This window comes from Anguilla anguilla, chromosome 11, assembly GCF_013347855.1.
Source record: "Anguilla anguilla isolate fAngAng1 chromosome 11, fAngAng1.pri, whole genome shotgun sequence".
Lineage (NCBI taxonomy): Eukaryota > Metazoa > Chordata > Actinopteri > Anguilliformes > Anguillidae > Anguilla > Anguilla anguilla.
This window is the reverse complement of record NC_049211.1, coordinates 14,865,058-14,937,146: the sequence shown is the minus strand read 5'-3', so window position 1 is coordinate 14,937,146 and position 72,089 is coordinate 14,865,058. Positions and strand designations below refer to the sequence as shown.

Sequence of the window (72,089 nt, the reverse complement as noted above, 5' to 3'; positions counted from 1 at the left end):
ACTTGGGTATAAAAATGTGAACTATCATGAGAAACACATGCGAATTAATTACAGTTATCCTTGTCCAAAATCCCTGCATCTTTACTATATAAATTATTAAAATTATAAACCCAACACCAATCCCCTTGAAAAGCACTTTATCTACTAATTCATTTTAAGGGCATCCAACGAGCCTACATTTACAAAATCATCAGTTTAATGATGTCTGATGTTTTATGAGTGCCTCAGATGCAAGGGCTCATGCATGAAAGTACTTTTTTCTTGTAGGACTAGGTATCCGTGAAGCTTGAGCAGGCAGAGGAAAAATTTAGTTTTCCTCTTAAGTGTATGTGTGACAGTGTCTTTGTGATGGCAATACCCTACAACTACAATTTTCTAACATCTTGATTAGGTTACGTTTTCTCAGAATTAACGAAAACTCCTGTAACTGGTCCTGTGACTTTTGCCCAGTTAACTACAGTAATAAGGGCCAGAGGGTAGGCTAAACTATGTCCTACTGTTGTGCACAAGCACTATTTTTTCTATACCTATTTCTTAGTGTTAACATGAGTCAACTTTTGTCTGTGTGCCACACCAATTCAGCTGTAATGGGTTACTAGTATTTATTTTTATTTTGCTTGGGGCCTTATAGTTGTTGGATGTTCAAGTCATAAGCCCTAGCATGTGTAATAAATAATTGATGGTGTGTACTACTGTGCTACTGTGCGCAGAGAATAATTTACAGTGTGTAACTTATTCTGTGCAGAAAATAAATGATGGTATGTAATCCCATTGTGTGAACTTAAAAACCCATGGTTTGTACATCACTGGTGTATTCAGTTCATATGCAATTAGTAAAACAGCCTTGGGTCAGTGCAACCTAGCCTCCCAGCTAACTCCTCCTTTGCACTGACCCCTAGAGTCCACCACTGTCTTTAGCACCCAGTTCATAATATTTATTTATTTATTTTATTTATTTTTATTTAGCCCCTCACCAGCTTGCCTCTATTTAAGTAGCCATGAACTCTGCTTATCTGTCTGCCTTCATTAAACACTGACCCAGTGCTGTAGTTTTAACCACAATATTAAAATAAAGTTGGTAATATTTTGTTTATACACGGGCACAGCCTCTGTTTCTAATTCATTCAGTTTAATATCCTGTGGCAGGAAGGTCAGTATATGTGCTTTACTCAAAATCTATCATTCAGATGGATTTCTCCCCCTTCTAAAGAGATTGGTGTAGTAATTTTTAAAACAAGCCCAAGGCTGCCCTCGGCTACACTGTGTTCGGTAGCTAAATGTTCATTTCAATTCAAGGGAAATGTTTTTGAGAGCTCTGTTGCATGTTAGCTTTTCTCTCTGTTCAGAGACAATACTTGAGGCTACGCTGACATTGTCTGCACTGAACATTGATATAAAATGCAGAATGGAATTTGTGCATTGGAGCAGCCAAGGATGTGAAGTCATTGTTGAACCATTGACAATGTTTCAGTAGCTTCAGTCATGCTTCGCATTTTGTATTCACTCATTACAGAAACATTGATCAGCACAGTTATCTTAAAACTTTTTTTTTACACCACAAAAAGGTTAGAGCAAGGCTTAGCCTATGATATCGGATAATTATTTAAACAAAATTTATTTTGGAACATTAAATGATAGACTTTTGTGTAAAAGAAAATTCTGTAAAAATACGTCTTTACATATTTTAAATGAATAATTAAAAAATGTGTTGTTTTAAATCAATATCAATACAAAAAATTGCATATTTTTAACATAACCCTAAGACTAACCCTAACCGTATATGAAACCCTAAAACCTAATTTGAACCCTATGACTCAATGTTGATGTCATTTTTCTTTTAAGATGGAAGAAACAGAATCTAAATAATGTAGGGCAGTTCATAAAAGTCTGCCTCTAATCAGACCTGCGCTGACAGGGAGCCAGCAGTTGTGAGGAAGAGACAGTGCTCAGTTGCAAAACATCTAATTCGTTTTGTATTGTTGGAAAACTGATGTCATGGTGAACAAGTTGGCGTCTTTGGTAGTGGGGTCAGCACCCAGCCAGATACAAAGGTTAACCTGGTGTGATATGCTTACAGAGGTAGTGCAAGCTGCTTTGCCACGATTGTGTTTTTATTTGATGACTTGGTGTTTTGCTTTGATTGTTTTGCATATAAGTCATTATTACTAGATGCACTGAACAATAAACTGCATTAATTTTAACATGGCATTCCTCTTACCACTGCACACCTAGCAGTTTCACTGTTCTAACACACACATAGAAATTAGGATATCTGCACCCCGTAGTCACTCGCCTATACACTAGTTTCCTAGCAGGATACACAACTGTATTTATGCGGGCTACACAAGCCAAAGACATGTCTGCATCTACCAAGCTAGATAGCGGTTCATACAAAGCCAATCCTACTGGCCGACAGCAGTCTCCTCCATCTATGCATGACTGTTAGCACAGAGGGAAGGTTAAAACACTATTCTGGAGTCAGATAACTGAGATAACATTAAATTAATTAGTAGCACCGAGCAGGATTACATGCGTTCCTTCGCCACTTGAATACTTCTGCTGTTTGGTTTGCAGAGGCATTTCAAACTGAGGGGTGTCTTACAATAGCATGAATTTAATATGTAATAAAAAAAAAAAAAAAAAAAAATAAAAATATATATACACACACACACACACACACACACACATTTATTCTAGGTATGCTACCGAGGAAACAAAATCACAGTATTAGTGGAAATAAAAATCAGCAGTGAGCTAACTGTAGCTTGGGTGGTGGCCTTTTTAATGCGGCTCCTGATGAGGACCACTTTGCCTGCAGCTGGAGGTGATTATGGGCGACAGCGATCTCCCAGTGATTGAATTATCACAACGATCACAGCGTCTCTGTCCGTGGTGCTGACGGCACTTGTGCAGCAGGTGAGGCGACAGGCAGGGGAGAGAAAGACATTACTGCAGACCGCCACACTCAGGCACGCGCCCACTCCTGGATCTCAGGACGGGCCGGGGAAGTGTCTGTCTGGATCCATTTCCCCGACATCACGCTGTGCAGCCAAGCATAAGTGCAGGTTGTTAGAAACCACTGCTCCATGACTGAGTGGATTTATCACCTCAAATAACTCATTCAGAGAAGAATCGCGTTTTGTGTTCACTTCCACACAAATGTGTAGTCAATGGCTTCCCATGGAATAATCAACACTTGAAAAGAATAGAGAGGGCAGAGAGAAATCAGCAGAATGAATTCATGCACCTGCTCGTTTTAGAAGTGGTTAAAATGATTATTTTGCATTACTAAATTAGCTTATATATTACGTTTCTTTTTTGATGCTGACTATTATGACTGCGAGCAAAGGATTTCTGAAACCAGACTTGAATTTTGACAACATGGTTAAAAACATTCCAGAAACCACAGGCACACATACAAGGTACCTGTCATAAACAAACATTAGTTTTTAAAGAGAGCAGTATTGCATGAACAGTGGTACCCAAGCGTGAAGCAGTCCTTTCACTATCAATGACAATATTGAAATGACAGAAAATTCAGCTGTGTTCTGAGAACACTTAAGTTTGTGGGCCTGGAAGGAGTCTGGTTTTCATTCTACCTGACATGAACGAATTGGATTCCTTATCTGTTTTATTGGATCGGCCTCACCCCTACACTCTCTCTGGAAATATATAAAGAGCTATTGTACTGACCCAGAAACACTTCTGTGTCTGTCCAAATGGCAAGAAGCACGGATGGGGAAGTTCAGCATGAAGTTTACTGTGGCCAGAGAAACACTGTTGTACCTCTAACAATGCTTTCATTCATTTGCACTGATTGCCACCTCTCCATGGGGAATAGACTCTGTCATATGCTTGGACAGCATGCTGAATGTATAGAAGAGGATGTTTTTATTGGGGGTCCAAATCCAAGATGAAATTAGATACTATACATTTTATTTGAGTTTTGAGTCACAACATTCAAGCAACCAAACATTTCAAGTTCTAATTATGTGCTCTGTGGAAATGCTCTGGAAAAATAAACTCCACATTTTGGAAGCTATCCAACAAAAAGCTGTTTTTGAGACGGACAAAGATTCCTTCAACATTTGTGTTACACGCAAGGCTATTGTTTGTTTTTCAGTGTGGAGAGTTGACCATTAAATAGCATTAAAAAAAACCATTAAAAGATACTTAACTTTATAGGGCATATTCAAGCCTAGGATGTAAAAAAAAAAAAAACATTGACATGTCTGTCACCAATGGTTTGAAGAACATTAGTCATTCTACTTAGACCGCTCAAAACACTGTCAACATAAAGGAAGATTCTGCTTTGATTCCTCAGACTGTCTTGTAACATTTTAGTATTCCAACTAGTTCTGCAAACACGTCACAAGTCACAAAGAATGTTCCAAACATATTTCATGCAAATGTATATCCCCTTATGGTTGTCATATTGGATGCATTCCAAATACATTTTAAAAATCTGCTGCTTTGCATATGTGTGTGTGTGCCTGTGTGTGTGCCCCTATACAAAGGCATGAAAAAGTGTTTTTAAGGCAATACTAGGCATGAAAAAACTATGTGATTAGTGCTCTTTACATGCATACAGCGAACATCCAACATGCACGTGTCCATGTGTGTGTGGGTCTATGAATGTGTATGTGCATGTTTGTGCAGAGTTTGATGGATGTGATCATAAAGCCGAGCAGGGGTCCTCCTTTCCCAGATAACAATGCAGTTTTAACAGCCCTTCCGTATGCCTCAGTGAGTTTTTCTCATTAAGCACAGCACTAATATAGTTTTCAGGACCTGCTTGGGGATGAGTTTGTCTGTGTGTGGGGATGTCAGCTGTTTGCACTTACAGTGCAACACACAAGTTAAAGCTGACACAAAAGCCATACATAATGGAAATGTCATCTCATTGTAAGCATCTGTTCTAATTGGAACTAATGGCATGTTTACTTGCATAACCCAATGGTTTTTGTATTCACACAAGCACAGATAGGCTGTAGATGACAGAAGCTGTTGAGACAGATGCAGGTGTTCTTGCTGCAGGTCAGCAGTAGGGTACAGAGAAAATGTTTTCCCCAAAGAGAGAAACAAACAGAGGGGATCAATGAAGTCAGGTGGTGTCTGGACCATTTCTCCCCGTCTGATCGCGTGACTTTGCGCTACTTCATTTGCTGCAGTCTTCCCGCGGTGTAAAAGAGGGAGAAATTACATCATTTTTTTTATAGCTGCAGGAATCGTAATCGTACAGATAAAACGATACATAAAAGCGCCATTTTGACAGAACATAGCAGCAGGCAACGTGTGAGATTATTTCCCTGCTGCATGTGAAGACCACAGAGTGATCAATCAGCTGACAGAGGCACACGGAGGGTCCTGGAAGGAATCGAGCCAAGGAAGCTCAAGAGCAGCTGTGGACGAGACTCCCCAAACAACACGAGTCTGGAAGGCAGCATTGCAAATTTAATTTGGTTGTTGAACAGTCAGTATATTGAAAAATAAATGTCTTGCGCTTTCTTGCTTGGTGAGTTCTGAGAGGCGGCTGCTAGAACACAGATAGTGGGGAAGAAACAGAGTTATGGGGGGGGGGCGAGAGGGGGTGCACTGAAGTGTGAAATCAGAGAAGCTTGATTCTCATCAGTAGTGACTGCCAATGTGGGGATAGCAGCTTGGAGACTTAAACAGCCCTCTGTTGGAAACGATTAGCCAAACAGAGGCTTGGAGAGCCAAATGTTCTTTCACTTATTCTCTCTCGTTCTCTCTCTCTCTCTCTCTCTCTCTCCCTCTTTCCCTCTCTTTCTCTCCCTCTTTCTCTCTCTCTCACAGTATATCAGGTTCTCAACAGATATTTTCACTTTCTTCTCTCCTTCACCCCCTCTAACTGTGCTTACTTAACAGTGCTCTTCTTAACCTCCTCCCACACATTCCACCCTGCCGTAGAGCCCCAGTGACATCAGTGCTGTCCAAGTTAATGGTGCTCAGCAGGGAGAGCAATCTGCTGCTTGCCTGTGATTGTCACTGTGTTTGCGTAGTTCCTCTGTGTGTAGTAAATGAAAATGTCAGGATTTGTCGACGCCTGATATGTGTCTGCTTCATTTATTATTTTTCTCTGAGATTTCTGAGATGTTGTTTTGGCCCCATTAATATGATAAAGGTCATGACTGTCCATATATTTGTCAGACCAGCCCTGGTAGTGAGAAGCTGTTGCAGTGACAGGAATTCAATATCACTCCTATGTGTTACTGTTTATTCATAAGGATGTTTATTGGAGTTTATCAATGCAATCAAATTGTCTAAAGATTTCAGTTTCCATATTAAGAATGTGTCCGCTTCACACTCTAGGAAATAACAGAATTAGCACTATGAATTCAGCAAGGAAATTTATTTGATGTCAAAGGCAGGAATTAGCAGTGTAATTAGCAGTGATTCCCTGAAAAACTATATATAGAAGATTCGGTTGTCTAATTAAAGTTTACTAATACAGTAGCTAGTGATGTTCATCCTAATTAACTGAATTGATAATACAGAACAGTACATGTATTTGCATATATACTGCACTAATGTAATTATTTTTAGCTGAAAAAATATTTTTTTTTGCTGACATTTCCAGTCATTTCTTGTTATTTTCCCATATTTGTTTTGCATGATCAGGGCCTGGACTTCAACATTTGCCCTTAAATTTAACTATAAACATGAGTTACTTTAAAAAAATGCAAACCATTTTAGCAAATTTTGGTGTGAAGAAAAGGAGAAACATCTGCATTTGGTATCAAAGTTATGGACAAATATTAATAGAATCCACTAATATATATTTTTATTTCTCATCAATCTAATCAATTGTTGTGAGAGAACATTTGAATGCAGGGCATCATTTGAGAAGCAAAACTAGTTTGGATGTGGCACTTGTGGAGAATATTGTTGCTATAAATCATACTGATGTAAAAAAAATAGCTATGCAACAGCAGCATACACCTAGTATCTGCGAGATTCATGATTTACAACATGAAACCCACTACCTTGGGCCAAATTCAAAGTAAGTTATGTTCCAAGATTAATCCTTGCCATGTAGCAGTCCACACATACCTGTAAAATCTGATTTTCTGTATGCTAGTCTCAAGGACATACCATAGCATAGCATATTAGAAACCACTTTGTTATTGTTTGCACGTAGTGTATTTCAAAGTTAAAATGGAATGATCTGTGTAGGAAATCTTATTGAATCCATTAATTCCCACCTGAGACTGACTGCCTTTATCTTCTATTTGGACATTTGCAAACAAAAAAAAAGAAAAGAACATACCAACGGTCAGAAAGCATATTGTATGTACAAAAGGGAAGGTGACCGTCTTCGAGAGGAAAACAAGAATCTGTTTCTCAAGCTGGGGAACGCTCATAGAATAAAGGAATCTTCTAACTGACAAAGATGTGGCAAAAGTTTTTGGACAGGTAAGTTACTTCATCAGGGCTCACTGAAAGAATTAGGACAGGAGCAGAGATCAGCACGGAGGCAAGTAAATAATAAGTCTTCACTGAAGTCTTAAAAAGCAAAAAAACTAAAACAGCAACAAGGTCATATAAGGTAAAATATCAGTTTAGCAATACAAAAGTATCACACCAAAACCCTCCCCCATTTCCTCTCTAAAACCCTTGAACAAAGTATTCACTCCGGTTACAAGTTACCTAACTTTGAAGAAACTCCTTGACACAAATCAAGGAGTCCTGTCTGGCTTCAAGCTAACCATTCAAGAGAGATTGTATTCCTCACTGTTATGGCAGCACTCAAATCTCCAAAAGCAATATCCCTGTCATCTGTCTTGATCCTACTTGTTTTTTCTGCTTCATTTGATACAGTTGATCATTTGGGTCTATTGGCAACTGTGACTGATATGATTAGCTCAGGCAATGCCTACAAATAGTTAACCTCATACCTTTCTGACCTCTCCTATCAGGCATGACCGCTCCTATCAGGGCTCTCTCTCAAAGACACAATGCCTTATCACAGGAGTCCCCCAGGTATCCATTCTTGGTCCTGTTCCATTTTCCTTGTACAGCAAATTTTCCACTGTCAGAGGAACATACATCGATGCCTAAATAATATCTTCACTTGGATGATCAGTCAGCATTTCAAATTACCTTGCCGGAACTCTTGTTGACTTTAAATTAGAGACCTTAATGTTGATTTTTTTCTTAAATATATATATATATTTAGATTGCCTGCATATTAATTTATAAAGAAACACAACAGTACTGTTGATGGAGAATTTTGACAACACTAACCTGCCTTATGGGAAGTGATGTAAAATGTGACTCCATGCTTTTTAGCTTTTTTTTTTTTTTTTGCTGTTTACATGGTTCTAAAAACAGTCAAACTTTGACACAGTATGGGGGAAAAAATCAGAATTGGGCTTTTAGCTGCAGTCTGAACATAGCCTTAATTTCCAGCTACATCTTACCCTCTCCAGGATCTATCTGTGACTCAGTCCACATCCTCAACTGCCAAAAATCTTGTTGTTGTCCAGGCTGTCCTTCTCAGAGAATATTGCGGCAATAACTTGGAGCAGACACATCCACAAGATCTGTCCTGACTACATTTGCTAGCCAGCTTATTATTCAGGCATTGTGCTGTCCTACCTGAACTACTGCAGCCCTCTCCCTTGCTGGTCTGCCTGCAGGTGCCATCAGGCCCCTCCTGCTCATTCAGAATGCTGCTCATCTCATCTAGAGTCATGCAAAATACATCCACGTCATGGCTCTTCTCATCTCTTTTCACCAGTTACTGGTGTGGGCCTGAATGAAAATACAAGTCTCAAGTCCTAACCTACTAACCTGCTACAACGTTTCCATAGGAATGATTACAAACTGCTCTAAAAAAGGATGTGAAACTGTGAAGAGGGCTTTGTCTTGGCAAGGAAAGCATCCATCTTGTTCCTGAGGTAATTATTTCTGAGGACTGGTGCTGATAAAATAACTTGCGAGGAAAGATTAAGTGTATTATTATTCAGTTTCAGATTCCCATGCCTACAGCCTGAACAATGCTTAGCCAAGTACAAATACAATAATTACTTCTTTTAAAATATTATGCATGTGAAAACATCTTAATTGAATGCCAGGTCATTTTATGGGCATCTTTCTGTCTCCTGGGGTTTTCAAACCACATCATCAAAAATCCAATTATCTCCTCTCCTAATGCACTCCCTGTAATTTTAAAGAATGTTTTGAGTGCTCTTTTCTATGAACTTTCTCTCAGTGTCTTGACTTTCTGTAGCTTTCAAATTTAGGAATTTGGATTTAACCTCAGATTACAGACATCTTTATGTGATGAAAAAGATCCATTGCCGAATGTAGATGGGGCGACCGGCACATTTCATGAAGAAGACGTTTTTTCTTTTTTTTTTGCTTCAGACTGGGAGAAAGCAGAGAAACAGACAGAGAGTAGGAATCTCCAATGTGGGCGGACTTAAATATGATGATCATATGATGATCATCGTATGGCTGTTTCCTAATTTCTCCATGACTGCCTTATTATGAAACTGTCTTAACAGTTCTAATAACAGTGCAATAAATTATTCCAAGCAAATTGATTTATAAAAATTCTGAAAAAAAACTGAAATAAAATGACTAAATATCAATGCTAAAGCCAGAGGCAGCTGGGGTTTATTTATGAATTAAACAGAGAAGGAGGCAGAGAAAGGGAGATTGAGAGTGCCATAATATGGAGCTAGCTACCAGGTCTCTACTAATTGAAATTTACCCATGTGGAAGATTCATCATAGGAGTTCTAATCCTGCTTAGGAGTCCGAGTTAATTACATAGACATTATTCCCTCGCACAAATGACCATATCAATGGAGTCTCTTACACCCTTTTCCTATCTTCAACCCCCTACCCCCTGGTCTAGCATGAGCTGCACCATATTGTGTGTCTATATGTTCTTCAAGAAAGTCTTGTTTGCTTAACCTCTGATGGTTCAGTTTAGACTATTGAGAAGTGTGCAATATTGATTTACACAAGTGAAAACTCAAATATGTTCAACAACTGGATTGGATTATTACATTTTTAATTATTATACATATTAGATTTATTGATTTCTTTGTGTACATGAAGCACTGTGAGAAATTGGTTTTACTGTTACTGAGTTAAGTTTTTAATAGATATTTTGACAACGAAGAAGCTCTCAAATGGTTGATATTCAGAAGAAGGAGAGGGCATGTTGTTGTATTGAAAGTGATTACCTGCATTTATAGTAAAACTACAAACTGTGCACACATAACAGGACTGTACCATTTTACCAGGGGCACATCACTGCTTACACATAATTCACTTCAACACGTACTGCTCACTCCATAGTTAAATCTTTCCTTCATTGTCATGTTTTCCTACAATAAGCATAGCCTAATGGAATATAATTCAAATTGGAATATACGGGTAACAAAACAGCAAGTGAGAGTGAAAGAGAGAGAGTGAGAGAAAGAGAGAATAGACAATATCAAAGGCTAGTGCATATTGGAGAGCTGTCCATAAGATTTGTTCAATACTGGCGATTCGTTTTCCTTAACAATAAACTGAAAATCCACTTAGTCTCATTCTGGTTTGGTCACAGGATATGGATAAATGTCACCCACTTTGTGGCACACAGAGACTAGTTCCCTTTTGTTGTTGGTCACAACAGCAACAGGCACTGTCAGCTTGCCTCTGTCACCTCAACCAGTTGAGCAGAGCAGTGCTGACATTAAGAGCTGCTGTAAGCATCAGTGAGAAACAGGCACAGCCAGGTCCTCCATGTTCTGCACAGTGGCTTCACAGGTGTACAGGGACAAGACGGCCCAGCACAATGTCACAAAAGTAATTAGGATCTACACTGCCTGACTAAAAAAAAAAGTTTCACACTCTAATATTTCGTTTGACTGCCTTCAGCTTTGATTACAACACGCATTCGTTGTGGCATTGTTTCGACAACCTTATGCAACGTCACATTTATTTCCGTCCAGAATTGCACTAATTTTTGGCCGAGATCTTGTATTGACAGGAGAGTCGAACCACTCCGTAAAGTTTTTTCCAGCACATCAAAAAGACTTTCAATGGGGTTAAGGTCAGGACTCTGTGGTGACCAATTAATGTGTGAAAATTATTTCTCATGCTCCCAGAACCACCCTTTCACAATTTGAGCCCAATGAATCTTGGCATTGTCGTCCTGGAATATGCGTGTACTGTCAGGAAAGAAAAAAATCCATTGATGGGATAACCTGGTCATTCAGTACATTCAGGTACTCAACTGACTTCATTTTATTGCCGCATAACGTTGCTGAGCCTAGACCTGACCAATTGAAGCAACCCCAGATCATAACACTGCCTCCAGAGGCTTGTACAGTGGGCACTGTCCAAAAAAATCCAAACGACAACTTTTTTTGTGGCCAGGCAGTGTATATCGAAAGGCCCTTCATTAATAAACCCGGCCCCAGGTTGTTAGTGTTGTGATGTTGCTGCTTTGATTGTTGCAATGATTATGGGCAAGCAGCAGTCCGGATCATCAGTCACATTACTGTATTAGATAGGGTCACTGTCACCATGATCAGGAACATAATAGATCAGGTGGGCAGGCAATGATAAAAGGTTGACTGGAAATGGATAGGTCACCTTTTTCCTGTTCAACTCGCAAGGCAGTTACATAGTTCTAGTTTTTATTAAAAACTTAAATTAATCATGATTGATATGATTAGAAGAGGCAGGGTGCGTTATTTTGAATTATTATTAAAATTTTTCTACCCACAATTTGGTTGGGTGTAAGTATTAATGAACAGTGTGTCACACTGCACTTAGCACTGCCTCATTGCTTGTTTATGCAGCTCAATCCTGAGATGATTGTGCATTTTCCTTTCAAATCCATCCTGTCTGGAACAAGGGGATGCACTCAAGTGGGTGGGGACTGTGCTTCTATTTATCACATGGTTCTTTAAAAGAAACGGATCATGAGCATCTAGTACCCCCTAGTGGTAGAACAAACAAAGCAACCTACTGGGACATAATTGGGAATAAGTGGAAAGCTAACTGTGAGCCAGGCCTAATCACCCAATCAGTGCCCGACCTCACTAATGCTCTTCAAGCTGAATGGAAGTAAATCCCAGCAATGCTCCAACATCTAGTACAAAGCCTTCACAGAAGACTGGAGGTTGTTATAGCAGCAAAGGGTGGACCAACTCCATTTTAATGGCCATAATTTTGGATGATGATGGATGTCAGGTGTCCACATACTTTTAGCCATGTAAGTTATATGTTCAAGTGAATACTGCGTATGCCCACTTTCAGAAGTCATAAAATCATGTGTGTGTTCTTAATTTTGTAAATATGTCTAATAAAAAATGTTAGAAAAAATAAATGTCCTAACAACATGAAATTCATTTATGTGTAACATGAGTGGCAAAAACATCAGCGTTTAAAACAGTTACCTTTATTTACAGTATAAAAAAACATTTTCACCCTTTTTTATTCTAACTGAAAAATTGTAGTTCAGCTTGTTCTTTTTTTTTCATTTTTACACTGAACTGTCAGTAGTAAAAATACCTGTTCCTTAGATACCCAAAAACAAATGGTATAAATCAACCCACAGATAATAAAGCTTTTGCTTGTAAAAAAAAAACCCACACTGACATACACAACACAACAACCAGTCTCATGGTTTGAAAAACGTGTCATTGATTCTACTTATAATGAATTCATCTGAGCAAGGAATCTTCACACACTAACACAGTTCTAGTAAGGGAGAGAAAGACATGGTGAAGAGAGAGAAGGCTGTGTGTAAGTCTTACTCAAGCACACGGACTCCATTTTTCTCAAAGATTCTCTCGATCACGACATGGCTTATTTATTCTAATGCATTCCCAGCCTGCACAAGTGCATGTCTTTTTCAGTCCAGGTTCTTCAGTGTACAAAGTGCTTTCCTCCTGCTTCCAGCTCATCTCCTGATGGACAAGATGAAAGCAAGTGATACTTCCAGTTGACATTTTCCAACATCGGCCATTTTTGCCGGTTCCTTTGAAGGTATGTGTTGAAGTGGCCGGAAAACAGACTTGCAACCACATGGCGTAAAAAGCAAGACATGTGAAATCATCATTTGAGAATCACACTGAGAAACCGCCTCATATGTTTTATTTAACAGGGCCCACTGAGATTCAATTTTTGAGCAAAACTGCATGATTTTCACTTTCATTGTTGCAAGCGCACATTCATGTTGCACACATCATCTTCCTTTTAACTGATTCACTTACTGCGTGAAATCACCATTTGGGACAGACAAGATTTTTGACAGGTTGTTTTGGTAACTGCTTCTGAGCTAATCAACCATGAGAAGGTTTTGGTTGTATTTAACAGTTTTGCACATAATCAGCCCCCGAAACCAAAGATTTCAGGCACATATCACATATTCACAGTATGGTTACAAAACAGCCATTCTAGTGCATTTTCAGCTTGAAGAAATATGACTTGTATCAAACATACAGTACAATAATTCAACAGGCAAAAGCCTTTTTGCAAGAGACCATAACTAAAATATAGACTAATGCAGTATTTTAGAAGCAAGGGACACACATCGTACGGATTAGCCTAATAATATACAATTAAATGCATGAAATGCTCATACATGCCCTCAACAGATCTATCCAACAGAATGCTAAAAGCGCTGTTTGCTAATATTGCAGAGATTGATACAATAAACCAGTAGAGATTAAACAGTGTCTGTTGTGTGTTTCTTGCAAATCTGGTTTTTATCTTCATAAGCTGAACTTGTAAGGTATTTCACGTCTCACGTCCATGCAATGCAGTAAAGCCCTCCTCTCATTCATTTGAAGGGTAGTAAGATTTCTGAAGTGAGACCATAGAAAAACCTGCAGTTGTGCTATTTTAACTGTGCGATTTCCACTGATCTGCATATTTGTGTGAGATACATCATGTTTAATCATCAGACTAGGGAAAATACTCAGCAGATCTGTGATTATACCTGCATAGGGCACTTTTGTACTGTTCTCTCTGTACAGTAGAAACAAATTATTACAAAACAAACCACAGCATTACCCACAGCTTACTCACACATGCACATACACACACCACACACACAAACCAGAGCTCCTGCTTTTGAGCACATCTTGAGCTCAGTAAGGCAACGACACATTTATCTTCCAACTTGTTCCGAACAGCAGAGAATGCAGTGTGTCCATGAGAGAAGTGATTTTTGTACTTGTTTTACAGATTCGTTACAGATGCTACACTATTGCAAAAGAAATAGAGGAAATGCATGGGCCTTTACATCAGGTGACCGGCAGATTAATAATCCTCATGGGTTTTAATACATGTGCAATCTGCATTCTCACAGCAAACTGTTCCACTTAAGTTTTAGGCTGCCCTCTTCGCTGACGTCTCCTGTATTTGCAGGTGGTCGCCTCTTGAGGACAATGGCTGCTGGACCGGAGGCGGGGCTGAAGAGGCGAAAGGGACCGGTTCATTGGCTACCATCCCGTCCCATACCTCCACCATTCTCCCAGAAAGCCCCCACAACTCATGGCACACTTTAGACCAGGGGCCATTCATTCCTGAGTGGCCAGAGCACGATAGACAGAGGAAGACATAAGGTCAAAGAATGTCATAAAAATGCACACAGCAGTCGAATGACATGGGCCAACACAGCCCATACATGCCCCCATGCATTACATGCAGAGCACATTGTGATGGAATGACCCCTTTACTGCAGCATGCTTAAAGTGAGATGTATGGACGGAGAATGCTGTGAATACAAACGGACAGCGTATGCTAGAGGTATACCCTCAAATCTAAATAGTTTAGTGTGATTACCAACTGGAAGGTAATGCTTTTTTTATTGCTTGACTTGAGCTGACTTGAGACATCTTTATACAGACATGAAAGCTTCAGCTTTCTGAAACACCCACCATCAAACACAGACAGGCTGCACCACTAATGTACCAAGGTTTACATTTTTAAGGACCGTTTAATCACAGTAACCTCACTTCAAGCACACATTTTCCTCTCTTTGAGGCAGTTCTCTGACCTCTGTTTTATTGGCTAAATGATCTTCTGGAAAGTTGTGCTAGATGCTTTTAGATGTGAAGACAGGCCTGGCTGCTGTTTTTGTTATGTCTGTTGTCTTGCAGTTTACCGTGCTGTAAATATCACAGCCATTTAAAAGTGACGACAGCTTGTTCTACCCTCAGTGGGAGACCTTAAATGTGGTGCATTTCTGAGTCTTCAAAGAGACTTCCTCTCTTAATCAAAAGGCAACCGAGGATAGATTGGGTTGGTGGAAATATCCGAGCAGACGCTGATTGGCAGAGATGTGAGAGCCCACTGACGGGATTCTTGGACAAACAGCATAAGCTGCATAACTTATGAGGTTTGAGGGACTGGCAGGGCCTGTTCATTTGTGAGTACACCAATGTAAACGTGGGTGTGTCTGTTAATGTTGCAGGGGCAAACATAAAGGTAAAGATAAAGGGTACAAAGGTAAAAAAAGAACTACTCATGGCCAGCTCCCATTGCCCCAGACAATGGGGAAGTGCTTTAAATCAGAAAAAAATGCTATGTAATTTCTGCAGTGACAGATCTCGTCACTCAAATGTTTGGAGAGCTGCACCAGTACATAACGTGCATGTGATTTTGCCGGTACTGTATTTATGTACATACTGTGTGTATGCAATGCATGCCTGTATGAGTACATGTATGTGTTTCAGTGTGAAAACATGTCAGAATTTGTCTCGAAATACAGAACATTGTGCATTTGAGTTGGAGGCATCCACCACAGGAGATGGGTGGTGAACGTACTGGAGGAAAATGGCTGCCGTGCATCCAGGGGTGTGGCAGACATGGTGCTGGAGGCAAGCTTCGCCTCTTTGCCGTGAAGCCCGTTGAAACTGTAAAAGGTGCTATAAGAAAGCAATATTTTTTTTCAGTCATGCTCTGTGAATGCTTGTGTAGCAGGGTAACCATTTAGATGATTTCTGTGCCTCATGTGTGATAACCAGCTCCCCTCAGGGAGCGAGAATGAAAGGAGAAATGAGGACTGCAGAACTGGACTCTTCTCACGAATCTAGATCACAACGCAAACCACGCAGAAGTACTACATGCAAAACCCACCACACAAACATCTTCTGTTTATGTTCTCTGTCTTAATGAGTTCACAAACTTAGTTTTATGAAACCTCGAAAAAGTATCAAAAGGAAAATAAAACAGCATAACGGATAACATAGAATTAAACTTCTGAACAAATGTCATTCACATTCATGGTTCACTTAATGAACATACATTGTGCAACATCACTGGACCATGAAGAAAATTTGCAGTCATTTTTGGTTGGAGAAAATGATAAACATCAAACAGAATTCAAATACACATTTAAAATTATTCTGGACCTCATTAACTATGGCTTTATATATTATGGCGATGAACAATCTGTTGAATACAGCTAATAAAGTCAATTTAATAAATGGCTTGAATGACAAAATAGATAATATAAATAAATAATTTTATAATTACATTTTGGAAATCATGAAAAACTACTTAAAACTTTTCCAGTAAGAAAACTCACATGGCAAATAAATTTACATCTGAATGGATAAATACACATACTGCTCTTCGAGTCATCTTCCATTATAGTCATAGCACTGACCAAAGTGATTCACTCGCATTCGACTTACAGTAAAGCTGGGGAGTGGCAACTTCAAGATAATTATTTTTACTGTAAGAGAATTATTTTTCAGCTATAACTCATTATAATGATAGTGCAAACAGTGAATGGATTTGTGTGTATTCCGACACTTCAAACAAACCATGTAACTCAACTGCAGTCTTGGCAAGAGACCAAGTTTTAACCATTAACTCAAACTGAATTTGGAAGGGAAGCTAAAACGATCCATTTTAGAAAAATACTTGTTAAATCAGACACAGTACATACGGATTTCGGATTGAAAAACGACTTTGGCATGAGGTATTTTCACACATTTTGGCAGCACAGAGGCTCTTAAGCTCTGCTGTCCTTGCCGCAGTATTGTTTGGCGTGTTACGGCAAGTGAACAGAGAGCAAAATGCATCGGTCTTTCAGAGCAGAGCCATCTGTGGCCCCCAGCTCTCCCTGCTCCTCAGAGGGTCGTTCTGTTTTCCCCTGACCCTACACAGTGAGAGGGCTTTATATAGAGTCTCTATAGATACATACCCATAAACAACCCGTATACTGTACATACTCATCATATGCATATTAAAAAAGGATCAGATCAGTTTATTATGTGGTATAAAATAATCCGGACTTGACGTGGGCCACTGTAAAAGATCTAAAAGATCCCATTCCTTCTGCCAAGTCCATCAAGAGGATTCTGTTATGCCAGCAATTAATTTTCTATTATGTATCTGTTATATGATTGATATACTGTCATAAGGGCGAATAAAAAAAAACGGTGCATTTAAATAATATATGTGTCTGGTTAAGACAGGTTATTAATATTAATATATAATACATTTAAATCAATAATAACCATAAGAGTGCTCGGTAGGTACAGGATGGACTGGACTCTGCTGCTGGACTTGGATACATTACAGTGGGCTTTGAAACTGAGGTACTGTAATGTAGGTATGCTTCTCTCCAGAGGATACCACCGGATGTGAACATAAAAATGACACAGATAATCATAAATATGCGATCTTTAGATTCTCTGAACCATCAGAAACAATGTTTCTGCCATCGATTATAAACCTCTTTTTACAAAAATGTATTTCCTTTGCCAAAAATATACACTGTTGAGCACTGCTGTGTCCCCTTATTTCCTGGTAAATGTTTCCAAATGGTTGTTTCTCATAGTCCAGGTACAGTTTCTGTGTCATCCATGTCCTAAACAGCTGCTGTGACCCCATTATGACCCCAGAGATCTTTACTGTGACCCCTGGGACTAACACTAACTGTACATGCCCAGAGGGAGACCTTCATAACACAACACGACAGGGAACATAACGGGGCTATGCAGCAGTCGTGATGAAGTGCCAGCCTCGGTGAGATGGTGCTGGTGGGTGAGGGAGGCGGGGCATGGTGAGTGACAGGTGTCAGGTGGTGGAGGATGCTGATGGACAGACACGGCGGGCGGCGGTCGTCAGAACCTGGCAGTCACAGTGGGGAGGATCTCCTGCGGGACGTCCTTGACGGGGAGGTCCCCCGTGTCCCCCGCGCCGTGGTCCGTGCTCTCGCAGCTGCTCTGCGGGGACTCGGGCGGGGGCTTGTACAGCACCGATGCCAGGAAGAAGAACACGGTCCCCAGAGCCTGACCAGGGAAAAGAGAGCGCGCTCACTCAGAGTCTCTCATTCGCTCTATTACAGAGTACACACACTAACACTGTCTGACTTCAAACCTCAGAGATTCGTCCACACAAGAAATCTATAATAATGCATTTATCCTCCAAATGCTATAAAACACAGCAGTAAGAACGAGTCTGAAGCCCGACAGACTATTTGAGCATCTGTAATACGCGGGCTGGATGTTGGCCGAGCTGTGAGGATGTTCAGAGAGGAGCTAACGGTACCTTGTATATGAGCCCCGCTATGAGGCTGTAGTGGCTCATGGCAGAGTTGTGGTAGAGGTAGCAGGAGCCCTGCTCGCCACACTCCTCCTGCCACAGCATGCAGGAGATGTCAATCACGGAGCCGAACGCTATGGGACCCGGGATTCCCCCTGCCGCCACAGCATCACAAGGAGGGAGTCAGTACAGTAAGCACAAAGAATGCAACTGAAAGTAACGCATACTATAGCGGCATAGTTTTGTGTAGGAAGAGAGTCATCATTTCCAGTATTTATATATCACACTAATCAGCTAGACATTTTCCTTTCTTATAAGCGCACACTACGCATTTATTATAAGTGCACATGTCCAGTAAATGTTTTATTTTAACCATTAATAAGTAGCTATTTTGTACTATTTTTGTACTATACGTCAGCCATTAATATTTTGAAATTGTTGAGATGTTGGTTTAAACATGAGACTGCATCATTTGAACAGACACAGTTGTAGATACAGTCTATGTTGTAGATACTGCTATATTGTAGGTCTGCCAGAGGGTAAATGTGTGATGCTGAGGAAAGTGAATATTGTACCTAATGTTCGCACAACAATCCACTGAATCCCCAGCCCAAAGGACCTCTGGGTGTCTGGGACACACCTGTAGGGAAACAGCACAGTCTCAAACATACACACTGTTCTCATAGTCCCTCAAAACTCCATTCTTGGCTACTTCCTGCCACAGCAAACTGATCCAAGATCAGTTGAGCTAATCCTAATAATCTTAATACCAGCTACTGTCCCAAGAAGGCTGATATAAGGTCAGTGTTTAATGGCAGAATCTACCGGTTTAGGGAGCTATGCATCACTATTGCTGTAGTCAAGTGTTGACTAAGCTTGCTATCGCTGTTTACTGCTGACACATAGCTAGTTTACTGTTAAACAGAAATCTCAGATGTCATAATCAACACGTACAGTGATAAGTGTAAGAATAAATTTACAGGAACTTGCTTTTCATTATAAAAACCATTACTATTGGGCAGCCAGTTTCCACACTAAGTATTACCATGCACAGAACAGGTATCTGTAGCAGGACATACAGCAGGGCACAGGGCAGTGGGTGCCTCTGAGGCAGGGCTCAGCCCTACTGTACCTGAGGGTGGCGGTGAGGGCCGGGATGCTGCACAGGAAGGTGAAGGAGATGATCACAAACAGGAAGCTGAGGAATAGGGGCATGTGATGGCAGGAAGTGCTGCACTTCCCTGCTTGCGCAAGCCCCGCCTCCCCCCACGTGGAATTATTACCAATCACGCAGCTGCAGTCAGAGTACACCTACGCAGGTGTTCAGGGAACAGAAAAGGATACATTTAGCCACAGTATGAGTCACATGCTGTGCGCCTCAACACTGGCCAACAAACATATACTGCTGTCCAATATGCTCATCAAAAGCCACCACATTTTATACTACTAACATGCATCACTATGTGTTAAGAGACCTGGTTAGCGTACTGGCTAATTAGGACATACGCAACAATATGCAGCGACAGCTTCTTGTTACTTGTGGTTCATTTTGATGGACAGGTACCTGTGTCCCAGTGCTGCTCAGTGTGTGGTTGACAGTGCTGCAGCCAGCATGGCAGGGGGAGTAGTACATGATCCCATCAGCCCCACATACAGGGTTATACATCTCTCGCAAGCAGTGGCAATCTGCATTACAGCCAACAGTCAGATTCTCTTTCACCTGGGATCTGAGAGAGAGAGAGAGAGAGAGAGAGAGAGAGAGAGAGTTACCTCAGACAATATAGGACAATATGGACACTTGTAGAGTAAGTACAAATGTACAATTCAGTCAATGGCCACAAGATGGTGCTGTAGGTTCTTTGCAAGTCAAACCTGGAGCGAAGCATTTCATAGGGAGGGAAAAATGAGGCTGAAGTAAACAGTACTAAAATTGTAATATTCTTTAAAAGGATGGTAATTTGTAGATGCTGAAACATTTCAGAGAGTTTCAGGTATACACCATGCCACAGAGGGAGCAGGAGGGTGAAACGGGGGGCACCAGCTCAACATTAAAGTAGATTAATAAATATTCTAAAACCCTTATGCCCCCAGCTTGCCTGAAGGACTCACTAACCCCCTGCCTCTCTGCTTTTTAAGTTGATTAAGCAGTAGTAGAAATAAAGGTTGCTGCTCAATCCAAGAGCCATGAACTATGATTAAACTAAAACGACACAATGCTGTTGGCTAATAATGCTAAAATTTCAAATCCATGCATTTCCATAGATCAATCAAGCCTGATGTGCCTAAACTTCTCTGCCATGTTTAATTTTTAATTTGACAGTGAGAAGCAGAGCCAACACTTGTTTTAGCTAAGGGGCTAACACTATTTTTTTCCTTTATACACATTGCTACTGCAAGGTGAGAAATTACTTCCAGTTCCAACAATAGATAGTTGGGTAAAATAACTAAATCCTGCCAACATAATTCAAATAAACTTCAGAGGAGAATCTCACTGGAACCTGCTCTGTAAGCCTAAACTGTAAGGCTCAAGGAATTTTAACGTTGCCTTTATTAGGGGCACTCAAAGCACTGGAAAAAACTAAAAGGACATGAATGAAGTATGTTCAGTTACTAAATCACAGCAATTTAATCTCCCTCAACAGATAGGAAAGAAGGGGTCTGGAAATTACGCATTCCAGAAATGTCTCTTGAGAGATTTAGAGAGAACAATAAATTGTTGACAAATGAAAGGAAGCATACAGCACAATCTAGACATTGGATGCAGTCAAGGGAATGGTGGCTTTTAATAACTCCTGTGGATCTGCAGCACACTACAAGTTATGATTCATAACGTCATTTCATGTATTTGTAAGGAAAATATCTACATTATACACACTACGATTACATTTTATTTCTTATGAAATACCAGTGTCATTTTTCTTCTCATGCCAACTGTTTTAATAGTTACACAGCCGTCATTTTAGTACTCTGCCCAAGTGTACAACAGCAGCACCTTGTTTGGAATTTGATCCTAAAAGCTTCAAGTCTACCAAAGAAAAACAGCAAACATTGACGTTTGTTTTGAGTGTAAAACCTGCGTGAAACTGAGCCACAGCGGAGATGTCTCTAGCCATTACATTCCGCACTATCCGTGAGAGGAGGGAGAGTCTCAACTGCTATCAGACAGTATCAGTATTGAGAAAAGAGCAAAGATAACGCTTTTACTTGGATCGCTTGTAGGCCAGCAGGAATTTTGGGAAACAGCTGTACGGCCAACATAATGCGTGTATTCAACATTTTCCTTGGCTTGACCTAAAATAAATTGAACAAATGCTGCTTTCAGCTGTGCTCTGTCTTTGTCTTATCTCTGTTGTCTTTGGCATTTGGTTTCAGTTCTTTCTGGTAGCTCTCTATGTTATTGGAATTTTAAAAATCTGGAGGGAAATTTTATATGATATTACCAAATGTGCTGTACTAAAAACACGTGTCAGTGATATGCCTGTTGACTTCCTCCATCTCTCTTCCACTGTATGACTATTCGGTACAAAATGCCAAAAGAATCATCTGTGCCTGTACTACTAATTTGCTTATCTAAGATCTTTGCCAGAGAAGTATGAATGTTGGCAATGACACAACCTTTCAGCTCCTAGCAAAATCCCTAGTAAATTCAGCAAATGCAAAACTTGCCAAATCATTTTTGTGGAGACAAAAAAGTTATCCTTGCAATCATTAGCAATTCCAAGCAAAAACAGTGATTTACTCCAAGTCCTTATATCTACTCCCCCTTTCATTTTGGACAGCTATAGACCATTTTTCTTGAGTTTGCTATGCACTCCACAATTTCTCATTTGTAAGCAAACAATTCACAAGTGGTTTAAGTGTAGATTCTCAGCTTCTGCTGAAGGGGATGAACACATTTTGGTTTCACCGTGTAGAAATTACAGCACTTTTTATACATAGCCCACCATTTTAGGGCACCGCAATGTTTGAGACACATTCACGTTTTGCTAATGAAAGCAGTCATGGTCAGTACTTTATCACATACCCGTTGTGAAAGTCTTGGTACGGGTGCTGGAACTGGAGCGGCCTCTGGTACGGCACATTAACCCCAGCCACTGGCACATTGGGGCAGTGGAGGAGGAAGACGAAGATGGCGAACAGGCTGACGATGGCACACAGCAAGCAGAAGCGGATAATGCCACGGCAACGCAGGTTGAGCTTCTTCACGATGTATCCGCCCAGGAAGGTGCCCCCCCCACCCGCCGGCACCACCATGTAACCTGCGGGAATGACAGGAAATGGCGGATTGCATTCACGCTGTAAACATTATTCACGGAACTGTAAGAGGATTGCCTAATAGATGTAGGAAATGAAGGATCACCATAATAAAATCATAAAGGAACTAGGTTTATCGATCCTAAATTGTTTTTTTTTCATATTCACTTTCTGGTGTACAATTCAAATTTTCATGGACGATAATACAAGATGCGCATGGAGGAGAAAAGTAGCAAAATTAGTCAGGTACTGCAGCAAAAACACCAGAGTAAGTAATAACAGTAACAAAGTTGCCTGGGCGGAGGTTGCACTTGTGCAGTAATATGTAGGATCTGTTTGCTCTTACCAAACCAGGTGGCAGCCTCAGAGGCACTGAGACTGAACTGAGACTCCAGGAACTTGGGGCCAAACGTGGACATGCCTGCTATAAGAGTGGCCTCAGTGGCCCCAGCAAAACACAGGAAGATAAACGTGGGATTCTTCAGAAGGAGCAGTACTGACCTGCAGACAGAAGGAGGTAGAGAAGAGGTAGAGAGAGAGAGAGAGAGAGAGAGAGAGAGAGGAGATAGATAATATGTACTATAAAAAGCTTGCAGCATTGCTGAAACATTTGATTGCAGTCACACCTGAGTCAGGCTACCTTATGTGGGATTATGCATGCTTGACTAAAGAGGAATTGTGATGTACTGTAGACTGTCATCACTGTAACATTTCAAGTCACACCTGCATGTGCTTGCCACATCCTCTTCTCAGTTTCCGGTTGTATTTCTGACCTTTAAGTAATGGTCAAACAGACATGCAAAGTGGATTTCACTTGTATTTAACAAGCAGATTCATTGGATCATGACAACAACACTGAGTTTTTACTGCAGCCTTTTTCGATGTAAGATAAGATTACATCTGAACATCTGGGTTGCTTTAACACATTCTTTAATGACAAAGAAAAGGCTTCATTCTGCACATGCAGAATGTCTGATTCTGGATAACTCTCATGCACATGGGAAAACTGAGAACATCAGCTTTATTTACTGCACTTTAAATGCCAATCAGTCAGGCCATATAAATGGGTTATACAATGTGCACAAGGTAAAAGTGACCTGAACAACTGTCTGCTCCTCTCCGAGTGGCCAATCATAATGCAATACATAGGTTACACTGCATCAATATTAGCTTACCACCTCAGGATAGAAAAGAATGGCGATTCTATTGATATTTTCATAGATAACTTGTAACAAATAAAAAAAATAGACATCTACAGCACCTGGGCATGTCCTTCACTGTCTTTCCAAACTGTGGGTCTGCTGCCGTCACCTGGCTCCCGTCCTTTAACTGGTGGGCCTCTGACACCCGCATGGCCACGTAGCGCTGAGAGCCTGGCGGGCAGAGGGAGGAGGGAGGGGAAGCCACAAGGGACACAAAGCTGACGGCGGGTACAGATGTGTTGCAGAAATCTTCATTTTAACAGCATAAAAACAAGTCGAAATCAAATGCAATAATGCTCAGGCCGTGGAACAGAAAGGCCTTTCACCTGGAGGTAGTCACACGTTTCCAAAGGACATATTACAGAACGTATGGTGCTCCATGGGAACATCACATAAAACTGAACAAAAGCCTCTGACTGTGTTAACGGTGTCCGGAGCCGCACCTGGGAGCTGGCGTGGGTATCCTAGAATGGGGAGGGCAGTGACCAGAGCAGCAGCTCCACCCACGAGGAAGCCGATCCACCAGGCCCCCACCCAGAGAGGGTTCTCCGGCGTGAGTTCTGTCCTGAGAGAGGAATGGAGAGATTCAGTACTATATTACATATACTGCATCACACGTTGTTATATTTGACCGGATCAGTTAGTCACCGCAAGCTCTAAACATGGACAGATAAATGCAGAGAAAAATCTTTCATTCTGGAAATTTCTACAGGAAAAAAGTAATATTTTAAGGTTGACTGTTAAGTTAATTTTCACGTTAGGTTACACTCACGCTGAAAAACAGCAAGATCATGTTAAGCTTTCCCTGCATGCTAATGTATTTCTTACTGTCACTAAGCTCCTCTCGCAGGATGTACGGGGTCTTCTAAAAGCCCAAAGCAGACAGGAGTGCAAAGTGCTGTACCTCAGTGGGATAAAGGCACACGAGTACAGCTGGTAACAGATGCTACTGTATGACCTGCAGGCCTGCGCTTATCTCCACTCAGGCCCACTCAGAGGCAGCCCCACCCAGCACTGCCTCCCTCCCCAGAGGTCAGCGAGGCTGAGGAGGAAGCGGAGCGTGGAGGACTCACGTCAGATGGATCTCGGTGTACATGTTGAGGAACATCCCGCCCAGCAGGTATCCAGCAGCCGGTCCCACGATGGCCGCGGTGTAAAAGATCCCTGGGAAAAGAGGCCGGGGTGAGCGGTGCCGTCTGGGATGCTAAGTCCCCCTGGTGGGGCCCAGGCACAGGCACCATTGTTCCACTGGTCCTGTGCGTGCGTGCTGCTGTTATTTTAGTTTTTGATCGATAGAGCTCTGAGCCAGATCAAGTGCATTTGCTGTGTTTCCTGGGGAGGGTGGGCAGACTGTGATTGTCCTCCATTGCCTTTGATATCGGAGCAGGAAAACACCAAAGACATTTTACCTTTTCATTGATGTCTGGGGTTGAACTGGTGGACCTGCTGATAAAGGTGACTGAGTGCAATGGAGATCCATGGGAGCCCAAAGCCTGGTTTATACTTTGTCGCACGACCCTTTCGAAGATGAGAGTGTGGCATGATGTTTTGCATTCATACTCCTGTGCCACTTATCATTTTTGAAAACCTTTCACCTCTAATAGAGTCTACATTCAAAGCCATTCTATCTTACAGGACTTTTTGGGACACACTGGCTCACACTTGCTTTTTCACACTGGCATTTCATTTCAAGAAATGAACAACAGGAAAACTTGAATGTTCCACTTTGTAAGAGGTCAGTGGGTTACACAATATGGCATCTAATTTGTTGACAGAACTGGGACGACTGGAGCATATCGGAATCTTACAAGAAAGGCAGCGCAGTGCAGGGGCCTTACACAAGCACTGCCAAAATGGTTTGCAAAAACCCCACGATTAACCACTAATTTTAGTCAACAGAGAGAGATTAAGTATTCCTGTTTTTGTTTTATGGTGGCCACGTCTCCAGCCTGCTTTGCATGACAACTTTGCTTTCTAAATATAATTTAAGCACCAGTTTCCATGGCAGCTGACTGGGGAATAGCCTTCCCTCCACTGCTGTGAAAGCAAATGTGAGTGTTCTAGTGAAAAACAGACAGCTTCAGTAAATTCACAGCATAGTACTGGTAGGCCACACAAACTAGGTCTATAAAAACAAGAACCTCAGACAAGCGGAAGAGCAGAGCTTCCTTTAGCATTTGGGTCGAAGCTGCAGCCCGAACCTGAAACGTGCCGAAATGCCTGGAAACGGTCAACCAGGCCGTCCACCAGTCCATTCCAGGCGGCACTGATCACCCAGCGTCACACGTAGGCTCTTTGTTCTGCCAGCCGCCACCCTCTGCCCATTCTCCAGACACGCTCAAAGAGTTTCAAAAAGCTCTTTGGTACTGTTGGGTGCCACTGTAAACTGTTTGGGTTATCAAATTCCTTTGCCAGTCTGCTGCAGTGTGGAATATTTATGGCTGTCTCTCATCAAAGCCACAATTAGATCTGTTTTTGCGAATGGCTTCAGACTACATTGTGTGGGGTGATTGTGGTTTGCATTAAGTATCAGCAACAGTATGAGGAATCAATTGCATTGTAATATCAACTTATATCAGTCACTTACATCAAACATTTCCATCTGTTCCTTTGTGGTTATTACAGAACTGCAATTGGGCATTACGCAATTGGGCGTTACTCCAGGTCCTTCATGACTTCATGAAGGACCTGGAGTAACGCCAAATAAATGTTTTAGTTTGAGACAAATAAAATTATTCTGGACCAGGACCCAATTTGACTAGTTTTAGTCAAAAAATGTTTGCTATCGATATGCTTATTGTCTGTTTCAGTGCACTTGCAGCCCTGAAGTTCTCGATAGATAGATGTAGCCAAGCTAGCTATGTGTTCGCTTACCTGAGGTTTTTTTCGATACAGATTTTATGCCTGATATATGCCTGTTCTTAGTTATTGACATTACTTCAAATAGATATTTCGTGAACGTGTAGTGGATACATCCCTCTGCGATAATTTACAGTCTTATAGTATTTATTTAAAATATTTTTAAGCCACTTTATAATCACATTAAATTTGTTTTGTCTTTTTCAGTTAGGTTTATTAAGTGTCTTTGTAAAGGGCTGCCAGTGGGTAATTCTCAACCCCCATTAAATAAATGGTACTTAGCAAACAGAGCTAACAGCTAACAGAGAGTAAGCTATGCATACTCGAGGCAGGAGGGCTTGAGACCTCAATTTATTAATTTATGGTGAGTGGACCAGGGTCTAAAAATGAAAACTATCCCTTTAAGGTATTCCAGGTTTAAATCAGTACTTATTAGAGGGGAAGAATGAAAACCAGCAATACTACTGGCATCGAAGGCCAGACTTGAGTATCCCTGGTCTCGGACTTTATCAGTGCAACCTAACAAAAGCATTCAAATGTTTTCCTATATTATGACAAAATAGCTAAAACATTCCACTATGCCTATTCCAATTCCTATAATAATTTAAGTCACTTTCTCTGATTTTTGTGAAATACTGGTTACTGCTTTTGCAGTATCTTAGTAACGATACTTCTGAATGCTTGTAAGAGCTGTGCCCAATTCTCTATACGGTATTAACTTCTGTGCTCAGATCTATGCAGTACTCACCGATATAGACGGGTGCATAGCTGGACTTAACGTTCTCATCCAAGTAGGTCACCCCCAGAGTGTAGAGGGGCGTGGCCCCCATGCCGTGCAGGAACTGGCCCAGCATGAAGACGAAGCGGTAGTTGGACAGGCTGCTGCTGCTCTCCTGGCAGGGGCTGGTGGCGTTGGCCAAACACAGACCCGCCTGCTCCAGCACGCTCACCTGGTAGGGCGGGGTGGTGAAATGCGGCAGGGTGAAGACCAACGAGCCCAGTGCCATGATCAGCACCCCCCAGCCCAGCCACTTGGGCTTGTGCCCCGTGCCCCCGAAGTAGCTGACGAAGGTCAGGCAGATGCAGGCGGCGATGTCATAGGAGCTGGCGATCAGCCCCGTCTGGTAGCTGCGCAGGTCGAAGCGCCGCTCAATGGAGGTCACCACCGTGTTGATGAAGCCGTTGACGATCATGCCCTGGAGGAAGGAGGCCACGCAGAGGAAGAACAGCACCCACTGCGGGGTGTTGAATGTCTGAATCACCTGCGGCGTAAGAGGCCCCCAGCCACAGAGATGCTCAGCCTCCGTCGGGATGAACTTGATTCCATACGGGGTTTCCGTCTTGTCCCCGTAGCCCTGTCCTGCTAGTGCACGCCCATTCCCTCTCCCCACTGGACCAGCTGCACCGGGACTTCCAGTGCTGGAGCCGATCGGTGAATCGTCTTGCTGGGACTCAACTGGGCTGGGTGTGTCCAAGCAGGCACTGACCGGACCATCGTTGAGGTCCAGGAGCTCCTGTTTGGAGCTGGAGGAGGAATCTGCGTTTAGAAGGTTGAGCATTGCTTGCTCCAAGGAGGAGAGCAGAGGGAGGGATTTGCTTTTGTTCTTTCTTTTGTGAAGGAGGAGGCGAGGGCTACTGACACGTACTCCTCAGCTGGTCACTGATCCTTTCTGTCCCTGTCACATGGGATGAGTGGGATCAGGAACAGTGGATCAGAGTAAAGGGATGAAGCAGTCTCTTCTACACAGGACACTAGCTGGGGAGTGACACGCCTTAGTCCCTCCAAGACCTCATCCTGCAAAAAAAGAAGCAATCCAAAGTTTTAATGTGGTTCATGCCTTGTTCAGTACTGATCATATATCAACAACACATTCCCACAGTTCACTGAGACAACATTGTACTCGAACAATGCAAATTACAAACAGGTATTTCCTTTCCCCTGAACTGTATACTACGCAGAATCCATGGCTGAAGTAGGGCTAGGCTGGACAGGCTTAGCAGAGCGATGAAACAAAGCTTTGTGAGGATTAGCTGTGCTTCAGAGCGAAACTCTACTAGACCAAAATTAATACGGCTCTTCCTTCTGTCACACACCAGCTGTGCAGCCAGGACACTTACGTAATAATTCATCTGACCAGTTTCATCAGTGACAACCCAAGACCTTAAAGCTGCTGTTAAGAAAATGTACACATAAAAAGCACCAAAGTGCAACGATGTGAGAAAATGGCTAAAACAAAAGGTGAAAGTAGCTGAGAGTTCTGATTCATTGTGATGACAGAAGGGAAAGCAAGCTGGTTTGATGCCTGCCCTGCCCTGCCCTGCCCTGCCCTGCCCTTGGGCTGAGGATATAGCTGCCTGTGTGCTGATCTCTCCCAGCTCTGGGAACCTGGGCCCTAGAGAGAACAAGTGTGATGTCTCACAGGGAGCAGGTGCTATGAAACTTGCATTTCCCTTTCTCATTTCTCAGAATTTACAAATGGTAAAAACATAATCCAATTCTGAGCATCAAACAAAACATGCCACTTAAGATACTAATAATTTCTTTTCATTGCTTTATTTCACGGTTTTTCACTGCTGACTGTGATATGCTCTGGTGTTTCTGCATAGGCACTACATGATAAGTCAGAGCGAGCGAGCACAGGTGAGATAAGGTAATGTAACCTATTCGATACAAGCTTACAGCAGTGAGGTAGGGCTACAGTATGGCCATTGTATGCAGGCCAAATTAGGGACTAGCACTCACCAATCTAAACTGATACTACAAAACCGGAGGATAGCAGCAACCCCTCAGGTAAATAATCAGCCATGATGACAAGAACAAAGCTCCTGCATAGACCACCGTAATGAATGTCATCAAGGCATGCCACTAGTGTGAGACTCTACGACTCTACAATGAACCGACTGCTAGCCACCTACAAAATTCAGATTAATTGCAGATGCAGTGTGGTGCGCTGAATATGAATATATAGCCATTACAGAGCAGTTTATTGCTGTCTGACTGCACAACATCACACTGGTATCCAGGGTCAGCTGCACCAGCTGGACGTACACCTGGTCTTATGGTTAGGTCCTAAATAGAATGTGCGCAAGGTCAGATGTAAAAAAATACACCTACAGTATTGCATCAATTTAGCCAAGTGCTACTTCTAGCGGATATGATTAATGTCAAGAAATCAAGCAGCAGCAGTATTGTACCTTAGCAATGCCTAGCAACATCTGCGTGATAGAATGCATCAACATGAACATGCATTGTCTACGCTGAACTTAGCTGTGCCAAGTCCTATTTTTAGACGGTGCAACAGGTTGAACAGGTTAAATAATGAACACAACGTAAGACGTAGCAACAACCGACACAACAGTTAAAACCACCTTTTTTATGTCCAGCTGATGCAACAAGACCCCTGAAGCCTCACTTACAACTATTTCTGGAGGCTCATTCTGACACGGCAGTATTCCAGAAAGAAAGCTCATGTCATCACACCGCTCGAGTGTCACAGTTACGCTTCAGATGCGCTGCCAGGTGAGAGACCCGGTTCACACTTGGACTACGAGCTGTGATGACACGTCGCAAGCAGCACTCCAGAGACCAGGGAGCCCAGCAGTATGTGTGTTCATGTCTGTGTGCTGAATGTGGGGTAGAGTGAGGCTGTTCTCCTCCCTCTCTCAGAGGTTGCACAGTGAGCTCATGTTGACGATGATTCAAAGCCCCTCGGTGTACAAAGCAGTATGTGCATTTGGCTGCTTCCACTTCAGCCGGCATGGTGGGACAGTGAGCGTCTTCCCTCCTCGATTCAAACAGTGATTGCCCACTCAACACTTCAGTGACTTCTCCTTCAAAACTATGCCTTCAAAATTCTGTCACAGTGTAACTGTCTCGTTTCAGTCTTCCATGTCACCTGCTATTATCTCCTAAAAAGGGTATTTTACACCACCGTGCAGTCGTGGTCAAAAACGCATTGTGCGATGCATTCATTTTGCTATTTATGTGGTGAGTAGGCTACTTCTTTTAGACTGGTCTGAAATGTAAGAGAAGTGAGAGCATGGCCAGGTTCTTTAAACACTGAGACAATACGGCATTTGAGAACAATTTCTTTACAACACAGACAAACAATAGTCTTTTACACAGCTTTGCTCCATATTTGCCATATTTGTCTACAGCTAATTTGTAGTTTGGCTAACATACACATATTCCTTTGTAACCATTATTATTAACACTCCAGCCAAGCATTCCATTTGTGAAAATGCTGGGGAATAATTATTTCCCACTCCTTATTTGGAGATCTGCACAAAAACTGTCCCTTTCCCAAAATGTTTTGCAATAAAAAAAAACTGCTAAAATTTTGCAGTAATTGATATTATTAATATGGTTTCATCCGTCTTTTCCTAAACAAATATTAAACATTTAACCAAAATAATTATTGTTTCTTTCAATTTAACTCCCTGAAGGTACAGAGGAATACCATTATGCCACATTCACTGACCCCTCCCATACGCTCTAAAGTCACCAATGGAAAGACAGACCATGCACCATGTCCAGCCGCCTACCTTTAACTCCGCACAGCCTCTTTAAGCATCTTGTAGCCTATGCTGAAGCAGCACAATACACTCTCTGCACCAATCCCGTTATCCTGTCTCAGAAATCCTACTGACGGGAAGAATTAGACACCCGTCACCAGTAGGTTAATCCAACACGCCAACTGCGGTTTACTCTCTCCTGTATTCATTCACTCACTTCACACCGAATGCCGATCCAGCAGCAACAGAAAACCACTTCTTTAAGGACCGTAAGACAAACCTGTTGATTAAAACTGGTCCGGGATCAGGAGGCAAAGTTTCAGTTGGTGTGTAAGGCAGACAGGCCGGCAGACAGGTCTATCCTCTCGCTCCCTTCCTGCGGACTGGCTCCCCGTGAAATTGGCATCACCACTAAGAGGGAAATCCCATCTCCTCCCCTACCAAAGCACCACCAATCAAAGAGGCTGCATGTGCCATTTGACACTGTTTATAGTTCTGAGGGCTCGCTTCAAAGCCAGGGACTAACACTTCCCATTGAAACAATCCATATAGTTCCCCGGCATATTAGAGAGGCCATGCAAGCAAGAAGATAAGCAAAGCACACACTGTCTTCATGACTAGTGGGTACACTGTGGCATAATTCAAGTAGCAAGCCTGCTATTTGAAATTTCTAATACCTACTCCCTGTTACAGAAATTCCATGCTGACCTTTCATAGATCTTTATCATTTCTTTAGATTTTTATTTGTGTTACTATCCACTATGACCCAGGGGAAATAGAAACAAATAATAAACAGCCGAGTGTTTCTTAAAATGAATTACTGTTGTTACCAAAAAAGCAAGCACCTTTAGATTATTTTTGTTCACTGTGCACCACTGCTTATCAGCAGAAAAGCTGTGAGGCTGTGAACTGTTTGTGCACAACTGATGAAGAAGAAGACTTCAAATATCATTAATCTCTCACTTTACTCATGCCTAATACCAAACTTCTGCCAAACATAAGATTAGAACCCTACAGTGAAAACAGTCCGGTAGTCAGAACAGCTGAGACTCAATAGCTCAGGGAATAATACAGGAAAAGCATAGTAAAGAAAGTGTGTACCATCACCCCTGAGACTTCAAATTCTCACTTCAGATGCCATATTCTGCTTCATACATGAAAAAAACATTTCAAGAGAACTAGCCGAGACTATACAGGACTTCTATTGACCTTAAATAACTCAGCCTGTGGCAACACGAATGAACTGAAATACTTAGCAGAGCTGTCATCTAGGGTTGCACCAAACGACGATACATCAAAATGTACCCATTGTGTGTCTGTGCATGTGTGTGTTGCTGGGAGTGGGAGTTCTATTGTAAATTTGTGATTTCATTTGTGATTATCTTGTATTCTCACTTTGAATACTGAACCTGTCCAGGGACTGCAGATGGATATGACCTGTTTGCTAAATCTGGTAAAAACTGTCTCTTCTCAGTGTGAGTACTTGAACATGGCATCTGTTAAATATAAAAAAACAAATATACAACTTAAAGCCCTTCTCCAGCATTGAAGAAGGAGCTTTTTACTGTTTGCTTTAGCAAGACGATGAGCATCGGTTACCTTCACTTTCGGCAGCTCATCCAGGCATCTAGTACAAAAAGAGCCAGAGACAGCAGCTGCTACAGGCTAGCTAGCAAAACTAGCTGACTAGCAAGGTAACTAAAATGCACTGGAGATAGGTAATATACAAACAACAAGAGTTAAAAAACTGAAATGAACACTAAATGTAAACAAACACTAAATACTATAAACACTATTTAATGGTATAAGAAAGCTAACTCTGTGTAAAATGTCACTGAAGTGCAAGGAGGCAAATTAATCAAACAAATTAATTTCAGAGGTAGCGAACAGACCGGAAGTAAACGGAAATTATGTTTCTAAAGCGGATGTGCATCACACTTGATAGTACAAGAGGCATCTACAGTCCAGGATGTGTATCAATTATTCCATTATACACTACACAAGGGGTTCAAACTCCTGGTGGGCCACAGTGTCCGCTAGTTTGTGTGGTTTCCTTTCAACAATGTATACGGAGATGTCACAGCCAATCTTAAATTAAGCACAATGAAATTTGATTGGAAAGCTTGAAATATTACCTGTTAGGATGGCACTTTACCATCATAAATGATCACACACCTTTGGTGTGAATGTGCCGAAATAAGCAGAGCAAAGCTGGTGTCACCCGATGGTTCCTGTCCTTACAGAAATTTGAATTCTCTGTTCTCCACAGATCAGGTACCAAGCATGGGAATGCCAATGCCCTGTCGACACCTGCCATTGGGAGACCAGGCTGCAACTTCTTGCAAATGGAAAAGCACAAGTGAACTGAAACTGAAACTGCTTTCGGGGTTCTGGACCCCATCAGCCCATGTGGAACAACTGCAAATGCACCACGCCTGGGTTTTTTTTTGTGCTTTTTAAAAGGACTCACTCAAAACATCTGGTCATGCTGTGGACTCAGGACTGTTACAGGACTGTTCCTTGAAGTCACGTGATTTAGCGTTCAAATAACTTAACTCTGACAAAACAGCAGAGCTATTTTTTTGCAAAATTCCATGGAAACTGGAAAAATTATGACGTGGAGAACAGTGTGACATATTACAGGGTTTACATCGGTATTATACTGCATAGTAGATCCTTTTAAGGAGGTAAGCTGCTAATGATCGCCAATTCTGTGTGAAAAAGAAGATACTTAAAGGACCAATAATAATCAAATCAAATTCATTTTACACTCCCTAGAGTTGCAGCTGAAAATGAGGTTACACATTTACAACAGTTGCTTTTATAATCATAATCATCATCTTGGTCATTTTCTGTGCTAGGTAGCAGATATTTTGTGTTGTGACTTTCTGTGTTGAGAATGTAGCCTAAGTGAAGCCATTTGCCTGCTATTTCAATGATGTCTGTGACTATGTCCTTTGTGGTAGCAGCCATGTCATAATAATATATCTTGACTGATTGATCAACCTTTATGGCTACTTCTTTTCTTCAAGAAGTTATTTAATTCCAGAAGTGGAATGTCCAGGGGGCAGAAAGTGAAAGTCCTGCCATGTGTTTCTTCCACCCACAAATTCAGCTAGCTGAATTAAGCTAATTCTACCTCCAGGCTGAAGACTTGTGCTACTTAGCAAATATAGGAGACTGGACCAAAATACTGGAGAGGACTTTAACTTTCTAAACCTGGATTTTCCACCTCTGGTTAATCCTAGGTTGGATAACTGGATTCTTAACAGTTACTGAGATAAATCACAGATCTCTAGCCCAGGTGCTCCTAATTTTTTGTCAAGCAGGTAGGCCAACAACAACACACCACCAGAAACACTTATCTACCACATAAACAACCACAAATATGTTATTTTTCACTGTTAAAGATGGCTACTGCCATTCCAAGGAAAGGTCTTTGAAGCAGGTTTTCATGCAAGGGGTACTTTAACTTGAACAAATTATCAGATGGAAATCACTGAAATCAAGGGTTAAGTGAAGATTTTATGGTCTTTGACTCCTTACCAGGAAGGAAACCATAATCTGTGTGATCTGTGTGAGCAGCCACCATTGCTGTCAGCAGCGGATATTTTTTATAAATGTGTAAAGGATAGATTACACTATACAGCATTGCACCCTTAGACTGGGTCAGGTACACCATGAACAATTCCAATTCACAAAATGTAAAATTTAAAAGAACATCCATTTTGACCAGTATTCATTATATATATATATATATATATATATATATATATATATATATAAACACACACTCACCGACCACTTCATTAGGTACACCTGCTTAACTGCAAACTGCACCCGTTAACGCAAATATCTAATCAGCCAATCACGTGGCAGCAACTCAGTGCATTTAGGCATGTAGACATGGTCAAGACGATCTGGTGAAGTTCAAACCAAGCATCAGAATGGGGAAGAAAGGTGATTTAAGCGACCTTGAACGTGGCATGGTTGTTGGTGCCAGACGGGCTGGTTTGAGTATTTCAGATACTGCTGATCTATTGGGATTTTCACGCACAACCATCTCTAGGATTTACAGAGAATGGTCTGAAAAAGAGAAAATACCCAGTGAGCGGCAGTTCTCTGGGCGAAAATGACTACTTGATGGCAGAGGTCAGAGGAGAATGGCCAGACTGGTTTGAGCTGATAGAAAGGCAACAGTAACTCAAATAACCACTCGTTACAACCGAGGTATGCAGAAGAGCATCTCTGAACACACAACACGTCAAACTTTAAAGAAGATGGGCTACAGCAGCAGAAGACCACACTGGGTGCCACTCCTGTCACCTAATGAAGTGGTCGGTGAGTGTATATATATATTTTGTTGAATATAAAAAATATAAGAACAATTTATTGCCTACTGAGACAGGGTTACTGGAATCTCTCCTAGATAAAAAAAAAAAACAGTTATATTCCTCCTACATACATGCACTGTGTCATCAGAGAGGTCACAGAGCAGGATCAGCCACAGTGCCGCACCCCTTGAGTAGTGCCTTGCTCAAGGGCACTTTGGCAGTGTTGGGGGGGGGGGCACCATAGACATAACTCCTGCCTCCCTCCAGTTGCTAGCCCACACAAATGGAAGACTCCCATCTGCACATTCTGAGAATCAAGTCACCAAGTCTTTGGTCGACCTCTCTTCCTCTAAATCCCTTGCCGCCCTGTCAGAATTAAACTGGGCTTTCAACATAGCCAACACATTCATTTGCACCACCCAAATGTCAGACATTGGCTGAACATACCATGCAGCCTAATTACAAACCCAGGAAAAACCTGCTGCTAAGGGGACAGGGAGGAAGGGAGGGAGTGAGAGAGAGAAAGGAAAAAGAAATGGGGAGGGAGTCCATGATGACTGTATTGGATTTATTCTGTTGAATACTTAAAATGATGTTTTGATTAAAAACATATGAACACCATGTTTGCATGCAGGATTTTTCCAGGCTCACCAATGCTCTTGTGGAATTGAATCCCTGCCACCATGTTCCAAAATCTAGTGGAAAACATTCGCAAAAGTTTGGAGGCTGTTATAGCTGGAAATTGAGGGACCAAATTCATATTAATGCCCATGGTTTTAGGAGATGGTCAACAAGCACATATGGGCATGATGTTTGGTGTGTTCACAATTTTGGTCATGTAGCGTATACATATATATAGCTCCAGGACTGATTCAGTTAGTCAAATGAGCTGCACTCCCTCCCCTGACCATCCCAATAGCCTGCACACAGTGCTGACTAGCTCACATCTCCCCTATACTCACGTCGCTTTATTCCAGATGTTACGCCCCTAGCAGCTTTCTTAACAGGGTGAGCTGGCAGCAACTTCTTGGAGATGGAAAAGCAGTCATAATGAAACTGAAACTGCTTTCAGCAGATCCAACACACCCTCCAAATGTCAGACATTGGCTGAAAATACCATGTAATAATCCAAATCAACCTGTTTTTTCCATCACAGAGCACAGTACATCATTGGCTTATTGTGTAATATGATCTTTGCCACTGATGCACACCCTCATCCGCACACATCTGCCAAAAGAATCTGTGTAAGCTGGAGGGGCTATAGCAGTACGCTATAAGATGGAAGCATTGCCTACATGGTGAGCAGGTTGGTAGGCTGTTTACACAGTTTAGAACTGAGATGGAATAACAATTTGTAAGATTTGTTTTTGCTACAGCTTCAATGCCAAGAGAGAGAGAGAGAGAGAGAGAGGGAGAGGAAAAGGAAATGGGGAGGACATAGGCTATACACTGTTTCCATGCTGACTCTAAGGTCAGTTTGGATTAGTCATGCTGAATACTTTAAATAATGTTTGGATAGAAAATGTTTCAACGCGTTTTCATGCAGGGTTTTTCCTGGATGGCTCAGAGATGGTAAATTAATCATTTCTCCTTTTATGTCACAACAAACGAGAGAGAGAGAGAGACAGAGAGAGAGAGAGACCTTTGACACTACTACATTACAACAAATCAGTGCAGCAAGGCCAATACATACACTTCACAAATAAAAATAAAACAAAATAAAAAAGATAGAATTGAAAAAAAAGAGGAATTTACCATTCTAGACACCTCATGCACCTTAAAGCAAATACATGCCCCCCCCCCCATCACCAACACAGTTTGCTTCCCCAGCACACCAGGTTCTCATAAACCCTTCAAGTCTTGAACCGCCTCTGCATGTGAATAGTCTACTCGCAAGTGACTTTTATAAAGCAGTTCTGTGTAAGACCAGACCCCTTTAAACTGCTTACATCTTGTAAGCAGATTAACTACCATTTCTACCTGAGAGCAAAAGGAACACTCCCCACTATTTAACAGATCAACACGTGCCAGGCGCCTCTCTGATGCTATTACACCATGCACCAGCCTCCATTGAAGATCTGCAGACCTTCTGGGAAATGGGTGTTTATAAAAATGTCTCCAGAAATACCTGGGCACTGATGAATCACAGTAAATCCCCCAGCCACTTGCTCTGCGCACAAGTTAATTTGCACTACGCACTTTGGTGCAAACCAAATGCAGATCTTTTTTCCCATCATTCTCAAAGGTTCCAAGGTGCAGGGGAAGTAAAAGAAAGGAGCTGACCTTTCTGCACCTGCCATCCCTCAATGGTAGGTGTTACATTCACTGCAGGAAAGACAGGTTCATTGAGTGCTGTCAGTGTCAGTGATTTAAATGTATTCAATTTTGGGGGATTAATGTTACTGCGACACTCTAAATTCTGCAGTGGTGCAGCACCATGGCTGATTATTAGCAAAAACCCAGAAGCCTAATAATAGCATGTCTGAAGAAAAACATGTTTTCAACGAACAAAAATGCCATGTTTTTTTGTATGCCACACATACAGTACAAAACACTATAAGTCATGAACACTTACAAAATCTAGGCCTGCCATTAAAAGTACTAATATCAAAATTATGCCAAGTTACAATACACAATATTGCCTACCTTAGCTAACACAAATGAAACATGCTGTATTCCAAAGCAATGCTGCTATCCAGTGCTTCCTAAATTCTTTCAAGTAACTTGGTCCAGTGTTTTTTCATCTTACCAAGTGAACAGAAACAAAGGTGCTCTTTAACAGTATACAGTGACCACAGGCCTGCCACTGAACAGATCACCACAAAATGACTGACTATCATTCTGACTGTCCAGAGAACAGGCTGTGTGTTCACCGCATCCTGCCAGAGGCAGACCTGCCAACCTTAGGAAAACATTCTGAGTACCACAATAGTCAGTGTAACGCTTAGTTCACATGCTTTTGCACCACTTCGCTTTGCATGCTACACATGCACACACAAGCCTTCATAATTCTAGTTTTCACTGTTGAAGTGATCAGACAAAATTGTATAATTTGGCCCGATTCTAAAATATCACTTGCACTGCACTGGGCTATATTATGATACACTTGCAAGTCAAAAGTTTGAGTATGCCTGCTTAAAACAATTTTTTCATGATTAATATTTCATTATATGATATGTGTGCTTATACCAACTGATAACCATCAGTTAAGTGAATTGCATTCAATTATTTAATAAAAAAGGAAATTATTTATTTTGTATATTGTAACATGTTTTCATTTTCAAGTATTTACAGAAACTTATGTTGTAATGTAAAAAAAAAAAAAAACTTATGTTGCGATGTAAAACACAAGTGCTGACACTGAACTGGGGAAGTTCACACAAAGACTCACAGATTCACCTAACCGAACAGACATGTGCAGAATAACAAGAACCTATAATCTAATAATTACAAGCAATTAACTCAAAACAAACATGGAACACAAAGAATGGGGAACAGGTGACCTCTAGTGGACAAAAGGGGAAGCTTGCGACAAAATCAATACTACCGACAAAGTTCACGGCACAAATGAATCAATATAAAACAATTTTCCAGAACCAAGTAAAAGTACTGGGCGAGAGGCTAATGAAATTGTGGTGGCAGTTCAGTATGTCTTCGTCTGCCAGTAAAAGAGAGGGTGTAGGTTAAATAATGTCTTGGGTTTGCAATACATTTGTATCTTGCAGGTCCTTAATAGTTAAAAAGATGGTTCTTACATTTTTAGTTCAAATTCCATCATCAACATAGGGCACTGTATGTGTATCCGGGTGGATGGGAGACAGAGATTACTCTGTGTGGGTGTGTGTGTTTCTTGGCAGGGAGTTTTAATTTCACTTGTCATATACTTTACATGCTTTTCCAACACCAACTCACTCATGTCATGCAAATAAAGCATGTTTGAATTTTAAAGAGAATCAAGACAAACAATCTCCCAGCAGTTGACAAGAAATGAAGTATTGAACTTGTCACCGTTAATGCATTATTGATTATTGTTGATCAAGGCCACTGTGAACCCCCTAAGGAATAAATTACAATTTGCACTTGGCCTGTTTACACTGATTACAGTAAAATCCATAGAGAGAGAGAGAGAGAGAGAGAGAGCAACAGACAGAGAGAGAGATCACAACATAACGAGTTAGAGACACTAAGAGGCTTCCCCAGTGAACAGAGTCAAATGGGTGAGCTAACGGCCTCCCTCCGCTCTTTATTTGGAGGGAGGAGGACATCTCTTTATCTGCTTAAATATTTAATGACAAGCCCTGCTGTGCGAAGACGTGTGCCCAGCAGAAGCTGCACTAGCTCTGCCTTAGAATTAAGGCTGGGTTTAATTTAATCATTTCTGTCTGATCTTGTTGCTTGTCAAAGCGGGATGTGGGGGTGGGGGCTGACAGTCTGCTGTCTGCATTGTACATTGAGTACATATGTGACCTCATTAACACTTGGTATGCACCATTAATCAAGAAAACACACACAACACAAAGATGCTATTCTTTCAAAAAATGACTTTTACTTGTTTGTTTTAATTAAGTGCAGCAAATTGAGTTTTTGGGGAATTAAATCCAAAACAAGAAAAAGAAAAAGTGCTTATGCTGAACAAGGAGACAGTGCCTCCCTGGCCTGCACTGCGAAGCTGATGGAAGCCCCCGTGACAGTGATGGGGAACTGTGTCATTTACAGTGCATGTGGGTCAGTGGGAGAGAATGTGACCTGATTTTCTGAAAGACAGGAATGGAGGGGAGGAAGGGAAAGACCACAGATGTGAATTTACAGTACAAAAATGAAAAGCACCTCCTCTTACACGTATACTGACACACACATATGCACACATGTACATGCACACACACACACACACACACAATCAAGTTCTCCACTTTTCCATGACTGGTCAGGTCGGCTGCACAAAGCACTAACTGTGCAATGGAGTTGGACTCTTACCACCAGTATGGCAGGAACTAGGGTCTTTCAAAATGGAGATGCATCAAACCCATGTTTAGGTCCGCTTTCTGGAGTTCATCATTAAAGGACAGCAAAAGCCAAAAGGGGTGGGGGCAGTATGAAGGCAGGGTGTTGTCTCCTATGCAGAGGCAACCGACCGATAGATGTTATACTGTAAATGTGAACAGTCATTCCACAGTACTGGACAGAGGGACAGAGAGGCAGGGCTGCATCAGCCCCTCTGGCACTCAGGGGAGCTGGAGTCTGCTGCAGCGTTCATGTCTGTGCTGGACCTCCTGGCCTCAGCACTGAGATAGTGTGTCTGTCACAGTTACCCTCCCTCAGTCCACCTGTTCAGTCTCGCTTTCTCTCTAAGTTCAATTTGAGTACAAAGGTGCTTGGATTGGCATGCCATTAAAAAAATTCAGCAAAAGGAAATTTCTCATCAGCCTCACTCTCGTGTTTTTAAATAGCTTTGTTACTTTATGTACTGTATGGCTGTATTTAAAGCTGTTCACTTGTATGTGGGTTTATTTGTATCCCATTGTTTTGCAGACATTTTTATGGTAGCGCCATGGTAACACTACAGATTGACACTTAAATCCTGTAAAATTCTTCAATATGTTCTTTATTTCTCTCCTGAATGTCTTACTTTATGGCTAAAGGTGCTTCATGTTAAATATCTGCTGATGCTCCTTTAGACTCAGACCTAGATCTAAACCTCAGGCCTATAAATGCAAATTCAAAATAAAAAGTAGGCAAAACTAAAATGACAATATAGATATACTTGCTTATGAAGATATTAAGAAGCAGGCTTCAGACAAGCCTGACACTGTAACGGAGTGCAGCTGTGTGATATTTCATATAAGCTATAGCTACACTTTGGACCCTGATAAGTAGGCTATACCTTCATAATACATCTATCACGAACACTGCGTACTTCAACATTTCTTTTTTATTCAACAGCCAGGTGACTGGTAACATCTTACATGAGTAGGTTGCCAAAAGCCAACTTCTTGAATAAATGCCTCTCAACCAGAATATTTACAGGACCAACATAGTGTTGTTTTTTCTGCTTCTCTGAGTTTTGCAGACTCCTTTGCCGACAGAAATTGTTTCTCATACTGCGAAACTAAAAACACTCGATTAGAAGATGAGGTGATAGTGAGATACAGATTAACTTCCTTCTTAAACCATAGCCTACGTAAGTCCTAGAAAAAAGTAATGTACTGCACATTGACATGCTGTAGCTACTGCAAATGCAATAAAAAGCAAACCAAATGCTGACTGACAGAATATATGTATTCAGCAGCTTTAACAGTTATTACATACCAAATCAGAAGCACTTGTTCTTTCTTAGACTTTAATAATCCATGTTTTTCGCTTGATATGATCCTTTGTAGTCAGTGCTCCTTCATGCTCTGGAACGTGGTATTAATTAGACAAGAGAAAGGCCATGCCAGGCCAATAAATGCTCATGTACATTCAATAACAGTGTATATGCCAACATATAACACTGTAATCTGTTTCTGCTTTTATATTCCCAGACTTTGGCCAGCTCACATGATCTGGTTGACGTTAAGGAATGTAAGTACAATCAAAATGACTGACCTTAGCCACTTCTCTTATCTGCAATCAAGCACCTCCTTCCCCTGGAGAAGTGTGTCATACAGGTGTGCCACAATTCAGATCCATAATGGAGACAGCAGGAGAACGTAATCTTTAAAACACTAAGAAATGTGAAGTTCCTCCCGGGAGTTTATCTGCCTGTCCATTGTATGAGCAGCTGGCCTATGCTAGACTAAAGCAATTGTTCACTTTAAGGATGGGTGAGCACTGAGATTTGCAAATTCTCTAAACTACAGTAATTCAGCACGTTTCACCGTGCTACCGCAGGCCTACATTCTTTATCATAAATGTAGTACCAGTACAGAAATTCATAACATTAATCCTCATCTTTCTCCATGTTCTTCTGTCATCTGTTCTTATTCATTCTGTTTCCTCAAGTATCCTTTCTTATTTCCTCTGAAACAAAGCCATTGCACTGTAGTCTAGTGAAACGATTTGATCATTGTTTCACTGTAAGCAAATGGTAATGAATATAGAGGATCTGACCGGATAAATATACTTAGCACACACACAGCTTTGCATGGAGTTATGAAAATGGCAGGACTGTTCATTCTGTTCTACAGTGGAGGGTGTCCCTCACTCCTGGTCCCAGCTGCTGCGTGAGCCACTGCAGTTCCGCACACAAAAAAGGGAGAGCGGGGACTCCTTTGAGTGATTCGGAAAGGTCTGTACAGGTTTAAAGGGCACACCGGTATTTCAAATTGTGCCAAGCCTGTGACAGGTTTAAGCTGCTTTTTTCCATGACTGTTCTGGAAAAGAGGTACACGGGAGCATATGGCAGGCCTATTATTTTGTGCAGAAGTAGGTCATCAAAGCACATGATAAAACGGTCAACAGGCAAAAAAAACTTTTTAAATCATTCTCCTATTGACCTCGGGGTCAAAAATGACATTATCCTGAGTTTTACAGAGGAGAAAAGTGGTACAGACAGAAGAAATACAGTCACTCTGGACTGTGATTAAGGAAAACAGTTATTTGCCGAATTACTGACATGTTGTTTTTACCTGAAAAAAATTAATTTTGGGTTTAAATTCAATAAAGAGGCATTATTACAGAGTTCTGATGAAGGTAGGTCATTGTTGACCCTGTGGACATGGGGTGCATGCAAAATATGAAGACAGCAGGAGGGTTAAATTAGTATTGCATAGTGCATTGATGCTCATATGCAGTTCTGTGCTGCACAGCCTGGGGGGTGTGGTTGGTCCGATGCAGGCTTGGATTAAGGGCGTGCATTATGGTACAGTATGATTGATGAGTTTCCGTCAACAAGCACACACTAGGCGCTGCCCCCCTCCAGCGTACACATAAACATACTGGCCTAATTCTTGAGCCCACGGTTCGCTGCCTCCTCCTATTAGATGGTGTATTGCAGGTGAAGTCAGCCGGAAGAAACAGGCCCGGGAATCAGACATCATGCCAGATTTTCCCCCGAAGGTTTGGCTGGGGTGAAAACGGTCATGTTGAGGAGAAGCCAATTTGTGCCCCTTTGTGTGTGTGTGTGTGCACATGTGTGAGGGTCTGTGTGCAGGCAATGTACTAGCTTACATCTGTGATCCCTCCAATGTAGTCCTAGGCTTGGACACTGCTAGAAATGAATTCTGCATCACAGTACCAATTCAGAAGCTATATACAGGTTGTGGGTCAAAATAATGAAGAAAAATATACTGCATGACTAACTGCAACTCTCAGCTAGGCATACTTTGAACAATCTGTTTTAAACAATGGCCTCTCCTTCCTGTTTTCTCATGTATTGCTTGTCTATTTAATGCAGGACAGATTATAGACCCAGTGAATTAGGTCTATTTTTAACCATAAAATAGCGGATAAGCTATAAATGCAATCTGCATTACAGGTTATATGTGAGTTAGAGCAGAATCTCAGTCTATGAACACAGAGAAGCTGTTCCACATTCATACTGGAAAACTGTCTGGTATGGCTGGCTTTTGTTTTTCCACAATTTCATTTGAGATCACAAGCGATACATAGGGTGTCTCATTGAATACATATATAAAAACCCCCCTACCCCCCCCCCCCCATCCGTTAGCATATTCAGCTGTGTGAGATGGCTTCCTGTAATACATAGCTACAGCACATGACCATCAAGATAATGCTCTTAAAGAAAAACCTCACAAGCTCTATATAACTCAAGTGTGGCTGCTAAGGCAGCACTTCCTGCCAGACAGAGGAATGCTGAGTCACTGAGTCCTCCTACAAAACGGATGTGTGAAAAAACGTGGCTTCACCCTTGCAGAACGTCATAAAAGAACAAGCACAGAAACAGTTTATATTTTAAAGCATCTCAGATTAATGCAGTCAAGCCAAGCACACAGAGGCACACAGGAAATAAAAGCCGCTGTCACTTCAGGGAAAGATATGTCAAACGCGCACATGCCCATGCAACCACCCACCCACCCACCCACTTAATCTCAACTCATAGTTTCCTTCAATATAACACAACACAGCGTATTAGAGTATGTCACAAATAAACAAAACACTTCCCGCAAGAATAGTTAGGCATTTATAAATACTGCACAGGTATGAGCAAGCATTCTTCTGGCTTCAGAGCAGCCAATGCCAGTAGTAAAACTTTTGTACTGTAGGTACACCTGAGCCCTGTCATTCCACAGTGAGCAGACAAGCTGGAAACATTAATAGGATGTGACGTAGTAGCCGTGTTGTTTTCAGATGCCTAACTGAAGACTAAATACAGATATTAGGTAGGATAAAAACCAGGACTTCTCCAGCCCTAAAAGTCAACCCCTGTTGCATTCACTGCAAGTCCTCTTGGGAGTTTTCGGTTACTGACAGTACTTAGTGAAATTGGGCACAGGATGGAGATTCTTATAAAAGGGTGCTGTATGTAATATTATCTTATCCTTTAAACAAAAGATGCCACTGTGTCATTGTGGGTAGTATTACACAGATTAGGGGATGGGACAGTGCTGGTGAGTTGTTCCCAGGTTATACTTGATTCCCATATTATATTCAGTATTTTGCCAGTGGTTTTCCACAGCCTCTCCTCTTCATCGGGGCCTCTCTCAATCAACAGCATGCATTTTTTTTTTAACATGGTTTACATGGTCTCAAGAGCTTATGAGTCCAGTAGTTTAGACATTTAAAGTAGAATCAAACAGTGACAAGAATCACCATAAATTATGCATGTGTAACAAGGAAAAGTAAATCCCTTTAAGTGGCCTCTGAGAATTTTGTTCCCATTGGAGATGCAGAGATAAAGTGTAAAGCAGCATAGATTCCACACATTAGCAGCAAGGAACAACTGTCCAGCACCCACACCCAGCACAAAGTCAAGCCATCAAGAATGGAACAGTCATCAAATGTGCTGAAACATAATACACCGCCAGTGTGTCTTATAATAACTCCTCTAATTGTTCCTACTGTAGACCGACAACACCTTACTGTAGAACATTTTAAAAACGTGTTTGTGCTTTTAAAGTCGTTTCAATATATTTGAGTTTTTTTGTTCAATTACAAGGTATTCTTACTAAACGTAGAGATAACTCATGTGTTCTGTCGAACGACATTTTTTTAAATCCTTAAAATACCACAGCAAATCATCTTTCTTATTTAAAACACATATTAATCAATTTCCTGTACAACTGATATTCCGTATTAGTTCATCGGTGTTATGCTGTCTTAAAGATATGCACGTTTTTTGACAGTTTCTTCCGCTAAATAAAATCACTAAAACGTTTAGCATCAGTCTGAAATATGGAAAGGCGTTCACAGGGAATGCTTACAGTTCCTTAGAAATAGGACGACAGTGTGTTCTTGCATCATCCTGTTCGATACACGATGTAACACCCACCGCAGTCCTGTAGAAAACGGGGAAACCAATAGCTTTCATGTGTGTTAATGCGCCAGAACAACGAAAGAAACGAGCGAACAAGTGGGAAAACATCTTGTAGCCTACAATGTCTGGATGCGCGGTGCAGGTGTAGGTATTTGACGGAAAATCATTGTGGCGCGGCTAGAGATTCCCACGGGCAGCTGACTGCACTCAGCAAGTTTGTAATATAATTTGAGACAAAAAGAAAATGCACGGAATTTTTTTTTGTGTTGATAGCTCCGACACTGCCAAGCCAATCGGTGCCGTCCTCATTCGACACGAAAGCACAATTGTAACTAAACAGCAGCTACCGATGATATGATAGCATGTCCAAATATGCTAGAGGCCGATAATACATGAAAACTAATAGCCTACACCATCGATGTAATTTGACAATTGAAATTTAAACGTGAAATGTATATATTGTTCTCCATCAATTTGTGTAGCCAAGACACACCCTCAAAAGATGCTGTCATGGACGCAGCAAAACCTATTCAACGTGATAGAACGAAGTTAGCTAGCTAATCAGCTAGCTAGCAACAATACTGTATGGCATGAATGATACAGCAGACACATTATTACGGACATTATTATGATCATCCCGGTAAAAACGATGTTTACGATGATAATGTTTGTCTAGAAGAACTATACGAACACATTTAGCGACGTAGCTGTAAACCAACAACGACCAGAAATGTAAACATATTAATATTCTAAGAAAGTGCAGGCGATTTACGATGTTCCACAGGGTCCAGTGTCACGCCAAACATGATTGTCATGAAACCATGCTTAGTTTCAACAGGATTAGCTACATCCTACAAGATTCCGTATTTTTACACAACAGGAAGCCAGTATACGTAGCTGTAGTGTAACTGAGAAACGAGCGACCGAACTGAAATGTTTTCACGCGTGTATAAAAAAGAAACCTGTGCGCACATGTTCAAGATGACCACGTTTTCAACGTTCAATGTAACAGCCATAATTCCATCATTTCTACGGTTCCAAAATCAATGTAATTATTCAAATAAACTGTACAGGCTACAACTGGGTACTTACACGACGACGACGACACGGCATATGTCTTTATTTCTGTCATGTTGTCTTCTTTTTTTAATTAAAAATTTACAGCAATAATTTCCTTCCTTTTTGCGGCCCATTCATTCTAACGAACACACGAACAGTACCGTGGCAGCGCCACCACTCATTTTACAAATTCAAAGCAGAGGAGCTCTCAAAGCCAATGAGAGCAGCCCCCCCATGGCGCTACAGCATATGGGCCAATAGGAGTTTACCCGCTGCAACCGCGCCTATAACAAGCTGACTATTGAAACACTAAGAAATTGCTTGATGGTATTTTTAAATTACACGGCGATATATTATTAGGATATTAATGAGAATATCCGACTGTAACTACTTTGGACGAATCCCTAGATGCACTACATCGTTAATATTCCAAATTATTGTTACGTAAATCTGAAGCAATTTCACCTCTTAAACACCGGTCAATGTAAGAGAAAGTTAGAGCTTCCTGCAACAGAGAATGGAAATGTGCAAAGGTGCTCAGAGACGGATGGATAACTAAATACAGAGTGTTCCAGATTCTGCAGCTGTGCATCTTTCTTCTTATGCTTTTCATTAACGGTGTAAACAAAACCCAAAGGACATTCACACCAAGAATCATTACGTCTCTTGTGGCACAGCACCTTCTAACGTATCTAGGGCAGTGCTTTTCATACATTTTCATTTTCAGTTATATGGCGGGCTATTTTCTCTGTTGCACAGAAACACAATATCTCAATGTCTAATCACACTTTATCATCTCTCTAACAGGAAAATTGGGCAGTGCAGACTTCAATCTAGCCTATTTCATGTACGGAAGTCCACAGACTGATTAATGTGCTGAAAATGAGGGTAGGACAAGTGTATGCACAAAGGACTAGTACCAGTTTAAGTAGTAATAGTGTTTTTTGACTTCCCGGAATTTTAGCTCTGTTGAACAAGTCTAAAATGAAACTAGTCAGAAACAAAATAATCCCCCAACCTATGGTGAAGATCCTGAAGGTTCTTCACAGACATTCAAAATATTCAACAATTTTTTGTTCATAACAATGACAATCAGAGCAAATAAACACTATGAATTAAGATTGTGAAAGGGCATAACAGGATGTATTCTACAGATAATAGATTTGTCAAACATAAAAGGGACATAAACCTATGTATTATCTATTAATAAAACCATAATGAATATTAATATCACTAGTTAAATTCTATGGCAATATTAAAATATTTAACTAAAATGTATGATTACACACTGACCAAAAACCTAGTCGTTATACCTTTAAAAAATAAAAATCAGATCATTTGATTCATTAAAACACTACTGCTTCATACCACATTTATTACTTACTACAGGATAGGCAAGCATATAGAGCACAAGAACACAACTGGTTATCTATAACAGGGTCCCAGTGAGTATGTATATACTCGCCTAACACCAGAACCAGGAATGCTTCTTACATTCTTTCAGTTGCCGCAGGTGTCTCCATTGTCTTATTCTGTTAAAGTCAAAGAAATTTAGATTGGTGAAGCACTTGTAAACAGCACTGCTGCATTCGAAGCATGCTAAACAAAACAGTAGTTATCAGCTTTAGTCTGAGATGGCAATGCATTAATCCAAAGAATGTCTTATGAGCACACTATAAATATGACTGACTAAGCATCTAAATAAGTTAACTGGCATAATCTAGGACTAAAACGGAAGCAGTCTTTTGGGGCTGTAATTGCAACCATCCAATCCAGAGACTGTAAAAAATATGGACAAAGCTACTGTGACGTCACCCATTGACTCTCCGTGGGTCTCTAAAACACGTTTTGAAGCTCAATGGCGGGCGCGGCCATGTTGTCGATTTGGAGCCAAAACCATAGAGTTAAGCGGTTCTGTGATTTTGACACAGTGATTGACAGTCCGGTGCGGAAAAGCCCATCAACCTGAATGAACGATTGCAGAACGAACTTGAGGCTAGCTGACTGTCTGCCGTTATGTTTTGAAATATACGATCAAATGTTTACGGAGTTTAATTTCCATCCGTGACTGTACTGTGTCATGTAATCACGTTATATGTATGACATTAATAATAATACAATTATGTTCAGCTATCTTCAATTTATGTTTCTCGGCAAAGCGAAAATGCTTAGCTAGCATATCAGCTTGCCAGTGAGCTAGGTAGGCTATCCGTGGTTAGCTCACGTATTAGCAATATTACATTACATTACAGGCATTTTATGCTATATGAACTACAGGGGAACTACAATATGAACTACAGGGGAAGAACATCGACTGCACTGATGGTCAATCAATCAGAGATGTGTAGACTACTGGTGATTTGACTAGGCTAATTTTCATATAACTGTCTGGTAGACCTGCTGTTAACCAAGCAAGTTATCGTCGTAGGTTTTCGCCACAGTCAGTTAATGAGCCATTAACTGCTACTACTCCATCGCCGTTTGTGGTGTTCACTTGCTGGGTGACGCTAGCTGACCGATCGTTCGCAAGTCACTTTTTACCGAATAAAAATTAACACTGTCAGCGGTGATTAACAAATCTACCAAGTATTTTAATAACTGATCTACAGGCGTGTAAATATGACAACGCACTTTGAAGAGCAAGTTTTCCAACTGTTGCATAAAGACAAAAATAATGTACATAGAATTTCTAATTATTATTATTTTCTTGCTAGCTTCTAGCTTTGTCACATTCGTGCAGCATGGCCCAGGTAGACATTTACGAAATGTACACGACTGACAAGCCGTCAAACACGTTTGACAGATGGAATATTTGCCGGTTAGGGTTAGCTAGCTAGTCAAATGGCTTGGTAGCCGAAGTTGCGAACTGTTTTAGCATAGGCCACTGGACTACCACATATAGCAAATAAGCGTTAGCTGATTACGCTTTCTGCCAACTAATTATTTGGTTAAGTGGGCTAAAGGAAATAGTAAAAATGACTCGGCTACCGAAAAACTTCAGAGGAGGATTATTTTATGGTCGTCTAGTGCAGCTGTAAATAGCACACGCTATAATGAAACCACGACAAAATTGGATGCCTGCATTTTCTGACTTCGCACAGGTGGACCGTAGTCGGAGTCAAGGCCAAGAGACGCCACCTCCCACCCCAGTGACCATAGACTGTAGCCCATAATGTAGCTTAGTCCTCCGCAGTAATCAGGAAGTGTACTGTACCTCAATGGTCCACAACAAATATTATAACAGTGCCCAAATGACACAATAAATCATGAAATCGACCCAGGGACAGTCATACGACGAATAAAATACACATATTATGACTATTTGTTCTCATGAGAAAAAATGATTGACTTTGTATTTTGACCGCATTTGTACCGTAGACTTACATGGAAACCGGATATGAAAACACCTATACTGGAGCCAACCGTAGTGGCGCTAGTGAGCAACCAGGAAGAACAAGACCAGGAAATGAGCTTCAAAAACGAAGTCTGGTTTTGGCCGCTTGATCCAATCCAAATGAATGAAGTTTGCTAGGGAATTACAGTGCCATGAAAAAGTATTTGCCCCCTTCCTAATTTCCTCTATCATTGCATATTTGTCACACTGAATGGTTTCAGATCGCTTTCGTTTGTGATAATGTTATTAGCAATAGGTAGAGTTTAGCCTCGTCTAACTGGACTTCTTACACAGTGCTGTCATTGTGCTCGGGAGTGAATTTGATGGGGGAACGCGCGCCCTGGTTCAGTTTTTTACCTTCACTCTCTAATAATACATACGGAGCAGCACCGGTAGCTAACGTTAAATAGCTAGCTATCGAACGTTTATCCATACCTAACTGATCTCTATTAAGCCGAATCCTACTCTAAACAGCTGCTTATCGATATTACTAAGTATTTACATGTTGTTAGCCAATTAAACGTGAAATAAATATAGATTATTTTGTAAAAGTATTTGAATATCTTACTTCAATGACTTCTTCCATGGACCCTTTCCTTCAGGTCGATAGCAGCGCCACCCACAAGGAACAGAGCGCGCGAGGCTGGCCAAGATGACTGGAAATATATCTGCAAACGCTGACAGACAGCGCCACTTTGGCGCGCAGAGGAAGGGGCACCACGCACTATCCTCTTTGAGACCCGACAGAAAAAAAAGGTTGAAGTATTTTAATTATTTTTGAAGAAGGCTGCATGGCAGAAGCATGATGTGAAAACATTTTCGAATATACAGAAACAAAACAATATTGTCCCTTGTAGCATAGCCTATAGTAGAAACATCTCAACAAAAACACAGGCTATGTTTTCAACGTAGAAAAAATGCCAGGTTAGTCACACATGCACAGCACTGTCTATAAACAATTAAATAAAACTTTAATGGTTAAAACATAAAACATTGCAAAATGTATGCATGTCGTTAATAGTACTGATATCAAAATTAGGCCAGGTTACAACAAACAATATTGAGCTCACACAAATTAAACGAGCTCTATTCCAAAGCAATGCTACCCAAACGTTTGCAAAAATGTTTAATGTAACTTAGCCCCGTGTTTTTTTCATCTTACCATCTGAAGAGAATACAGTCATTTAAAGTTTATCTGGAAAGAGACATTCGAGGGGAAACCCCGGTCTGGCAGCTGTAATTCTCGCTAGCTAGGTAGCTAACCACAACGTTACGGGTGGCGGAAACCATAATAAGCTGCGTTTCCACCGCAGCAACTTTCCCCAGGAACTAGGAACCTTTTGAGGAACTCAGTGCGTTTCCACCGCAGGGGTGGAATATATATATATGTATAGGTATGGGGCATGCCACTCCACCAAGCTGTAACTTGGCATGATGGCATACCTGCCATCTCAATGTATGGCTCTTGAGATTAACAGCAGACACTAATGTCCCTGACAGGGGACATACATGAATTTCTGGGTCTTAGGAGAATACAGATCATAATACAGGACACAGAAGGCCATGTTGGACATTTCTTTTAAAAGAGCATTATTGCCAAAATGTAAGGAATCATGGCCATGTAGTTCAAGCCCTGCAAATGAAAACCAAGTGATTGCAGGGTCTTTAATGTGGGGTTTTTGCAGGTTGGTGGTCTATGACCTCAGTAGGAGGTTCTGCCATGCATATACATCTTGTTTTTGGCTGGACTGCAACAGCAGGGCCAGCCCTACAAACGCGAATGCCTATGAGTGACTGACTGAGTGATGAAGTTACACCATTGGTCAGCCGAGTAATGAAGTTACATCATTAGTCGGCCGGATCACGTGTGTTAGGTCCAGCCATATACTAGGTTTTGACCTGGTCTTGTTTTATTTGTAGTCTTTACAACGCTCCCTCTGCACCCCCTTTTTTCTGACTAGTAAATTGCTAATAGTACCTAATGAGTCACTGCTCTGAAACTTTCATATATTCAAGGAACTCTGTTAAAGCCTGTGCACTCCCATGCGGCACTCTCCAGTTGCTATTTCCAACACTACAGGACAAACAAGCCATGAGCACTGTAATTGTGGAACTGCATTTTTGCAATTAGCCTAATTGTATGATTGATATGTGAGAGAACAAGAATTAATTAGCTGAAGTAACGGAAGCGTAATCTGCATTTGAATGTGTTGTTCATATTCCCTGGCCAATCTAGCATGTTTGCTGATATACGAATACAATACTAAAGATACGTTCTAGGACAAATAGGCTATGTATATTATGATTATTTATTTTTTGATAAAAGCTTTTAATGCAATATTGTGATTATGTGCTATGTATCTCTGTGGATGGCTCCCCAGCACATGCAACCTTTTTCCTTATAAAGTGCTGTGGTATTGCAATTAATGCTGTCCCCAAATATCATTACATCTACAAAGCTCAAATGCTAAAAAAGCAGAGATGGAAATAGCAACCTCTGCATAGCTATGATTTTATTTATTTATTGCGCGTACAGTAAACAACTGTTTGTGTGTTGTGTTCTTAAACTCTGTGCCACTCCAAACAAGCTGCATTTAAAGATGTGTTTCATGCATTCAAATACTAAAATGGACCCCCAAAACACCTTTAAATGAATGAATAGATACATAAGTAAAATCTGCACTTGCGTTTCCTTTTGCTTTAGCATCCTGGTAAGAAAGAAACAAATATGGCCCTTTTGCTCTTACAAGCAGTTTACTCCAATGGCTTCATAGCATGTTTTAACTTGGATCCCCCTTGTGTTAAGGCTATAATTGGTGTGAGACTTTTGGGAGGAATCACCTCAGAATGCAAATAACATCAAGCGGTTTTGTGGTGAAGGTGCTTTCATGGTCATGCCATGGAACCTACATGGCCTTTTTTTAAGTAAATGAGTTTAGTTCTGTTGCAGTGAAGTTGTCCAGTTGGTACTAATACGACGTATAACTCTGGTCAGTTTTCCTACTGAAACTCACAATTTTTAAAGAATCTGTTAATTATTAATGTAGAAATCCCAATGTCTTATCTCATTATCTACAGAGTAAAAGTAAAAAATAATTGGTGACAGGAACTTAGGTATAGGAGGAATAGCATCAATTTGGCACTTAATTATAATTATCTCAATATTAAGTTGATGAACTTTGACATCATGTAGGGCATTTCATTCAACTGTGCTGTCACGGTGCTGTGAATCTGCACACCTCATCTACAGGAATATACTCTTCTTTTGAATCCACTAGGGGGCACTGCCACTCTGCTGCCAAAGTACTGCCCTTTAAGACTTTCAGGTCTGTGATTCCAACCTTGACTCTTATAATAGCATTTAAAAAATAATAGCATTTTAATAGAAAATGTAGGGAACACAATTTCCAAATTTTTAATAACAGTATTCATAGATGCCAACAGTTGCTATAAATAATTACACAGTTTTTTGCTACTATTCAGTGAAATTATTTTTGTTCTTAGTTTTTATTTTTATTTTTGCATTATTTGCACGTTTATTTAAGGCAAACTTCTCATGGTACTGCAATTTAATATTTTGTTTATATTGCTATGTTGTGTGTTTTTTTGCTCTTAACCATACCATATATAGGGTAGACTGTATACTTTTCATATTTGTATTATTGTGTTTTCAATTGCATTACACATATTGTGAGATAAGGATTAATTAAATTTGTTATGAAGGTGCAAATAATTGGCTCCATATTCAGCCTTGCATTTTTGAATAATCCTTTCACCAAAGGAAACCTCATCTGCTTGTACAGCAAGTCGTTTTTCACAGTTTGATGCTTGATTAATGTCCCACAACTAGTTATGGAAAGCCTAAGCAGAGAGACTCATGGTTTATTGTAGAAAAATACACTAACATCTTCATTAATCAAAAAGGGACATCCTGTTGAGTTAGCATTCATTAACGTTGCATTATGATATTTAGATTAGATTTAGATCTGTGCTGAGCGGAAGGCGATGAATAGAAATCAATGTGCATGGGAAAGGCTGTTCTCAGCAGTTAGGTCAGTCTTACTGGGTAATAGAGTCTTTCTGGGGACTAGGGTGGCAGCAGAATTAATGAGCTGGCTCTCCCCCACCCCCTTTCTTCTTTCTTCACATTAGACTTCCAGTCCCCCTTTCACCTTATAAAGGTTGAAGAGGCAGAGAGAGGGAAACGGACAGCTGCATTATACTGCTCTATTTTTAATATTGCGAGAAATCCCCCCTACCCCGCTCAAATGTACTCCTCCCTCCCTGCAGTGGTTAGCAGCTATCACACTGAAAAAGAAGAGGAAGTAAAAAATAGCCATGGGCTATGTATGTAAAACATGCCACAGTGTGGGCCACCTCTTCCTTGACGGTCTTGTCATAAAGGCAAGGTGTAGGTGGAACAGAAAGGTCACTGCTGCTGGTGTCGCTGAACCGATTGATAATGAAACAAGAGGAATGCTGATTCAGAATACCATTTTTCTTGAATACCAATGCAGCCAGCAGACTGAGCAGAGGGTGCATCAATAGAGAGCGGCTCATTACAGAGATGTGAGGTGGCAGGGGAGGAGCCACAAATGCAGAATTCCATCACACAAAAGGAATTTTGGGGACCTTGCAGTTTTTTTACATGTTAAGTGGTAGAGTGATAGGGTGTAGTATGACGGGTAAGGAGTTGGTCTTGTAACCTAAAGGTCATAGGTTCGATTCCCCGTTAGGACACTGCCATTGTATCCTTGAACAAGGAACTTAACCTGCATTGCTTCAATGTATATCCAGCTGTATAAGTGAATAGTTGTGTAAGTTGCTCTGGATAAGAGCATCTGCTAAATGCCTGTAATGTAATGCTGTACAAGACTATCTAAATAACTAAAGATGTACATTATTAACTCTACTGCATTTCCTGAATTACATTTCGGAGTGATTTGGGAGCCTCCTGTAATAGGCTTCTTTGAAAAGAAATGTTAGGATTTTGGTGTAGCTGGCGGTTGGTATTTAGTGGCTCTGTCTGAAGCTGCCCTTTTTTGACATGGTATTTGGCATTCAGGAAAAAAGGAAGTATTATCAGTGGGTGAAAAACGAGTCAACATGACAGTGGGGAAGGGAGAGATACACAACTGCAATAGGCCTCTTAGCAAGAGACCACATGTTCATGAGGAGTGATCACAAAGGATTTATACCTGCTGAAGATGACACTGCCACTTTACTTATTGTATCCTAGGGCTGTTACTGGGTTGTAAAATGAAATGTTGAAAACGAGGCAGATTTTATTACAAGCCATCGCCTTTCTGTACATTTCATTGATGTGGGGAGATGCCATGTATTAAAATTATTGCTTGCTGCAACGACTTGAGGATTGCACCTACGTTTAACCAATGCAAGATATCACCAATATGTTTAATAACATGATGGTTTGTTTGCCATTTTTTATTCAACATATTCACTCGGTCATGAACATACAAAATGAATCGTATATTGTCAGATTTAACATTTTCAGTGACCCTTTCACTATATTTTTTGTTGTTGGCGTGCCAGTTTTCCTGCTTCATATTTTGACCACTAGAGGACGCACTCCCCTCTGGAAACTCTGCACTGAGGCTATACTCTGTGAGATGATCCATGTACCAAAAAAGCCCTTTTTTAGTCCTTTCCAATTAATGTTGCATTCTCAGGCAAGATAAACAATGATGTACTTTCATTTCTAATTTCTAATATTCTAATATCTAACACAGCATAATCTAGTGGTTACACAGAAACATATTGTCAAAATTTATCTCAGTTAAAGGCATATGTAAAAAAAGCAAATTTAAGCTAATAACAAAGCTCACAGAATTTTTAAACTTGTTCTTTAGCTATGTGTCGATGAAGGAGTATTGCTTACTGGTACAGATGAATAAAAGAATAGTATATGGCAGAATAATTACAATCTCACTCCCAGTATTACTACACCCCCACCCATACGCATGGTTCCAACTGAGGAACAGCATAGGGTGGAAGTTAGAGTGTTGGGGTCAGAAGCTGATGAATCTGATGTCGTTCCTGTTGTGGTTGTGTTGCCTGCCTCATCCGCACAGTCATGGACATGAACAAGAACACAGTCACCAGCGCCTCCCCTGGGCTTCTTGCATCTGTGTGGCTTTCCGCCCTGCCGTTCCCCTCCTGACCAGTGTGTTGGATTCAGCATTGACCTTTTCCAGACTCCGGAGAGTGACAGGTCTCTGAGAAGCAATCATTTATCTGTCAGTATAGCCTTTTCTCATCCAGCAACCCTGCAAAGCCTGTTAAGGAGGCTACCTGGGCACTTTTTGTGTGCTCTTCTGTGTAAATGTGTGTGCTTGTGTGGATTCATGTATTTGTCTTTGTGTGTGTCTGCATCTGTGTGTGTGTGTGTGTGTGAGAGAGAGAGAGAGAGAGAGAGTGTATATGTGTTTGTGTGTGTAATCCAGACAGCCAGTGTTTTAACCCCCACCTTTCTCTCCTTGCCATGTCTCCAGTAGGAAAGAGGTTATCCTTAACTTATTTGAGCAGGTGCAGTGCATTGAAAATCCATTCAGCGTTGCTGTCACAGCATTTCTGTTCCATTGAATTAAGTAGGGTCAATCCAACAAATCAAGAGATTACACTTAGGAGAAGAGGAGTGTCCACCTATGCACACATACACAAGCACGCACATGTGCACACACATACACACACACACACAAACATATGCCTTAATTTCACTTTAATAAACTCAAATTTATTTTTAGAACTGGGAGAGGGGCCTTTTCTCACTCCACACTGGCTGAAAACAATGAAAAAGGCATTTAGGTGGACTGGTTAACAGGGATGAAGTCATAGCCAAAGAAACAGGACCCTCAATGAGAGGACTGGTCAGGAAGAAGCACCCTCAAATATTTATCATATTTATTTAAAGTCCAAAATAGGGTGTTCAGCACAGTGATGTTTTTATAACATGGACTAAATAGATTATTTATTCTTTTGAATGAGAAAACTGACTGTCGGGATCAGTTGTGGGAGAGTTCCTTCTTTGTGCAGCTGCTAAGACAATCTCTCACCAGGCAACTAAAATGATGCTCCGCAGAGAGCAATTCATATTCCGTGTGTGTGAGGAGGGGTAGACCAGGGTCTTTACACCAGGGGTAGGACACCCTGGTTATGGAATGGCAGGGTTATGTAGCCCATGTATACTTCACCATTTCACATTTGATACTCAGGCTTTAGACCTTCTGTGCAAACTGTTTGGTAAAGGAGGGCAGAACCTCAAAGGGCTCACTGGGGTGGAATGCTGATCCCAGTTCAGTGGCAGGTTCATCTTTGCCACTGGACGTCAGTGTTCAATACTGCTGAGTGCGAAATGCAGAGGACCGGACCCTTGGCATCCGTCACTTGGACCCTCCCAGCCTGACTTGTTTTAATTATTACACGCCACGGGTAATCGATCGGCAAACACTAATCCTTTTTCATCCCCTCATATTAATCTGAACCACTGTCAGAGCTAAAGCAGCTGCACTGATGGCCATGCTTTCCTGTGTGTGTGTGTGTGTGTGTTTCTGTGTCTCTGTGTTTGTGGGCATGTGCATATGCACATGTAGAAGCATGTAAGAATCCACCTGTGCAAATGTATGCATGTGATGGCCTTGGAAGTAGACTGGTACAGTAGAAGACTCAGTGATCTTAGAGGTTACCAGTAGTTGAGATGGTGTATTCACAAAGATAATCTCAGTATCATTCATCATTTGCTTACGGAGTCAGGTGACTGTTCTATTTCATCTGATGCTGATGTTGGTCTCTCTGCTGGACTTAAGTGATGTTTTAGCTGCAAATATACTTTGGATTTCAGTTGATTGACTTGTGCACTGAGCATGTTTGCAGTTAGCCTCCCTCCTGCTCCCAGTCTGTGTATTTAACCAGCATTCACTGGTGACATCATTTAAGTAATATATACGATAATATGCTAATAACATCCACAGATGCTTTTAAATGGCTGTTAAACTGTGTGAACTTGACATGCTATCACTGACTTTTTAAAGCCTGTATGTTTCATGAGAAAACTAGGCGATGCAGACTGTCTTTGTGAAATCTCTCTGAGCTGCATGCTGGGAAAGGTGGAGGGAGAGGGTGTCAGAAACATGAACCGGCACTCTGACATTTAGGACAACATTGGAGGACAGCTGGTGACCCTTATACAAAATTAGCCTGGACCCTCCCCCCTCAACCCCCCAATCTCCACTACCCTCTGGGCCCTCACCCACTGCCACAATATACTGTCCCGGACCTTGGTCCAGCATGTTATTGAGAGAAGGGGAGGGGGATCATGTTGACCTCCCAGGTCTGCTACTGGTTGTGCACCTGTCACAGGTGAGGGCCTTGGACTTTGGCTCTGTCCATAGCCTGCGGTGCCCCTAGCCTGTGGATGTCATTGAAGACAGACCAGGTTACAGTGGGACCCAGAGTGAGCGACCCATGTTCTTTGGGTTCTGATGGTGGGGGTCAGGTGTTCTCAGTAGTCTCGCTCAATACAATGATTTGCACTCTGTAGCGGGGAAAAAATAACGAACAGCAATCATAAGACTGAAGCGGGTGGGGCGATGGGCATTCTTTGCTGTGAGGCAGCTGGTCAAGGCTCGGGCAGATCCCTGTAGGAGCTGTTCTGGATGGCAGGCATGTAATTGGATTGTCTCGCCGTGTTTGGTGCCTCTCGGTGGACGACGCTGCAAACCGTGGGAGCGGTGCCTCGCCGCCTTCCGGCCAGGCCGGAATTAAAGCAGCTCAAGCGGGCCTTACAGCCACCCCCACCCAAAGGCACCTCAGCCTTCCCTCCCTGAAGAAGAATTTCCCACATGATGAATGGGCGCTTAAATACCTGCTACAAGCTTTACTGAGCAGGAAACAAGAGTGTACAATGTCTGTAAGTTCAGGTAACGGAACTCTATGAATTCTGATGCGGTGCATTATTGTGTGATTGATCGATAAAGTTTAATTTGTAAGGGTCATTTCACTCCATTCTTTCCACCTCTGTAATGCCTTAGCGCTGGAGTTCCACATAATTCCAGCGACAAGCGCAGAGTATGTCATTAGGATGTTCCAGCGTTGACTTTTTGATTTGTGTTAACATCATTATTTCACTGTAATGCAGAACTGAAGTATGAGGCTTGCAATATCGAACAGCACACAATTTATTGCCTTTCATGTTAAGGATTATTTAAAGATTTAAACTGATGTAGTGTGTTATTACTCCAGATGCTGGAGGTCCTCGCAGTGAATAATGTGGTAAATAAATTGTCTCGTCTCCTTACTGTAAAAATGTGGTAGTGGAAATTCAAAGGGCCAGTTACTGCGATGAAAAAAGAGTAGACTACATACAGTACGTGAGCTATGAGATGTGTGAGGTTTGCATGGCTGTGTGAGCTGGTGTTTGAACTTCATGGTATTATGAAATGCTGTGTATTAGAACTGTATGGTGTTGGGATGAGATTGTGTGGACTAGGATTGTATGACTTTGGTGATGAGTCCTATGTGTGTGTATATGTATATGTGTAATGAGTACCAAATGCTTCTGTTCTCTCTGTTTGACTGCAGTGGATGAGCCTACCCTGCGAGAGTTCTCTCCACACCAGAAGATCAGCCAAAGCCACCAAACAAAGCACGTACATAGGGAGCAGGGCTTTTCTTATTTTTGGTGAAATTGATCCCCTGTACCCCAATTACTTTTCCTACTGACATGTCCGTCTTCTCTGTATATTTGGTGGGTCAAACACCTACAAAGAGGTACAAGAGGCAGGTCTGGAGTGCGAAATCAAACTGAGTAAATTTTCAGATTTAACTCACTGCCATTTTCTTTAATGGCTGTCAAACTCTCTCCTTAGGGCAGTGCTGTCTTCTCTCTGTCCTTCTATCCACTCAGTCCCAGTAAGAGCTAATAATCAGATGAAGATTACAAGTAATATAATTGGCTTATTTTTGCTCTCTGTCAGGGCTGGCTGTGTACGCACATAAGAAAAAACGTGCCCTTCTTGCCATTCTCTGGCACTTTCAGAAGTCCAGATGTAGGCCTTATTAGTAGCGGCACACCAAGCCAGTACATAAAATTTAGCTGACAGCATCACACGAACATTACAAGAGCGGTAAGCTTCAGTTAGCTCCTGGTGTCGTTTTGAGAGCCAGCTGCACACTGCTTGTTAGAGGCCGACAGGCCTGCTTATCTCCCCCATCACTGGCAGTGCCCAGGTGAAACAATGCTGTTAATTACACCCATGCTGTAAAGACGCTGGGTGCTGGTGTGCATTAACTTTATTTACAGCTTTAATTGTCGCATGGAGAGGCTCTTGCCCAGCCAGGGGACCTTGGTGGAGATAGCTCACTCTGACTCAGCCTATCTCAGGGGCTGGCACAAAGAGAGGGAGAAAAGAAAACCATGTCGGCCGGACAAGCGCTCTAAGGGTTATGTATTAATCTTCTCCTCGGCAGATAATTTACTCACAGCGCTCTGCAGTCCAGCATTGAGCACGGCCCACCATCAAAATTTTAGGCAGGAAAATAAGAGAGAGTGCATCGATTTCAGAGTCTGTGCAGATTGCTGATTTGAAAGTGCTTTATCTTTTTTTTTTTTCCCCAACTCATTATCTTTACCCCCTGAAAACAATCATTTGTCTTCTTTTCACTGATTTGAGAACAGTTGTAAAATAAAGATGCAGCCCTGGGCCTTCTTTTACCCTCTGCTATTAATACCTTCTTGGTATTAAGTGGGGTAATAAACACTTTGTCTGCTTCCCTTGTTGTTCTCGTTACAGAAACAAAGAGCATGAAAGAGATTTATTCATTCGGTTGGAGTAATGGGATGTTGACTCAGGGCTTAAGTCAATCTACTGTCGAGCTTTGAAGCGTAGGTACACTTAAGGTAATCCTAACAGTGGAATTAAAGGTATTATTTGTCTAATTTACCACATAAAAAACGGAACTCAAATGAGGGTGTTGTCTAAGAAGAACTGAAATTATATTTTTTGATTGAATGGATTTTGCAGAGCCCCCTCCACCCCCACAAAACCCTACGTGCATTGTACCTTTTGATTTTTCTTTTCCACATTGGTTCACAGTACTGTTTAATGTTACAGTTCTGACCTCTGTGTAAATAACCTCCAGAGGTGAATTATGAGACATATAGCATATCACAGTTATTTTTCCAGGTTGTCCTGCAGGTGTTGCTTAGTGAGTCTGTGAGTGACGGTCCTTTGATACAAGGAGACACAGGCATTGTACATCTGCAGTCCTCTCTTTCCTGGGGATTGTGTTTGCAATTTTCTGTTAACGTATCTTTAATGTCCCGAACCCCCCACCTGTCCCCCACAGGCTGCATTCTGTTCTCATATGCTGGTTATTTCCTTCTCTTACTCTATCTCTCCCCCCCACCCCCTCCCCCCCCCACCCTCACCCTTCTCATTTGTTCCTGCTTGGACTCGCTCAGCGAGCGATCGAATGCGTGCCCGTGTCAGGAAGTACCCATCCCGGGTTCACCCTAGCGCCCTGGCGCATCTCAGAGCCACACTCGGCTCACGCCATCAGCGCCGTCAGCCCTCTGTTGCCCTCTACCCTCTCGTCCCCATCCCATAATCAGTGCCAGCTGGAGCGCGTGCAGTGGAGAGCATTCTTTTGTTGATGTTTAATGAACGTGTCAAACCTTCCACTGCAGAACTGTCGGCATCCAAATCATAATTGAATTCAAAATTTGCAGTATGGAACTGCCCAGTGAGGCGTTTACAGCTTGAGTCTTTAATGGGACATGTTGACCCCCCAGTTGTGGCATGTAGATGGATAAGAAATTCGGAGGAGATTTAGACTGGGCACAATGAAGGGACATGAGCAGAAGTGTAAGACGCTGTGCTGTTTATGCTTGACATTTCTCATCTTCTCATGGCATTCACTCAACCTCCTGCCCCTGCCTCCACACACTGATTACTGCAAAATGGGAAATAAAAAGCTGATTTAATCACATTTTAAATATGCTGTGTGTTACAGTGTGGAAAACTGAAACAGTTTCTTACATTTGTGATTGATTTAAGGACTACTTTGCCCTTTGATTAAATCAGCCCTTTTAACTCTGTCAATGCTGCTGTACCCCAGATTCTGTGTGTTGTATTTTGTGAATCCCATGTTGTGCTGAATTTTGTTTTTAATATTGTGTTCCATGCTGTGTTTTACATCATATGTGTTAAAGACTGGATATCGCATGTTCCAAATTAAATGTTGTGTGCTGAATGACATATTCATTTTTGTTTTGGACGTTATATATGGGATTTCGCACATAATGTACTCAATTCCATATGCAGGAGTTTATGAACTAGATGTGGAGTGCTGTGTGTTTAAGATGCTGAGTTAGTTGTTTGTTATTTATTGGATGCTATGTGTTAAAGTTCACTAATTAGATGTTGTGTTGGTTGGGTGATTATTATTAATTAATTATTTTGTGCAGAATGCTGTTTGAGTGATTCTGCGTGCTGGATGCTGTGAGCTGCGTATGTTGTGCCGGGGCGCTGTTTTCCAGCGTGTGCTGTGTTGTGAGTTGTGTTCGGCTGCTTCACAGTGCATGCGGCAGGGTCTGCGGAGGCGTGCGGCGCGGTGGCGAGCAGCTCATGTGTGAAGGAGGGCCGCGGCGGAGGAGAAGGCGCACTCAGGAGTAAAGCAGCAGAATTTAGCGCTCGGTTACCCCCCCCAGCGCTCCCCTGGGAGGGAGTCGAGGGAGCTGGGTTTGACCTGAGACAGCGACGCAGGACAGCAGAGGACAATTCAGCGCAGGGGAGGCGGGGAGCCGCTGCTCTCACTGTGTTACATTACTGGGGCTAAAGATGGCCGCAGTGTGTGTGTGTGTGTGTGTGAGCATATGTGTGTGTGTGTGTATGTGTGTGTCTGTGTGTGAGCATATGTGTGTGTGTGTCTGTGTGTGAACATATGTGTGTGTGTGTGTGTGCGAGCATATGTGTGTGTGTGTGTGTGCGTGTGTGTGTGTATGTGTGTGTGTGAGCATATATATGTGTGTGTGTGTGTGTGTGCGAGCATATGTGTGTGTGTGTGTGTGTGTGTGTCTGTGTGTGAGCATATGTGTGTGTGTGTGTGCGAGCATATGTATGTGTGTGTGCGTGTGCGTGTGTATATGTGTGTGTGTGTTTGTGTGTGTAAGCATATGTGTGTGTGTGTGCGTGTGCGTGTGTATATGTGTGTGTGTGTGGGTGTGCATATGGGTGTGTCTGTGTGTGTGTATGTGTACGAGCATGTGTGTGTGTGTGTGTGTTTGTGGGTGTGTGTGTCTGTGTGCGAGCATATGAGTGTGTGTGCTCATACAAAAAGCATGGTTTGAAACTTACCCGGTATTCTTGTGATTGACAGTTTAATTAGTGTAATCCTGTTATAAATGCATTATAGGGGGTTATTCCTAGATGTTTAACTCAAAATGGATGTAAATACCCTCAGTTTAAAGCTGACAAGCTGCAATTTTTTTATTTAAAAAAATTGTTTCATTTCAGATCTAGTGTGCTGGTATACAGAGCCAAAACAAAAAAAAAATCTGCCACTGTCCAAATTCTTATGGGCTGTACTATACATCATTACACATTATATTGGACTCTATGTAAGTAATGTGATTGTGATTCTACAAATGCATTATACGAATACGCTATTTTTATTAGCAATCAGTTACTTTTAGGACACCCCAGTGACAACATGAATGTAATATCTGGCCAAACTCAATTCAGCATTTAGTTTACTTGACTTTTATTTTTTTCTTCTTTATTTTTATTGAACAGCGTGCACAGTAATTTATTTGTGAAGTGGTTCCTATTGCACTCTCTCCCTCCAGTCTCTTTGTTTTTCTGTCCAGAGAATTGTAAAGATGAACTATTGAATATATTCTTGAATGGACAATGTATATCTGTCAAGGCAAGTTGTGATAGAACCACAACTCATTTCGCACCGATAAAAAATGAAGTTTTACAAGTGGGTTGGATTACTGGGATGTATTCGTAAATCAGAGGACATAAACTGGACTCATCCTGTGTCTACCTGTGGGTATATTTACCCACTGTATCACGACTCTGCCTCATGCCCCGTGCGGTTCCGTTTAATGCTGGAGATCGTCGGTGATGTGGAAGTCGTGTCCACGCTATTCATATCACTTCTGCCCCCTCCCCTCCCCCCCCCAGGGGGGTTCCAGCGCACGGTCGTCTGAAGGACGCGGTGTGGCACCCGTTGCCTTCTGTCTGTGGAGATGTATGGAGCGGGCCGACGGCTCTCATTCTGTACGGCAGGCTTTAATGTGGCACTGCCTGATCTGTCCTGTGGTCACACGGAGAACAGGAGGAGCAGTTTTGAAGCCCGTGCTCTCTCCGGGGGAAGCGGGAAGGGTTTGTATGGCGGTCAAATGTCTTTATCATTAACGTCTGCCTTTGCTGCCATTTAGAGGTGAGCTTGTGAGGAATAAAAAGACTTTAAAAATCACCCAGAAAACACAGCGTACAAGATTCTTTATATATTGGACAAAGCTGGGAAAGACATAGGAACTCTAACAAACAATTGTGTGTGTATACTGTTTTAAACCTTGTCATAGCTCCTCTGTCTGTGGGTTGTCTGTCTGGCAGACGTGAGATTCACAAGCACCAGCTCCTTATCAGCTGCAGTGAGTGTTTAGGCCTGGTGTGAGTGTGTATCTATGAATAGCTGTTCTCTCATTGGTCTCCTGAATGGGGGGCATTCATTATCTCAGTTCCCACTGGGAGTTTCTGGACAGTTAGTACAGAGCTGGGTGAGCCAGCCATAGGAGGGGGTGGAGTTTAAAAAAATGTGTGAGCAAGCCAATGGAAGGGGGTGGGGTTTATATTTAAGAGACAAATTACAGCTATTGGTTTTATCAGCCTTCTTGAGAGCCTGGGTCTGTGCCTAATGCTGTGCTTTGAACAAGGAAACAAGCCAGTTTTCTGTTGCATTTTGTACCATGATATGTTTCATGCATTGGCATGTCTGTGGAAAAGCCATTTTGATTTAGCGTGTCATCATTAATTATTATTACACAAAATGTATTTGTGTTCATTACAATGTGCAGTTTGAAAAATATACCCCCTTGATGTTACTTAGATGTTACTTCCTTACTGTTAACATTGGCTGTATTAATATATTTCATGGATTTCTTTTTCTTTTTGTAATTGCATGAAATATTGTTTCTTTAATTTGTGTAGTAATTAATTGGTTTAATGAATGAAACAAAACACAGTTCTCTTTCTAAACCTTTCAAACATGGAAAATACTATGCAAATTAACCTGAATAAAACATAAAAGAGTAAAATCCATTGCTATAGCTATTCTCTTGTGAAGTGTGCTTCAGTTGAATTGAATGACACTGGGGCATTTCCATAATGCTTCAGTGATATTTATGTTATCTGCAAAATTATTTTTAGTTTCCTAATGCTTAATTAATTATTATGAACTCAAATTAACATTCGATTACTGAAACACACAAAATTTCTATGTTGAACTAAATACACTTGCCAATCATGCTCTTCCATATTTGAAGGCTAATTGAGGTTAATTATTAAGTAATTTAACTGGAAGTGAGAAAAAGGCATTAGCGACAGTAATTAAGTATATCATTGAATGAGGAACAGAGTGATATAGCTGCACAACTCAGTCTTACAACTCCTTATTTTGGTAAAGAAAGGATTGAAATGAAAAGAAAGATCAAGAGTGACAAGCTGAAGATAAGGGTAAATAAACTTATGCAGGTACTTCAGGTTTTACCACTAACAGTTTTGTAAGTAAGGCTCATGGGAAACAGGTTTACACTGATGCAGTTTCCTTGAATAATGATTGTGTATGTGTGTGTGTGTGTGTGTGTGTGTGTGGTGCATGCGCACACACGTGAGAGAGATAAATAGAAGAAATAGATAGAGAGAGAGAAAGAAAGTGACCACGCTGTGATTTTAGGGGGAATACTGTAACTTGTTGCAGAGCAGTTTGAGTGATATCAGTTTTTACCAGCATTAAAGAAAGCTCAGAGTGCCAGTGGATATTAATCATTCTCAGTGTATTAATGCCATGCAAACTACATTTAGATGCTGAGATATGAAGCTTTAATTTGGGAGGAAAATTATGATAAATCAGGGGAAGCTGGAGACAGATAAGGAAGTGATTCAAATTGAGGAGGCCTGAATAAAGAAGACTGGGCCGGAGAGATACCAGAGATACACAATGATAATGGGTCGTAAAGGACTGGCATGGGATTTAGACAATGAAAGAGCATGTGAGTGGGAGTGAGCCTGACTGGAAATTAGGATAGTCAAAGAGTGGCAGCAGACAGTGAGGGGTGAGAGGAGTGAGAATTGGGAGCAGTGATATGGAGGAGGGATAGAGCATGTTGTACAGGGCAGAGGGAGAGTTGGGCAGGTTGGGAGAGAGAGAGGGGTGGGGGGTGGGGGGTGCAGGGGGAAGAGTGTGGATCAGAGGAGAGGGAGAATTGGACAGTGAGAGGTTGAGAGAATTGTAGATTGGAAATAGTGGCAGTGGGGATTTCAGTAGAAGGAAAGGGCAGTGACTTGGCCTCTCTGAAAGAACATAGCTCACTTCTCTTTGTCTCAGATAAAGGCAGCTAGCTTCCTCTTACTGTCACTCATTTTTATTGAGGGGCCATGTGGGGCACCTGCTCAGAAAGAGTGATGTGCTTCACCTGTACAAGTTTTTAGCCATCTTTAAAATGTATTAATACAGTGAGGGAGACACCAAGGAAGACGAGATGAGAGGAGAGAGGATGCAGTTCATCCGATTTGAAATTTAAGGGTCCAGGGACATCTTGTTTTGAGAGGTCCTAAAGATTTGCTCACCACTGATACGTTCATCCTCTGTCCATTTGTACATACAGATATATACATGTTGGTGGCTATAGAAGTTGATTCGCCTTTGCAGAAAATATGGACTGACAGGTATTTTGTAGAATTATTCTCTGCTCTTGAAAAATAATTTTCCAACTGCTTGTTAGGTGTTCATCTTTTGAAGTTGTTCAGCCCAACTGTTAAAAATAGAAAAAGCGACGTATTGCTCATGACGTTGTCTGACCAACTGTGAAGAGAAAGGGGTCTGTTGATACAACAGAAGATGAAGTCCTGGCACTTCGTGACTGGAGCATTAACCGGCTCAAGAGTCATTGTGGGTCACTCCGGGGTCATCTGTCCTTTTTCCACGGTTTTCCATGAAAAGGTCTAGATCTGGTGAACAGTACTGCAGGTGGAGGTATCGACTGTCCAGGGTGGCAGGCCACTATTATAGACAATCTCAGAGCTGCTGTTATTTCAGTTACAATGTGTCATAATCATGCGAGCCATTGTAGATGTGAGGCTGATTATAGCATTCCATTTCAGACGTATCACGAGAGTGTGATAAAATGTGTGGGACCGACCTGTTTATGTGCATCTTATTGTTGGACTTCTTTCTGTCGCTTATGATACACTATAGTGCCTCTTTTCTGTGTTTCACTGCTGTGCTTGACTACCTTGGCAGAGATTTTTTGAATCAATTTGTTTACTTAGTGCCATTAGGCATTTTGATTCTTTGTATAATAAATGTTTCCTGTTCACTGGTGCCTGGGAGTTGGCACTAATTGATTTATTTAATTTTTTACAGACCTTCATGTCAAGTAATTGTTTTCTTTTCACCTATTTTTGCATGAAATAACACTGAATCCTCAAAGATGTGTCTCTCCTTCCTTTCCTGCCAATTTACTCATATAGAAATCTAAATTAAGATAGAAGTAATGTCCTCTCATTGAATTTGCTTTTGTGGAACTATTTGCTTGTAAGTAGACAGGCATGTGCGATTTCTGTGTTTTTTTATAGTGAAATCAGCAATAAAGAATTGCAGTAAAGTGACATGAAGCAAAACATTAAATGTTTATCTGTCTTTGATTAACTTTTGACTTCAGACTTTTAATACTTGTGGTATTAGCCACTCCAATCAATACAGGGATAGAGCGATACAGTTTAAAAATCCCTTTTGTTTCAAAGTTGAAAATGTATTTTCCCTTGTTTGGGTAGTCCTATTCATTCCTATGTTCAGGCATCATTTCCCCTTCTTTTTCAGAAATAAAATGATAGAACATAATTTACTGTAAATGTGCCACACAAGTATGACCATACAAATAACTGCATGTGCTAGTCTGTGTATTAATGATTGTGTCTGTTATGTGTTTGTGTTTGTGAGCTTGTGTGTGTGTGCTGATCATGTTTTGGCTGTGCATGTGTATGCACGCACACCACGCATACATGTATGTGGGTGTGCATTGAGTGGAGGACAACGGTAGTGTCTGTGGTCTTAGCTTTATTGATCAGCTGTACATGAGTTAAGCAAGTGATTTCCTTGAAAGCGTCACCTGGGCAGCAGTGGCATTGACGGAGGGCCTGTGGAGAGCTGCACCCTGCTCACCAGGTCATTCATCTCCCAGCACCCTGTCCCCACCGTCTCTCAGACCTGCCCAATGATACATCACTTAGATGTGTGTGTGTGTGTGTGTGTGTGTGTGTGTGTGTGTGTGTATGTCCACACTAGTATGTGTGTTGGCTCGTGTGTATGTTTGGGTGTGTTTGTATATGTCCACACTAGTATGTGCTCTGGCTTTTGAGTACTGTATGTGTGCGTGTACGTGTGGGGCAGGCAAGAGGAAACCTCCAGGCTGAACTCCCATCGACTTTCACTTTGCCTGATACAGAATGTCAGTTTAGCAGTCGATTGAATATCTACTGAACCTTTATTTATGACACTGTGGATGAAGAGTTGCTGCTCTTTTTCTTTTCGTTTGAAGAAGGAGTTATTGAGAGAGACAGAGATAAATCAATATTTTTTTTCTCGAAACCCCGTGTAGAGGGAGAGCTACAGCAGTGCACATGTTTCTCCTTGATGTGGCCCCCGGTCTCTCTGCTTCTCACTGTCTCATTCATCAACACGAGACATAATTACACTTCTTTCATCTTACATGCATAATATGCAGATAAACGATCACTTAGTGCTGCTTCGTGCATTTCTCAAGTCATTATTTTCACTGTGATATTTGAAGTCAGATAGATTCATTGGACAACAAAAGTATTGTTTTTGATGAGTCTGACCACCAAGAGCAAATGAACAGGTGAGGTAATGCACCTGAATAATACTGAAGTAGATGAGACTGGAGTCATCCTGTTAAGACACTGTTCACAGGTATGGAACGGTCCATGGCCTAGTGACAAAATCCAGACCATAACAGTGCTAAAAGTGGACAGCAGGCTGTTCAGTGAGGGAGGGATACAGTCAGCAGGTTTGTCTGCATCTCATTGCACACCTATGACCCCCGACGAAGGGTGGGAGACCTACCTACACAAGCTGCACGTTATGTGTGCCTTTCCAACACAATGCGTCAGAGAGCTCAGCTGATGCACTGTGCAGAGAAAAGAAGGCAGCTTACAAATGCGATAGGACATTATGTGTTGGGACAAAAATGTCAAATCAGGGATAAAAATTAATTAAAGAAAAAACACCTTCTGTGCTGCAGTACCCTACCTCCTACACCTACCCCCTATGCCCTACATCCTTCACTCTGCACTTCACCCCTGAGAGCCGTCCAACAGCAACAAGCATTCATCTGTCCGCAGCATTAGACAGGGGCAGAAATAAACTTGAGAAAAGATACCATCAGCGATCATGGGGCCAAGACACAGGGTTGATGGATGTGGGCAAATGCCAATACAGTGTGAATAATGAAGCATCCCAGTGTTTTACGTTGCGTTCTTGTTTGGGCCTTTTTTCAATTTCTATATTAAAAATGTCTGCCATTGTTTTATGTTGCTTGGCAAATTCCCTGCTCTCCAAAGTCACTCTAGTGATGAATGGACGCACGGTAAAGGGCAGTGTTATTATATTATGTCATGCTGAGCTCCAGTGTCCAATGTGCGATCACTCAATCTGTGAGATCTGATCGGTCAAACGCAACTTTTGCACAAGAACATTCTGTTCATCATGACCTCATCATCAACTTCCTGCCCACCATGGTGTAATGATAAAATGATTATTCTGTCAGGTGTCCTTCTCTTGTTTTCGATAAAACATAAAAGTAAATCCATTACTTTTTATAAATCCAGAGTCAGGCTGCTTATTCTTGTCACAGTGCTTGAATTTGGTTTATTTGATCCGATCTGATAACCTGTTTTCAGATAAATCAATTTTGATTGGTTCATTGATATTTAACATGTGATCTACCTATAGAGACAGTATTTTCCCTCACTGACCAACTCTATTGCAGGAGTGGAATGGTGAAGGTCAGCCAGTAGGGCCTGGAGATTTCAGTCCTCCAGAATTATAGGTGGAGCTTTTTATTTTCCATCTAATACTTTTTCTCTTTGCTGAAAGGATAGATTGGCAGTAGACTCAAGAGTCTGCTGCATCAGATGGTGTGTGTGTGTGTGTGTGTGTGCGTGTTTGTAAGAGACAGAGAGAGGAGCATTTCAACAAATTCATGTGTACAAGGGCATGGGGTACGAGCTTCCATCATTAAATATAAAATGTACATGACTTTCATTTACAGACATGCGAGCTGTGTTACGTATGTAAAACATCCCAACCTTCACAAAGTGAGCAGCCGTTCCCCTTCCCACACTGAACACACTCTTTTGTTTATGCACCACATTTTTTGCAATGCTGAGCAATTACTATCAGTCCATAGTAGAAAAATGCAATTTTTTTCAGAAAAAAGATAAAGAATCACTGGAAGGACACTTGAAAGAAAAAGACAGACTGAGAAGGGATGGGTGTGGGCTATGTGGGGAAGGCTATAACTGTAAATTTTGGATAAATATTATCACTCACATCATTATTTTCAGAGGAAGTTATTTGATCATTTTTCATACCTTCTACGCAGACATTCAATGTTTGTGAGATGAGTGGGGCGGTGTGCACACCTGCAAGTCTCAGAAATTATTTGGGACCCAAGCTGTCTGTTCGGGATCAGTGGGTGGATAAGCACCTCAGTGTTTCCACTTTCCCTGAGTGCAGCAGTTCTCTTCTTATTAGGTTTTCTTCTTCCCTATTCATCTCCCCTCCCCCTTTCCCTCCTGCCCTCCCCCAATGAGACCACACTTTAAAGCCAAGACCACTTCAGCAGTTTATGAACTTCAGGAGGAAGGTTTATTGATTAGACTTGTACATTAAAAATCAAAGCAAAAGAATGACCACTTTGCTTATACAAGAACTGTCCTTCCCTCCACCCCTCCCTAGCAGAAAGACAAAATCTATCACAGGCAATAAAGAACAAGACATCACCATAATCATACTAATAATGACAATATCTCTAAGAAGAGCACATACTCACACAGCCTATATAAATTATGTTAGGTGGTTAAAAGGAAAATACAACTGCTAGAACTCTTACTATAGTAACTTACAACATGAACAGGATATTTATCAATAAAGGGGTTTAGCAGAAAATTCCCTGGGTCAGTGAAT

General features: G+C 41.4%; 1 protein-coding gene and 1 long non-coding RNA gene across 5 annotated transcripts; both read right to left on the bottom strand.

The window, feature by feature from the left end:
- Positions 1–12,505: 12,505 nt before the first annotated feature.
- Positions 12,506–47,358, bottom strand: slco4a1 (solute carrier organic anion transporter family, member 4A1). Of its 4 annotated transcripts, XM_035383062.1 has the most exons (14): positions 47,216–47,358; positions 46,071–46,145; positions 27,609–28,655; positions 25,075–25,165; positions 24,445–24,566; positions 24,061–24,172; positions 23,146–23,300; positions 22,570–22,804; positions 20,110–20,272; positions 19,678–19,856; positions 19,121–19,185; positions 18,552–18,700; positions 18,132–18,292; positions 12,506–14,455 (listed from the first exon to the last, which is right to left on the bottom strand). In XM_035383062.1, the coding sequence occupies exons 3-14, from the start codon at positions 28,417–28,419 to the stop codon at positions 14,347–14,349; spliced, it is 2,352 nt and encodes a 783-aa protein (XP_035238953.1). In that variant the 5' UTR covers positions 28,420–28,655; positions 46,071–46,145; positions 47,216–47,358; the 3' UTR covers positions 12,506–14,346. The 4 variants fall into 4 exon arrangements, with proteins under 4 accessions (XP_035238953.1, XP_035238952.1, XP_035238954.1 ...); XM_035383061.1 differs by lacking the exon at positions 46,071–46,145; XM_035383063.1 differs by lacking the exons at positions 46,071–46,145; positions 47,216–47,358 and adding an exon at positions 31,656–31,796 and having other exon boundaries at positions 12,506–14,569.
- Positions 47,359–48,560: 1,202 nt separating this feature from the next.
- LOC118207184 lies at positions 48,561–51,815 on the bottom strand. Its single transcript, XR_004761327.1, has 3 exons — positions 51,739–51,815; positions 51,145–51,307; positions 48,561–48,714 (listed from the first exon to the last, which is right to left on the bottom strand). It is a non-coding gene; the product is annotated as an uncharacterized LOC118207184 (long non-coding RNA).
- Positions 51,816–72,089: the final 20,274 nt, after the last annotated feature.

Coding starts and splice junctions, on each gene's coding strand:
- slco4a1 (XM_035383062.1), bottom strand. CDS start 28,419: ATGCTCAACCTTCTAAACGCAGATTCCTCCTCCAGCTCCAAACAGGAG. Junction 23,301..24,060: donor ACAGTGAAGGACATGCCCAG/GTGCTGTAGATG, acceptor TTCTGTCTGCAG/GTCAGTACTGCTCCTTCTGA. Junction 22,805..23,145: donor TGAGGCTGCCACCTGGTTTG/GTAAGAGCAAAC, acceptor TCATTCCCGCAG/GTTACATGGTGGTGCCGGCG.